Here is a 67671-nt window from a genome sequence, read left to right as displayed (position 1 = left end):
TTTCTCTTTTCTTTTTGATCAGTCTGGCCAGGGGTTTATCAATCTTGTTAATTCTTTCAAAGAACCAGCTCCTAGTTTCGTTGATCTGTTCTACTGTTCTTTTGGTTTCTATTTCATTGATTTCTGCTCTGATCTTTATGATTTCTCTTCTCCTGCTGGGTTTAGGCTTTATTTGCTGTTCTTTCTCCAGCTCCTTTAGGTGTAGGGTTAGGTTGTGTATTTGAGACCTTTCTTGTTTCTTGAGAAAGCTTGTATTGCTATATACTTTCCTCTCAGGACTGCCTTTGCTGTATCCCAAAGATTTTGAACAGTTGTGTTTTCATTTTCATTGGTTTCCATGAATTTTTTTAATTCTTCTTTAATTTCTTGGTTGACCCATTCATTCTTTAGTAGGATGCTCTTTAGCCTCCCTGTATTTGAGTTCTTTCCGACTTTCCTCTTGTGGTTGAGTTCTAGTTTCAAAGCATTGTGGTCTGAAAATATGCAGGGTATGATCCCAATCTTTTGGTACCGGTTGAGACCTGATTTGTGACCTAGGATGTGATCAGTTCTGGAGAATGTGCCATGGGCACTAGAGAAGAATGTGTATTCCGTTGCTTTGGGATGGAATGTTCTGAATATGTCTGTGAAGTCCATTTGATCCAGTGTGTCATTTAAAGTCTTTATTTCCTTGTTGATCTTTTGCTTAGATCATCTGTCCATTTCAGTCAGGGGGTTGTTAAAGTCCCCCACTATTATTGTATTGTTGTCAATGTGTTTCTTTGCTTTTGTTATTAATTGCCTTATATAATTGGCTGCTCCCATGTTCGGGATAGTTATTTACAATTGTTAGATCTTCTTGTTGGATAGACGCTTTAAGTAGGATATAGTGTCCTTCCTCATCTCTTATTACAGTCTTTGTTTTAAAATCTAGTTTGTCTGATATAAGGATTGCCACCCCAGCTTTCTTTTGGTGTCCATTAGCATGGTAAATGGTTTTCCACCCCCTCACTTTCAATCTGGGGGTGTCTTTGGGTCTAAAATGAGTCTCTTGCAGACAGCATATGGATGGGTCTTGTTTTTTAATCCAATCTGATAGCCTGTGTCTTTTGATTGGGGCATTTAGCCCATTTACATTCAGGGTAACTATTGAAAGGTATGAATTTAGTGCCATTGTATTACCTGTAAGGTGACTGTTAACTGTCTGTTGTCTGTGTTCGTTTCTGCTCTTTGCTGCTTTTAGGTTCTCTCTTTGCTTAGAGGACCCCTCTCAATATTTCTTGGAGGGCTGGTTTCGTGTTTGCAAATTCCTTTAGTTTTTGTTTGTTCTGGAAGATTTTTATCTCTCCTTCTATTTTCAATGATAGCCTAGCTAGATATAGTATTCTTGGCTGCATATTTTTCTCGTTTAGTGCTCTGAAGATATCTTGCCAGTCCTTTCTGGCCTGCCAGGTCTCTGTGGATAGGTCTGTTGCCAATCTAATGTTTCTACCATTGTAGGTTACATATCTCTTCTCCCAAGCTGCTTTCAGGATTTTCTCTTTGTCTCTGAGACTCGTAAGTTTTACTATTAGATGTCGGGGTGTTGACCTATTATTATTGATTTTGAGAGGGGTTCTCTGTGCCTCCTGGATTTTAATGCCTGTTTACTTACTCACATTAGGGAAGTTCTCTGCTATAATTTGCTCCAATATACCTTCTGCCCCTCTCTCTCTCTCTTCTTCTTCTGGGATCCCAATTATTCTAATGTTGTTTCGTCTTATCGTATCACTTATCTCTCGAATTCTGCCCTCGTGATCCTGTAGTTATTTCTCTCTCTTTTTCTCAGCCTCTTTATTTTCCATCATTTGGTCTTCTATATCGCTGATTCTCTCTTCTGCCTCATTTATCCTAGCATTTAGTGCCCCCATTTTTTATTGCACCTCATCAATAGCCTTTTTGATTTCGATTTGGTTAGATTTTAGTTCTTTTATTTCTCCAGAAAGGGTTTCTCTAATAACTTCCACGCTTTTTTCAAGCCCAGCTAGTATCTTTAAAGTCATGATTCTGAACTCTAGGTCCGACATCATACTATGGCCGTATTGAGTAGGTCCCTGGCTGACGGTACTACGTCTTGTTCTTTTTGCTGAGGTGATTTCTTTCGTCTTGTCATTTTGTCCATTGGAGTATAGATGAATGAGAGAACAAGAGGCTAACAGGTTTACAACATCCCCTGCAAATATACTGTATACAAATCAGAAAAGACCTGAAACCAGGGGAAAAGAAAGGGAAAGAAAGAAAAAAGAAAGAGAAAAAGAAAAAAAAGAAAAAAAGATAAAAACAAAAACAAAACAATTCAAAAAAGGCAGAATATGATCAAATATGATCAGGCTAGTGCATAGATCAGTGCCACACACTAGATTTTGGGCGTATTTTGGTCTGTTAGAAAAAAGTGCCTCCTAAAATTTTAAAGGAAGAAAGACATATATGTACAAAATAAGGGTTGATACAATGAAGGGATGGAAGATGATTGTAAAGATGAAAATTATAAAAGATTTTATAAAAGGACTTGGTAAGATAAGTTGTTTGAAAAAAGAAAGAAGATTTAAGGGAAAAAAAAAAAAAAAGGAAAAAGGGAGAGAATGTGATCAGGCAGGAGACTAGGACCAAGCCATACACTAGTGATTTAGGGTATATTTTGATCTGTTAGAAGAAACTCTATCTCAAAATTTTAAAGGGAGAACAACTTATATATATATGCCAAAAACAAGGGTAACTACTATGAAGGGATAAAATATGACTCTAAAAATGAACAAAAAATAAAAAATGTTTTTTTTAAAAAAAAAGGGATTTATAAGATGTTGGTTGAAAAAGGGAAAAGGAAAAATAAAAAAAAGTCAACAAAAATTAACTTTGATGAAATAATGAATCATGGTAAAAAAAAAAAAAAAACCATGAATCTATGTGCAGTATTCCCCTAGCGCTGGAATTCTCCTATTCTCCTTGATCGATCAACTTGGTCTTGGCTTGCTGGCTGTTTGTGCTGATCTTCTGGGGGAGGGGCCTGTTGCTGTGGTTTCCAAATGTCTTTGCCGGAGGCGGAATTGCCCCGCCCTTGTCGGTCCGGGCTAAGGAAGCTGCTCCGGTTTGCTCTCAGGAGCTTTTGTTCCCTGAAAGCTCTCGGTACAGCTTTGGAGGACCAGGGCAGAAATGGTGGCCTCCCAATCTGCACTCGGAGGAGCTGAGAACTCAGGGCCCCGCTCCTCAGTGTGCCCCCAGAGAAAAGCAGTCACTTCCGTGTCCCCGGTCTCTGGCCGCACTCCGTGCTCACCCGGCCTGTGATCGAGCGTTGCTATCTCTGGCACCGGACCCCGCTCGGAGTCTCCAAACCCAGCAGATCCCTGCAGTGCGTTCCCGCACCGCTCCTCCCCGGGAAGGAAGGGGAGTCTCCCCGGATCTGCTGCTTGTTGGGTCCCTGCTGGAGGAGCAGTGGCCCGACTGGGCCGCAGATCACAGTTTATGGCAACCCCGAGCTGAGAGCCCGCGACTCTGCTCCGTCTCTGCAGCCGGCTTCCCTGCTCTGATACCTGGGAGCTCTGGCGCACTCAGGCACCCCCGGTCTCTCTGTGACCCCAAGCGTCCTGAGACCACACTGTCCCGGGAGGATTCCACCCCCCGCTTAGCCACTGCAGCGACGTCCCTCCGCCGAGCCAACTTCTAAAAGGTCCGATTTTGTGCTCCGCGGCTCTATCACTTGCCAGAAGCGGCCGGCAGAGGCCCCTCCCCCGCCGTCTATCCTCCCGAATATCGACTCGGAGTCACTTCTCCGCACACCCTACCTTCCAGTAAGTGGTCGCTTCTCTGTTCAGAGAGTTGTTGCTACTCTCCTGTTCGATCTCCTGTTGAGTTCGTAGGTGTTCAGAATGGTTTGATCCCTATTCAGCTGAATTCCTGAGACCAGACAAAATCTAGGTCTCCTACTCCTCCGCCATCTTGCTCCGCCCCCCCAGACATTTTTTTATTTAAATAATGCAGTAGCATAGTATCATGTACCGACAGGAGTTTCATTAACAAAACAATTTATAAGAGAGCATATCTGTTGCAATATTTAAAGACAGATTTTCATGGCAGGAAGTTAGTGCCAAGTCAGGGACTCCTGAATTCGTCAGAGTATGGCCGGCAGCTCAGGGGTGCTACGTTTTCTTTCACTAAAGACACGTTTCTTGGGCAGTTTAACATCCCCCCCCCTTAGAATTTAATGCTGTCAAAGCTATGATTAATATTTTACTCAGAATTTTTAAGAGAAAATCTTCACAAAATTAACCATACAGATCCTCAAGTAATTAGGACCACTCAGAGGCACCTGAAAAGAATTCCATGTATGGATTCGTTGATTTTTCTTTTATTCTTTGAATTAAATTCAGTGAAAGTTTTAAGGGGGGGGGGAGTCAGTTAGCTATTCATTCCCTCATGTTTTAATTAAACAATTTTAGCGATTACGTAGAAAAACACATTTTACATGTTGCTGTAAAGCACTTTTCTGGAACTGGCCACTGAATTAAGACATCGGAAGATCATGATAGGCCACCTATCTTCCTGTAACGTGATGGTAAATCTGCCTCTCGATGTCCGAAACCAGAGTACTGGCACCTATTCGGAACAGTTCTGGCGTCAGCCATTCATCTCCCAGCTCTTCCTTCACATGAGAGAGAGAAGCAAGGGAATCCTTGGCACTGCGGATGCCTCCTGCTGGTTTAAACCTACCTTGTTTCCAGTTTTCCAGAAGAAATCTCTAATGGCCCATAGCATTACTATAGCTACTGGGAAAGTGGCATTTACCGTTTCTTTTCCAGTAGAGGTCTTAATAAAGTCTGATCCTGCCATCATTGCGATCATACTGGCTTTATAGACGTGAGTAAGAGATCCACGTTCTCCTGTAGCTAAGATGGTTTTGAGATGAGCCCCCCACAGGCCTTGCAAAACTGACGAATCTCATCACACAGGGTTTCCCGCTGGCCGGTCTGCACCAAGGTCCTATTAATCACCACATCGATTTCTGTAACTCCATTTTCCACAGCCAATCTGATCTCTTCCAATCGTGTTTTTAAATGAGTCTGTCCAGGGTGCCTGGGTGGCTCAGTTGGTTGGGTGACTACCTTCGGCTCAGGTCATGATCCTGGAGTCCCGGGATGGAGTCCCACATCAGGCTCCCTGCTCAGCAGGGAGTCTGCTTCTCCCTCTGACCCTCTTCCCTCTCGTGCTATCTCTCATTCTCTCTTTTAAATAAATAAATAAATAAATAAATAAATAAATAAATAAATAAATATAAATAAATGAGTCTGTCCAGCTGGAACGCCAGTGGGCACGGAAGCCACTGGGATGGTACAGCCTGGGGCCTTCAGTGCTTTAACCGCATCACACACCTGCGTGGGCTAGACATAAACAGCAGTGGTCATAAGGCCTTTATCACACATATTTAAACTTTTTAAGAGAGCTTCCCGGATTGGATACTTGGCTTTATATCAGAGCCTCTGAACGTTGGAAGATGTGTCATCGTCTGAAAGTGTAGTAAGACCTATAGGTAATCGCTTTCAGGAGCCAAGCAACTTGCCACTCCTTTTTCACGGTTCTGCAAGCCTGGATTTGTTCTGCATGCCTCAGAACTGCGGGTTGATTCATTTCTTACTTTTATTCCTAGATTTTTTTTTTCTTGATGCAATTGTAAATGGCATTGTTTTCTTATTTTCTCTTTGTGGAAGTTTGTCATCACTATACAGAAATGCAACAAGTTGGGACACCTGGTGGCTTAGTCAGTTTAAGCGTCTGTCTTTGGCTCAAGTCACAATCCCAGGGTCCTGGCATCCAGAACCTCAATGGTCTCCCTCCTCAGTGGGGTGCCGGCTTCTAGGTCCCCTTCTGCTGCTCACCCTGCTTGTGCTGTTTCTCTCTCTCTGTCAAATAAATAAATAAAATCTTTAAAAAAAAGAAATGCAACATGTCTCTGTATATTGACTTTGTATCCTGCAGCTTTAGTGAATTTATTTATTCTAACATTTTTTTGGTGGATTCTTTAGTGATTTCTATATATAGTATGTCATTTGCAAATAGTGACAGTTTTCCTATTTGGATTTCATCTTTTCTTTCTTTCATTCTTTCCTCTTCTTTCTTTCTTTCTTTCTTTCTTTCTTTCTTTCTTTCTTTCTTTCTTTCTTTCTTTCTTTCTTTCTTTCCTCTTCTTTCTTTCTTTCTTTCTTTCTTTCTTTCTTTCTTTCTTTCTTTCTTTCTTTCTTTCTTTCTTTCTTTCTTTCTTTCTTTCTTTCTTCTTCCTTCCTTCCTTCCCTCCTTTTCTTTCTTTCTTCTTTCTTTTTCTTTCTTTCTTTCTTTCTTTGTTTCTTTGTTTGTTTGTTTCTTTCTTTCTTTCTTTCTTTCTTTCTTTCTTTCTTTCTTCTTTCTTTCTTTCTTTCTTTCTTTCTTTCTTTCTTTCTTTCTTTCTTTCTTTCTTCTTTTCTTTTCTTTTCTTTTTTTGTCTAAATGTTTGGCTAGGGCTTTCAATACTATGTTGAATGAAAGTGATGAGAGTGGAAATCTTTGTCTTGTTCTTGATCTTAGTGGAAAAGTTTTCAGATTTTCACCCTTGAGTATGATTTTAGCTGTGAGCTTTGCATATATGGTCTATGTCCCTCTATACCCAGATGGTTTAGTGTTTTTATCATACATGCATATCGAATCTTGTCAAGTGTTCTTTCTGCATCTATTGTAACAATCATATGATTTTTATCTTTTATATTTTTAAGATGGTGTATCCTGATGTTTGATGTGCAGATGTGCAAACATCCTTGCATCCCTGGAATAAATCCCACTTGATTGTGTTGTGTGATTCTCCCGATGTATTGTTGAATTCAGTTTGCTTATAATTTGTTGAGGATTTTGGCATCTATGTTCTTGAGGGATATTGGCCTTTCCTTTTCTTTTTTTTTCCCATCCGCCCACCCCCCTCCCCTCTAGAACCCTCAGTTTGTTTTTCAGTGTCCATTATCTCTCATGGTTCGTCTCCCCCTCCGACTTACTCCCCTTCATTCTCCCCCTCCTGCTATCTTCTTCTTCTTTCTTTTTTCTTAACATATATTGCGTTATTTCTTTCAGAAGTACACATCTGTGATTCAACAGTCTTGTACAATTCACAGTTCTCACCATAGCACATACCCTCCCCAATGTCTATCACCCAGCCACCCCATCCCTCCCACCCCCAACCACTCCAGGAACACTCAGTTTGTTTCCTGAGATTAAGAATTCCTCATATCAGTGAGATCATATGATACATGTCTTTCTATGATTGACTTATTTCACTCAGCATAACACCCTCCCATTCCATCCACGTCGTTGCAATTGGCAAGATCTCATTCCTTTTAATGGCTGCATGATATTCCATTGTGTACATATACCACTGCTTCTTTATCCATTCATCTGGCGATGGACATCTTGGTTCTTTCCACAGTTTCGCTATTGTGGACATTGCTGCTATAAACATCTGGGTGCACGTACCCCTTTGGATCCCTACATTTGGATCTTTGTGGTAAATACCCAGTAGTGCAATTGCTGGATCATATGGTAGCTCTATTTTCAACTTTGTTAGGAAACTCCATACTGTTTTCCAGGGGGTTTGCACCAGCTTGCATTCCCACGAACAGTGTAGGAGGGTTCCCCTACTCCACATCCCCGCCAAAATCTGTCGTTTCCTGACTTGTTAGTTTTAGCCATTCTGACTGGTGTGAGGTGGTATATCATTGAGGTTTTGATTTGGATTTCCCTGATGCCAAGCAATGTGGAACACTTTTTCATGTGTCTGTTGGCCATTTGGATGTCTTCTTTGGAAAAATGTCTGTTCATGTCTTCTGCCCATTTCTTGATTGGATTATTTGTTCTTTGGGGGTTGAGTTTGATAAGTTCTTTATAGATTTTGGAAACTAGCCCTTTATCTGATATGTCATTTGCAAATATTTTCTCCCATCCTGTCGGTTGTCTTTTGGTTTTGTGGACTGATTCTTTTGCTATGCAAAAGCTTTTTATCTTGATGAAATCCCAATAGTTCATATTTGCCCTTGCTTCCCTTGCCTTTGGCGAAATTTCTAGGAAGTAGTTGCAGCGGCTGAGTTCGCAGAGGTTGCTCCTTGTGTTCTCCTTTAGAATTTTGATGGACTCCTGTCTCACCTTTAGGTCTTTCAACCATTTGGAGTCTATTTTTGTGGGTGGTGTAAGGAAATGGTACAGTTTTATACTTCTGCATGTGGCTGTCCAAAATTCCCAACACCATTTGTTGAAGAGACTCTCTTTTTCCATTGGACATTCTTTCCTGCTTTGTTGAAGACGAGTTGACCATAGAGTTGAGGGTCCATTTCTGGGCTCTCTATTCTGTTCCATTGATCTATGTGACTCTTTTTGTGCTAGTAGCATTCTGTCTCGATGATGACAGCTTTGTAATAGAGCTGGAAGTCCGGAATTGTGATGCTGCCAGCTTTGCTTTTCTTTTTCAATATTCCTCAATCTATTCGGGGTCTCTTCTGGTTCCATACAAATTTTGGATTATTTGTTCTATTTCTTTGAAAAAAGTGGATGGCATTTTGATGGGGATTTCATTGAATGTTTAGATTGCTCTAGGTAGCATTGACATCTTCACAATGTTTGTTTTTCCAATCCTTGAGCATGGAAAGTTTTTTCATTTCTTTGTGTCTTCTTCAATTTATTTCATGAGTATTTTCTAGTTCTCTGAGTACAGATCCTTTACCTCTTTGGTTAAATTTATTCCTAGTTATCTTATGGTTTTGGGTGCAATTGTAAATGAGATCAACTCCTTGATTTGTCTCTCTTCTGTTTTGTTGTTGGTGTATAGGAATGCCACTGATTTCTGTGCATTGATTTTATATCCTGCCATTTTCCTGAATTCCTGTATGAGTTCTAGCAGTTTTGGGGTGGAGTCTTTTGGGTTTTCCACATACAGTATCATATCATCTGCAAAGAGTGAGAGTTTGACTTCCTCTTTGCCGATTTGGATGCCTTTGATTTCTTTTTTTTCTGATTGCTGTGGCTAGGATTTCTAATACTATGTTGAATAGCAGTGGTGAGAGTGGACATCCCTGCCGCGTTCCTGACCTTAGGGGAAAAGCTCTCAGGTTTTCCCCATTGAGAATGATATTCACTGTAGGTTTTTCATAGATGGCTTTTATGATATTGAGGTATGTACCCTCTATCCCTATACTCTGAAGAGTTTGGATCAAGAAAGGATGCAGGACTTTGTCAAATGCTTTTTCTGCATCTATGGAGAGGATCATATGTTTCTTGTTCTTTCTTTTGTTAATGTATTGTATCACGTTGATTGATTTTCAGATGATGTACCAACCTTGCAGCCCAGGGATAAATCCCACTTGGTTGTGGTGAATAATCATTTTAATGTACTGTTGGATCCTATTAGCTAGTACTATGGTGAGAATTTTTGCATCCATATTCATCAAGGATATTGGTCTGTAATTCTCCTTTTTGATGGGGTCTTTGTCTGTTTTTGGGATCAAGGTAATGGTGGCCCCCTAAAATTAGTTGGATGTTTTCCTTCCATTCCTATTTTTTGGAACAGTTTCAGAAGAATAGGTATTTATTAATTCTTCTTTATATGTCTGGCAGAATTCCCTGGGAAACCATCTGGCCCTGGGCTTTTGTTTGTTGGGAGATTTTTGATGACTGCTTCAAATTCCTTAGTGGTTATAGGACTGTTCAGGTTTTCTATTTCTCCCTGGTTCAATTTTTGTAGTTGATACATCTCTAGGAATGCACCCATTTCTTCCAGGTTATCTAATTTGCTGGCATAGAGTTGCTCATATATTTTTATAATTGCTTGTATTTCTTTGTGGTTGGTTGTGATCTCTGCACTTTCATTCATCATGTTGTTGATTTGGGTCATTTCTCTTTTCTTTTTGATAAGTCTGCCCAGGGGATTATCAATCTTGTTAATTCTTTCAAAGAACCAGGTCCTAGTTTCGTTGATCTGTTCTACTGCTCTTTTGGTTTCTATTTCATTGATTTCCGCTCTGATTTTTATTATTTCTCTTCTCCTGCTGGGTTTAGGCTTTATTTGCTGTTTTTTCTCTAGCTCCTCTGGGTGTAGGGTTAGGTTGTGTATTTGAGACCTTTCTTGTTTCTTGAGAATGGCTTGTATTGCTATATACTTTCCTCTTAGGACTGCCTTTGCTGTAACCCAAAGAATTTGAACTGTTGTGTTTTCATTTTCATTGGTTTCCATGAATTTTTTTTAATTCTTCTTTAATTTCCTGGTTGATCCATTTATTATTTAGTAGGATGCTCTTTAGCCTCCATGTATTTGAGTTCCTTCCGACTTTCCTCTTGTGATTGAGTTCTAGTTTCAAAACATCGTGGTCTGAAAATATGCAGGGAATAATCCCAATTTTTGGTACAAGTTGATACCTGATTTGTGAACTAGGATGTGATCAATTCTGGAGAATGTGCCATGGGCACTAGAGAAGAATGTGTATTCCGTTGCTTTGGGATGGAATGTTCTGAATATGTCTGTGAAGTCCATTTGGTCCAGTGTTTCATTTAAAGTCTTTATTTCCTTGTTGATCTTTTGCTTAGATGATCTGTCCATTTTAGTCAGGGGCGTGTTAATGTCCCCCACTATTATTGTATTGTTGTCAATGTTTTTCTTTGCTTTTGTTGTTAATTGCCTTATATAATAGGCTGCTCCCTTGTTAGAGGCATAGATATTTACAATTGTTAGATCTTCTTGTTGGATAGACCCTTTAAGTAGGATATAGTGTCCTTCTTCATCTCTTATTACAGTCTTTGTTTTAAAATCTAATTTGTCTGATATAAGGATTGCCACCCCAGCTTTCTGTTGGTGTCCATTAGCATGGTAAATGGTTTTCCACCCCCTCACTTTCAATCTGGGGGTGCCTTTGGTTCTAAAATGAGTCTCTTGCAGACAGCATATGGATGGGTCTTGTTTTTTAATCCAATCTGATAGCCTGTGTCTTTTGATTGGGGCATTTAGCCCACTTACATTCAGGGTAACTATTGAAAGGTATTAATTTAGTGGCATTGTCCTTCATATTTCTTGGAGGGCTGGTTTCGTGTTTCCAAATTCCTTTAGTTTTTGTTTGTCCTGGAAGTTTTTTTATCTCTCCTTCTATTTTCAATGACAGCCTGGCTGGATATAGTATTCTTGGCTGCTTATTTTTTTCATTTAGTGCTCTGAAGATCTCATGTCAGTCCTTTCTGGCCTGCCAGGTCTCTGTGGATAGGTCTTTTGCCAATCTAATGTTTCTGCCATTGTAGGTTACATATCTCTTCTCCTGAGCTGCTTTCAGGATTTTCTCTTTGTCTCTGAGACTCGTAAGTTTTACTATTGGATGTCGGGGTGTTGACATATTTTTATTGATTTTGAGAGGGATTCCCTGTGCCTCCTGGATTTTGTTGCCTCTGTCCTTCCCCACATTAGGGAGGTTCTCTGCAATTATTTGCTCCAATATACCTTCTGCCCCTCTCTCGCTTTCTTGTTCTTCTGGGATCCCAATTATTCTAACGTTGTTTCGTCTTATTGTATCGTTTATCTCTCGAATTCTGCCCACGTGATCCTGTCGTTGGTTATCTCTTTTTCTCAGGCTCTTTATTTTCCATCATTTGGTCTTCTATATCGCTGATTCTCTCTTCTGCTTCATTTATCCCAGCAGTTAGTGCCCCCATTTGTTATTGCACCTCAATAATAGCTTTTTTGATTTTGACTTGGTTAGGTTTTAGTTCTTTTATTTCTCCAGAAAGGGTTTCTCTAATAACTTCCATGCTTTATTCAAGCCCAGTTAGTATCTTTAAAGTCATGATTCTGGACTCTAGGTCCGATATCATACTAATGTCAGTATTCAGTGTGTTCCTGGCAGACGGAACTACCTCTTGTTCTTTTTGCTGAAGTGATTTTTTTCATCTTGTCATTTTGTCCAGAGGAGAAAAGATGAATGAGAGAACAGAATGCTAACAGGTTAACAATGTCCCCAGCAATTATACTCTATACAAATCAGAAAAGTCCTGAAACCAGGTGACAAGAAAGGGAAAGAAAGAAAAAAGGAAGAGGAATGAAAGAGGAAAAAAGAAAAGATAAAAACAAAGAGAACAGAACGAAAAAACAGAATATGATCAAATATGATCAGGCTAGTGCATAGATCAGTGCCACACACTAGGTTTTGGGCGTATTTTGGTCTGTTAGAAGAAAGTGCCTGCTAAAATTTTAAAGGAAGAAAGACTTATGTTTGTACAAAATAAGAGTTGATAAAATGAAGGGACAGAAGATGACTGTAAAGATGAAAATTATATAAGATTTTATAAAAGAATTCATAAGATAAGAAGTTGTTTGAAGAAAGAATGATGATTTAAAAAAAAAGAAAAAAGAAAAGAAGAAAAAAAGGGAGAGAACGTGATCAGGCAGGAGACTAGAACAAAGCCATACACTAGTGATCTAGAATATATTTTTATCTGTTAGAAGAAACTGTACCTAAAAATTTTAAAGAGAGAACTACTTATATATATATGCCAAAAATAAGTGTAACTAGTATGAAGGGATAAAGTATGACTCGAAAAATGAAAAATAAAAAAATATTTTTTAAAAAAGGGATTGATAAGATGTTGGTTGAAAAAGGGAAAATGAAAAATTAAAAAAAAAACAGTTAAAAAATTAACTTTGAAAACCTAATAAATCATGGTAAAAAAGCCATGAATTCTATGTGCAGTATTCCCCTAGCGCTGGAATTCTTCCATTCTCCTTGATCGGTATAATTGGTCTTGGCTTGCTGGCTGTTCCTGCTGATCTTCTGCGGGAGGGGCCTGTTGCTGTGGTTCCCAAATGTCTTTGCGGGAGGCGGAATTGCCCCGCCCTTGTGAGTCCAGGCCAAGCAAGGTGCTGGAGATTGCTCTCAGGAGCTTTCGTTCCCTGCAAGCTCTCGGTACAGCTTTGCAAGACCAGGGTGAAAATGGTGGCCTCCCAATCTCCGCCCGGAGGAGCTGAGAACTCGGGGCCCCGCTTCTCAGTGTGTCCCCAGAGAAAAGCAGTCACTTTTTCCCCGGTCTCCGGCCACACTCGGTGCTCACCCGGCCTGTGACCTAGCATTTCTATCTCTGGCACCGGACCCCAAGTGGAGTCTCCAAACCCAGCAGATCTGTGCGGTGCACTCCCGCGCCACTCCTCCCGGGGTAGGAAGGGGAGTCTCCCCAGCTCTGCCGCTTGTTGGGTCCATGCTGGAGGAGCCGTCGCCCGACAGGGCCGCGGATCACAGTTTAGGGCGACCCCGAGCTGAGAGCCCGCGCCTTGGCTCCGTCTCTGCAGCCGGCTTCCCCGCTCTGATACCTGGGAGCTCTGCCACACTCAGGTAGCCCTGGTCTTTCTGTGACCCCGAGGGTCCTGAGATCACACTGTCCCACGAGGGTTCCACCCCCCGCTTAGCCACTGGAGCAACGTCCCTCTGCAGAACCGACTTCTAAATGTTCCGATTTTGTACTCCGCGGCTCTAGCACTTGCCAGAAGCGGCAGAGGCCCCCTCCCCTGCCGTTTATCCTCCCGAATATCACATCGGATTCACTTCTCCGCATGTCCTACCTTCCAGTAAGTGGTCCCTTCTCTGTTCAGAGAGTTGTTGCACTCTCTTTTGTGATCTCCTGTTGAGTTCCTAGGTGTTCAGAATGGTTTGATCCCTATTCAGGTGGATTCCTGAGACCAGACGAAATCCAGGTCTCCTACTCCTTCGCCATCTTGCTCCGCCTCCTAACCCCCCACCCCCCGCCCGGTCTTTCCTTTTCTTGTAGTGTCCTTCTCTTATTTTGGTAACAGGATAATGCTGGCTTCATAAAATGAGTTTGGACGTATGCCCTCCTCTCCTATTTTTTAAAGAGTCTGAGAAAGGTTGGTATTAAGTCTTCTACTATCTGGTTGAACTCCTCAGTGAAGCTGTCTTGTCTTGGATATTTGTTTATATGTTGGGGTTTTTAATTATCGAATCAATCTTTTTACTAGTGATCAGAGTGTTCAGATATTTTTCCTTCACAGTTCAGTCTTTCTAGGTTGCTGGTAGGAACTTACCCATTTCTTCCAGTGTATTGGCCTCTTTTCTCCTAGGACTCTCTTATGATCCTTTGTATTTCTGTGGTATTCATTGTCATGGCTCATCTTTCTTTCTTTTTTTTTAAGTTTTTCACATTTTAAAAATTTTAAATTCAATTAGTCAAGGTATAGTACATCATTAGTTTTTGATGTAATGTTCAATGATTCATTAGTTGAGTATAACACCCAGTGCTCATCACCACACTTGCCCTCGAATGCTCATAACCCAGTTACCCCATTCCCCCACCACCTCCCTTCCTGCAACCCTCAGTTAGTTTCCCAGAGTCAGGAGTCTCGGATGGTTTGTCCCCCCCCTCTGATTTTTTTCCTGTTCTGGTTTCCCTCCTTGTCCCTATGATCCTCTGTGCTATTGCTTACCTTCCACATAGGAGTGAAACCATATGATAATTGTCTTTCTCTGCTTGACTTATTTCACCCAGCATAACACCCTCCAGTTCCATCCATGTCGATGCAAATGGTAGATATTCATCTTTTCTGATGGCTGAGTAATATTCCATTGTGTATATGAACCACATCTTCTTGATCCATTCCTCTGTTGAAGGGCATCTCGGCTTTTTCCACAGTTTGGCTATTGTGGACATTGCTGCTATGAACATTGGGGTTCAGGTGACCCTTCTCTTCACTACCTCTGTGTTTATGGGGTAAATATCCAGTAGTGCAGTTGCTGGGTCATAGGGTATCTCTATTTATAACGTCTTGAGGAAACTCTATACTGTTTTCCAGTGTGGCTGCACTCGCTTGCATTCCCACCAACAGTGTAAGAGGGTTCCCTTTCTCCACATCCTTGCCAACATTTTTTGTTCCTTGTCTTGTTAATTTTAGTCATTCTAACTGGTGTAAGTTGGTATCTCATGGTGGTTTTGATTTGTACTTCCCTGATGGCAAGTGATGTAGAGCATTTTTTCATGTGTCTCTTAGCCATTTGTATGTCTTATTTGGAGAAGTGTCTGTTGGTGTCTTCTGCCCATTTCTTGACTGGATTATTTGTTTCTTGGGTGGTGAGCTTGATAAGTTCTTTATATAGATTTTAGATAGCAGCTCTTTATCCAAAATGTCATTTGCAAATATCTTCTCCCATTCTGTTGGTTGTCTTTTGGTTTTGTTGACTGTTTCCTTTGCTGTGCAGAAGCTTTTTATCCCAATGAAGTCCCAAGAGTTAATTTTTGCCTTTGATTCCCTTGCCCTTGGAGACAGTGTCTTGCAAGAAGTTGCTGCGTCCGAGGTCTAAGAGGCTGCTGCCTGTGCTCTCCCCTATGATTTTGATGTGAGACAGGAACCCATCATTTTTCTTTCCTGATTGTATTTGAGCCCTCTCTTTATTTTCCTTCTTTGTTTTATTTTATTATGTTATGTTAATCACCCTACAATACATCAGCAGTTTTTGATGCAGTGTAAAAGCCCCAAATTAGTAGCAAAAAGGAAATAACAAAGAGGAATGTGAAAATAAATCTAATGGAGACTAAAAGGACAAAAGATCAATTAAAAGAAGAGTTGCCTATTTGGAAAGATAAACAAAACTCTCTCTCGATGAGTCTAGCTAAAAGTTTGTCAGTTTTGTTGACAAAACTGTTGTCAGGCTGCCGCCTCCTACTTTTCATCATCTACATGTTCATGAGCCTCATTTCTTCCCATGGCCTCTGGGGTATTGCCCTCCCTCCATCTGGCCCTCCTCCTCTTCCCTGTGCAACCCGATGCCAGGGTAGCCTTCTCGAGAGTCAGCTCTGGCCATGTCAGCCCCTGGATGGAACAGTTCCATGGATCCCCTGTGAGGCGAGGACGATGCCCTGCCCTGGAAGGGGCCTGCAGATCCCCAATCAGGAGAACCACATCTCCATTTTCAGCCTGGCCTGCCCTCCCCTAAGTCTTCCTCAGGGAAGCTCTCCCCACTTCCTGAGCTGACAGCTCTTAAATTAAAAATGAATATTTTGTTACATTTCTCAGTGCCTTAGCTCACCCTTGGCATGTCTTTCAAAACTGTTAGTGGGTTTTCAGCAGTCCCGGAAGGCTGTTTGCACAAGGAGGGGATGACCTGGGAGGGTAAGCCTTACCCCCACCTCCCTCAGCATGTCCCTGAGCCCTGGAGCCATCTGTCCCACGGAGGGATGAGGGACCCGAGCCAGCCCATCCTGAGCCCAGGCTCTGTGTCAGCTGTGTAGACTGATGTTTGCCAGGAGTGGTGGGTAGCTGGCACAGGCCAGGAGCAAGCGGTTTCTCCTTCTCATTCCTCCACACCCCTCCCTCCCAGAGGTAGCTCCGAGCAGCCTCCAAACCTTGCATCTCGAAATCCCTTGACCTGTGCCTCCTGCCTTCAGCTGGTGAACTTGGTGGTTTCCCATTGCTTCTGCCTCCCATACCGGCTCCCAGGGCGGGTCCTGGATCAGGGGAGTGGTCACACCGTTGTCTGTGGTTAGTCCTCTTCCTGTCCCGCACTGAGCCTTCCCACCTTTGAGTCTTCCATGTATGGGCTTGGAAGCAAGCCCATCCACATGGAACCTATTTGCCCCATGGATCCAGGTAATGACCATTGAATTAGAGATCCAGGATATGTCACAAACCTGCTCTGAAACCTGTCCCACACTCTGTGACCATCTCACACTAAAATAGAAAGAGTAATAGCTTCCTGGACTGGGAAGTTGCATCTGTCTCTACTTAAACTCTTGAATGCATAGGTGCCGAGCCTGGACAGAAAGGGACCATGGCTCCCGTGGGCTAGGATCAACAGGTAAAGGATAAGAACTCTGAAATTTGAATTCGAGGCACAGAGTGAATAATGATTTTAGAGTAAGTACTCCCAAGTAGGGCCTATGAACTTTGCACAGCGAAAGCTATTTGAAAGTTAACTTTCAAATAGTTAACTGAAAGAAAAACCTTTTATTTTAATTTTTAATTTTAATTCCAGTAGAGCTAACATACACTGTTATTTTAGTTTCAGGTGTATAATTGACGGATTCAGTAATTCTATACATTCCTCAGTGCTCATCAGGAAAATTGCTCTTAATCCCCTTCATCTGTTTCACTCATCCCTCCATCTACCTGCATCTACCTCAATGGGTCACCATCCATTTGTTCTCTATTTTTAAGAACCTGTATTTTGGTTTGTCTCTTTTTTCTCCTTTATTTAAGTATGTTTCTTAAATTCTGCATAAGAGTGACATCATATGCTATTTTTTTCTCTGACTGATTTCACTTAGAATAAAACCCTCTAGCTCTATCCGTGTGGCTACAAATGGCAGGATCCCATTCTTTAAATGGCTGAGTAGTATTCCACTGTGTGTGTGTGTGTGTGTACACACATCTCTCACCTATTTATCAGTTTATCAACAGACACTTGAGTTGCTTCCAGATTGTGATATTGTAAATAATGTTGCAAGAAACATAGGGGTGCATGTATCCTTTGGAGTTATTGTGTTCATATTCTTTAGGTAAACACCCAGTAGTGTAAACGCTGGATCATAGGGTAGCTCTGTTTTTAACATCTTGAGGAACCTCCGTACCCTTTTCCAGAGTGACTGCACCAGTTTGCATTCCCATCCACAGTGCACGAGGCTTCCCCTTTATCCGCATCCTCCCAACACCTGTTGATTCTTGTGCTGTTGAAGTTGCCCATTCTGACAGTATGAGGTAATATCTCATTGTACTATTGATTTGCATTTTCCTGATGATGGGTGATAATGAGCAACTTTTCATGTGACTGTTGGCCATCTGTATTTCTTTGGAGAAATATCTGTTCATTTTTCTGCCTATTTTTTAACTGGATTAATTGGTTGTGGGGTGTTGAGTTGTATCAGTTCTCTATATATTGGACACTATCCCTTTATTGCCTATGATGTTTGCAAATACCTTCTCCCTTTCAGTAGGTTGTCTTATTATTACTACTTTTTCATTGTTCTTCTGCTGTGAGGAAACTTTTAATTTTGATGTAGTCCCAATAGTTTATATTTGCTTTGGTTTCCTTTGCCTCAGGAGACAGTCTAGAAAAATGTTGCTATGGTCCATAACAAGAAGTTACAGTCTGTGCCCTTTTGTAGGATTTTTATGGTTTCAGGTCTCACATTGAGGTCTTGAAACTGTTTTGAGTTTTTTTGTCTGTATGGTGTAAGAAAGTGGTCTAATTCCATTCTTTTGTGCATAGCTGTCCAGATTTCCCAACACCTTTTGCTGTAGAGACTGTCCTTTTGCCTTTCGATATTCTTGCCTGCTTTGTGGAAGATTAACTGACCACATAACTGTGGGTTTATATCTGAGCTTTCTGTCCTTTTCCCATGGTCACAGTGTCTATTTTTGTGCCAGGACCATACTTTTAGGAAGACTACAGCTTGTAGTATCTCTTGAAATCTGGAATTGTGACTCTTCCAGCTTTGTTTTTATTTTTTAGGATTGCCTTAGCTGTCCAGTATCTTATGTGGTTCCATCCAAATTTTTAGATTGCTTTTTGAGTTCTCTTTGTTTAACTTATAGTATATCATTAGTTTCAGATGTAGTGTTCAATAATATATCAGTTGTGTATGACACCCAGTGCTCATTCCTTCACATACTCTCCTTAATGGCCATCACCCAGTTAGCCCATCTCCCCATCCCCCTCCCTTCCCGCAACCATCGGTTTGTTTCTATAGTTAGGAGTCTCTCATGGTTTTTCTCCCTCTCTGATGACATCCCATTCAGTTTTCCCTCTCTTCCCCCATGATCCTCTGTGCTGTTTCTTGTATTTCCCATATGAGCGAAACCATATGACAATTGTCTTTCTCGGATAGACTTATTTTGCTCAGCATAATACGCTCCAGTTCCATCCAGGTTGATGTGATGGCAGGTTTTCATCCTTTCCGATGGCTGAATAATATTCCATCATAGATATACACCACACCTTCTTATCCATTCATCTCTCCGTGGACATCTGGGCCCTTTCCATGTTTCGGCTATAGTGGATATTGCTGCTGTGAACGCTGGGGGGGGCAGGTGCCACTACTTTCTTCTAAACCTGTATTTTTTGGGTAAATATCCAAGTAGTGCAATTGCTGGGCCATAGTATAGCTCTATTTTTAACTTCTTGAAGAAACTTGATACCATTTTACAGACTGGCTGTACAAGATTGCATTCCCAACAGCAGTGTAAGAGGGTTCCCGTTTCTATGCATCTTCGCCAACATTTGTTGTTCACTGACTTGTTAATTGTAGCCATTTTAACTGGTGTAAGGTGGTATCTCATTGTGGTTTTGATTGTACTTCCCTGATGGCTAGTGATGTTGAGCACTTTTTCGGGTGTTTGTTGGTCGGTTGTAAGTCATCTTGGAGAAAGGTGTGTTCATGTTTACACACATGTCTTGAGCTAGGGTTATGGAGTGGGCCCAGTGCGTGGAAGATATGATCTGTTGAGGTGTAGAGATCACAGAGGTCTGATATGAGGGCTAGAATTAGGGAGATATCAGGCTCTGGGTTTCTATTCAGTACTGTATTAAATTATATCTAAGCAGGGAATGGCTCAAGATTTCATCCAGGTTTCTCTTGCTCTAAATCATTTCTGGATTTCCAAGATGCATGATTTCACACGTTGTTGAAGGATGAGTCCTCTGGTATTCCTCACATATCCCCATCCCTGCGGCTTGGGAGACAGGCCTCTGGGGGTGGTCCTTTAAGAACCCAACATAGAGTTAGTGTTAGGGCCCAAGAAGTTGGATGGTCTAATCTGCCAACTTTGTGGTGGGCTGCTCTGTGGCCGTGGGTGAGGGTGAGTGTCAGGCTCAGGATAGACGGCCAGGGGACTGACGAAAGTGCAGGTTTACTGGGATGGGCTGAGGGGGGCCTTCATATTTCTCCTGCTCTGAATCGTTCCTGGTGTTCCAAATGGCATGGGTTCATTTGCCGCCTTCCTGCAAACACTGAGCCTGACAATCACTGTGACCCATGACCTCAACTCCGTCTGCGTCCCCTGGTATTGGTTAGGTTTCCCCAGTCCAAGGGGCTAAGGAGTCAGGCCTCTGGGACAGACTCCTCAGAACCCAACCCTCAGTTAGGGTTAGGGCACAGGGGCATGGCAGCTCTGAACTGCCATGTGGCGAGCTTCTCGGGGGTCTGATTTGTGGGCGTGGGTCAGGGTGAGTGTCAGGCTCAGGGTTTTCAGCTAGGGTGCCACTGAAAGTGGGGGTTCACTGGGATGCATTGCCGAATTCTCCTAGTCGGAATCCATTCTGGATTTCTGAATGCTGCAGTTTCCTTCTGGGTTGCAGGCTGAGTTCTGTTATTGTTTGTTATCCCTAATCCATGGCGGCATTGGTGCCAGGCTTCTGGGAACATAACCTTCAGAAGCCTATCTAGGGTTAGTGTTAGGCACAAGAAGCATGGCTGGCCAGATCTGCTGGGGCTATGGGGAGCTTCTCGGGGGGCTGAGTTGAGGGCATGGGTCAGGGTGAGAATCAGAATCAGCATTTGGAACCAGAGGGCCAGTGAATGTGGGGGATCAATGGGATGGGCATGAAAATTTCCCCTGGTCTGAAGCATTTTGGGAGTTAGAAATGGCTCGGTTTCCCTGTCAATGGCTGACTAAGTTCCCTGGTATTGCTCTGGTGAACCCAATCCCCAGGAATTTGGAACCAGACCTCTGATTACAGACTCCTATTAATCAAACTAGGTTTAGGGCATGGGGCATGGCAGGCCCGATCTGCCTGCACTATGGCAAACTTTCCAGGGGGCTGAGTTGAGTGCATGGGTCAGGGTGAGTGTCAGTCTCAGTGTATAGTGGTCAGGATACTTTGAAAGTCAGGGTTCGCTGGGATGGACATGCAGATTTCTCCTGCTTTGAATCCTTTCCAGGGTACCAAATGGTGTGGTTTCCTTCTGGATGGCATGCTGATTCTTCCAGTATTGCTCAAATGTCACCTCTATGGGACTTTGGAGCCAGGCCTCTGGGGACAGAACCCTCAGAAGCCAGCTTAGGCTTTGGTTTAGGGCTTTGTGTCTTGGCAGCCCCAATCTGCCAACACTGTTGGGAGCTTCCATGGGGCTGAGTTGAGGGCATGGGTCAGGGTGTGTGTCCGGCTCAGGCTTGCTGCCAAGGGGCCACTGAAATTAGGGGTTCGTTGGGATGGCCATTCAGGGTTCTCTTCTTTTCAGTCCTTTCCAGACTTCCTAATGGCAGGGTTTCCTACTAGGTGGCAGCCTGAGTTTTCTGGCATTGCTTTGTGACCCCAATCCATGGGGATTTGGAGCCAGTCTTCTGGGGAGAGACACATCAGTCCCTATTCTAGGGTTATGGTTAGGGTCTATGGGCATGCAGGTCTGATTAGCCATTGCTGTGGTGATCTTTCTGTGGGGTTGAGTTGAGGTCGTGGGTCAGGGTGATTGTCAGGCTCAGTGTTTGTGGGTAGGGAACTAATGAAAGTGGGGATTCGTTGGGATGGCATGCAGATTTCTTCTACTCTGAATCATTTCTGGGGTTTCAAATGCCACCAGTTTGTACTGAAGGGCATGCTGAGACCTCTGGGATTGCTCTGTTTTCCCGAATCCCTGGGGCTTTGGAGCCAGGCCTCTAGGGACAAACCCCTCAGAAGAAAACCTAGGGTTAGGGTTAGGGCCCAGGTGCCAGCAGGCCAGATCTGCCTGCGCTGGGCAGAGCTTCCTGGGGGTCTGAGTTGAGAGAGTTGATCACTGTGTGTGTCAGGCTCAGAGTTTGTGGCCAGAGGGCCACCAAATATGAGGGTTCGATGGGATGGGCTTGAACAGTTCTCAGCTCTGAGTCCTTTATGGAGTTCCAAAAGGCAAGGTTTCTTTTTGATGGTTAGCTGAATCCGCTGGTATTGCTCAGGTGACCCCAATACCTAGGGTTTTGTAGCCAGACATCTGGGGATAGACCCATCAGAACCCAATCTAGGGTTAGGGTTAGGGCCTTGAGGCATAGTTCTCTTGATATGCCAGCAATGTGGAAAGTTTCCCAATGGGCTGGGTTGAGAGCCTGGGGCACGGTGAGGGTCAGCCTTAGGGTCTGCGGGAAGGGTGCCTCTGAATGTGGGAGTTCATTGGGATGGGCATGCGGATATCTCCTGCTCTGAGCACTTTCCGGATTTCAAAAAATGTGGTTTCCTTCTGAATGGCAAGCTGAGTCCTCTGCTAATGCTCAGGTGTCCCCAAAACCTGTGTCGTGGGAGTCCCGCTTTTGGTGAAGATGCCTCAGAAGCCAACCTAGAGTTAGGGTTAGTGCTTAGGGGCATGACAGGCCTGAACTGCCAATGCTGCGGTCACCTTTCTGGTGTCTGAGTTGAGGGAGTGGGTCAGGGTGATGTCAGACTCAGGGTGTGTGTCCAATGGGCCACTGAATTTGTAGATTTGCTGGGATAGGCATGCAGATTTATCCACTCTGAGTCTTTTGCAGAGTTTAAAAAAATGTGGTTTCTTTATGAATGGCAGTTTGAGTCCTCTGGTATTCCTCAGGTGTCCCCAATCCTGGGTTTTGGAGCCAGGACTCTGGGAACAGAACTCTCAGAAGCCAACGTAGTGTTAGGGCCATGGGGAATGGCAAGCACCATTTTTTGGCACTGTGACAAGCTTACCTTGGGGCTGAGCTGAGGGTGTTGGTCAAGTTGAGTGTTAGGCTCAGGGTTTGCCACCAGGGGGCCAATGAAAGTGGGGGTTAGTGGGATTTTCATGCAGAGTTCTCCTGCTAAGTATGCATTCCAAGTTCCAAATGGTGCGGTTTCCTTCTGGGTGACAGACTAAGTCCTATGGTATTGCTCAGGTGTCCCCAATCCCTGGGGGTTTGGAGCCAGACCTCTGAGGATAGACCCCTCAGAAGCCACCTAGGTTTAGAGTTAGGTCCTAGAAGCATGGCCAGCCCATCATGCCGGCACCATGGTGAGCTTTCCGGGGATCTGAGTTAAGGACATGGGTGGGTCAGGGAGAGTACCAGGCACAGGGTTTACAGTCAGGAGACCACTTAAAGTGGGGTTTTGATTGGAAAGGCATGCGGATTTCTCCTGCTTTGAAACCTTTTCGAAGTTCTAAATGGTGTGGTTTCCATCTGGGTGGCAGGCTGAGTCTTGTGGTAATGCTGATGTGTCCACAATCCCCGGGACTTTGGAGCCAGGCATCTGGGGATAGACCCCTCAGAAACTAACCTATGGTTAGAGTTAGGAACTAGGAGCATGGCAGGCCTGAACTACTGGTGCTGTGGCGAGCTTCCCGGGGGCCAGAGTTGAGTGCATGGTTCCGGGTGAGTGTCAGGCTCAGGGTTTGCACCCAGGGTGTCACTTATTGTGGGGGTTCCCTGGGATGGGCATGCAGAGTTTCCCTGCTCTGATACTTTCTGGAGCTCCACATGGCATGGTTTACTTCTGGGTGACAGGCTGAGTACCCCGGTTTACTCAGGTGCCACAAACCCTGGGGATTTGGTGCCAGGCCTATGGAGACAGAGCCCTTAGAAGCGAACCTAGGGTTGGCATTAGGGCCTAGGGGCATGGGAGGCCCAATCTATTGGCACTGTGGCAAGCTTCCTAGGGGTCCTAATTGAGGGCATGGGTCCAGGTGAGTGTCAGGCTCATTGTTTGTGGCCAGGAAGCCCCTGAAAGTGGGGGTTCACTCTGAAATGCATGCAGATTTCTCCTGCTGTAAAACCTTTCCAGAATTCAAAGTGGTGCAGTTTCCTTCTGGGTGGAAGTCTAATACTCTGGTACTGTTCTGGTGTCCTCAATCCCCGGGGCTTTGGAGCCAGGACTCTGGGGACAGACCCCTCAGAGTCCATCCTAGGGTTAGTTGTAGGGCCCTGGAGCATGGCAGGCCCAATCTGCTGGCACTGTGGCGAGTTTCCTGGGGGTTGAGTTGAGGGCGTGGGTCAGGGTGTGTTCAGGCTCAGGGTTTGGGTACAGGAGGTGGTTAAATGTGGGTTTTCACTGAGATGGGAATGCAGACTTCTCCTGCTTGGAATGCTTTCTGGAGCTCCAAATGGCTGGTTTTCCTTCTAGTGGCAGGCTGAGTCCTCTGTTTTTGCTCAGGTGTCTCTAGTCCCTGGAGCTCTGGGACAGGCCTCCTGGGACAGACACCTCAGAAGCCCACCTAGGGTCAGGTTTAGGGCATAGGGGCATGGCAGGACCGATCCGCCAGCAATATGGCACACTTCTGTTACAGAACCTGGACTGGATGGCCTGATGGAAGAACCAAGTGGTACCTGGAGATCGTGGAGGATAGGAGGTTTATTTAATGCTGGTGGGCTCAGAGGAGAGTGATCTCCAAAGGTCTGAGCCCCAAGCACAAACAAAGGGGGCAATTTATACACTTCTACTTCTGCATACTTGGAACTTTTGGCGTGTGAAGCGGGGCAGGGAGAAGAACCCGGAGGAGCTGTGGGGCAAGGACTGGGACTGTGTCACTGGCTCAGTCGGCCATCTTAGGACACAGATTTTCCTTATTATTCCATCCTTGATGCTCCCTTAAACACCTAGTTTAGAGGGCATCATCATCATCATCTTCTAAGCAGCGATAGTGAGTAAGGAGTAACTGGAGTCTGATTTTAGCAATTTGAGTAGTGATAAACCTTGTAAGGGTATTAAGAATACAAGCACCAAATGCTACTATGAGGAGAAGCAATAGCAGGAGGCCAATGAAGGGGGCGAACCAAGGGAACCATTGTGACAGAGTATCCCACCAAGTTGTCCGCTGGAGTGATTCCCACCAGCGATGTACTCATTATTGTAATTGGGTCAGAATTTCTTGGACCACCACCAACTCATTAGCATAGAAACAACATTCCTCCTGTAAGAAGAGGCAGAGCCCTCCCCCCGGCATGACCGTGTGTAGGTCGAGCCCACACCTGTTTTGGAGGACCACTGAGGCAAGTGAATCGAGTTGGTGCCGCAGGGCCAGGGCCGACTGAGCAAGGGCAGAAAACTTCGCCGCGGGTTGTTGAGTTAACTCCTGGTACAGAACCTGAGATATCCTGAAGCCAGTGGCGCCGAGGGAAACACATGATGCAGCCAGCAGGCTCACAATAAGAGGGTCGGCCACGGGGGAGCATCAAGGGTGGCTAGGGGGTCTCCATATGAGTGGGGCATCGCCCCCAGGGAAGACTGAAAATCGGTTAAGAGACTGGCACGTGTGCATGACTGATTGTGCGGGGTGGTGCAGATGTATACACCTTGATCACAAGCCAGAAAAGGGTTGTTAGGCACACAGACCTGACTTTGGCCCATGATGGGAGAAGAAGTGTTGCCATACAGCGGTACCAGAGCCAGAAAGGGATAATCTGAGGTCCCCGGTACTGAGGTGGGAGGTGACACAGTAGATTGGTTGAGGATGACACCTAGGTATTGGACGGGACCAGGCTTTATACAAATCCAGCAGTCAGACGGTAGGGGTGGATTTGAGTGGTTAAGCGCTTGGTGGGAGGTCTTAATCATACCTGACAGTTGCGCTATAGTTGCTTGCTCTGTGGGGATGGGGGACCCAGGGATGTGACAGGGTGAGTTATTTTCGGACTCTGGGGGTTGACTGTAAGGCTTGGCGTGAACATGGACTTAATCATAACTTTGGCCATGGCGTCCATCCCCATAAGGTGATATTGGCCCAATAGGAGAATGATTCCTGTAGCCCATGATGTGGCATTGGGTTCTAAGACTGAGAGGGGGAGCGGTATACAGTTATTGTTAGAGTGAGAGGATGGGGTGGCATTGCGTGACAAGGAAATATGGATGTCATTGCACTGTTTGAGGTGCCACCACCTGGTGGACCATCGTTCCATTCCCAGCCAAGTCGCCACCAATGATGGACATCCCCAGGCTTGTGAGCCGAACTGAGGGCAGGTGTTTGGCTGTTGAGGCATAGGGCCCCCACAGATGTAGATATCTACCAGCTGGTAATCTGAGTGTGGGCCATGGTAGGAACACCGTCTGTGATGTTCCCAGGTGGTATCAAGAAGCTGGCATCCATCAAAATAGAAGTTAACATTTGCTGTGTGCCCATCCCAGGTGGAAGAATCAGTGGGGGTGCTGGTGCGGAATTGAGGGGATAAGCTGGGAAGTCCATTTGCCAGTAACGGTGATATGAGAGTTTGTCCCCCTTGCCTGGCTGGGCAAGCTAGAGGCAGTGCGGAGGAACAGCTCACCAGGTAGCCGAAGACCGGGACTGACTGGGGCCAGGAAAACCATGGTGAAATGTGCTCAGGAGTAGACAGCAGAGGGCCAGGAATATTGGGATCTGTGACCTTAGTTAGAGAGAGCCATCATGGCTAACCCATTAGCAGATGAAAACCGTGGACAAGCAAATGCAGTAATACACCCTAGGGACACCCAATAAGCAATGACAGTAGCAAGTATCTGGGGGAAAGTCCAGTCAGGAGGGGCAACAGTGTAGAGTCCGACTCCCAAGATGAGGGAAATCATGCCGATGAGAGGCAGGGACCACGGTGAACAGGTGTCCATCAATCGGTGGGGTCTCGTTGAAGGTGAAGCCGTAGTGGGTTCCTGAAGTCTGTCTGGACTCTCCACTGGTGCGGCTCCTCGTCCAATTGATGAGCTTTCTTTACTCTGGAGTGGTGGACCCACGGGGTGACACCCGAGACCTTGAGGGCACTAGGCGCATTTAAAGAAACAGTGTGGGGCCCTTTCCACGGTGGTTTGAGGGAGTCTTTCTTCCAATCTTTGACCCAAACTGAGTGCTCTGTCTGGAAGGAGTGTACCTGAGATCCTAAGGAGATTGGGGCCCTTTCAATGGTGTACTTTTGTAATTTCTTTAGGGTGGCCCCCAGGGCCTGAAGCTGCTCTTTTATCCCTTTATCTCAAACCCAATGCAAGTTTCCTGGAAGGCTTCCCAAGTACAGGGAGGCCATCCATAGGTTAATTCAAATCCGGAGAAACCTGATGTCCCAGGTGTGCAGCGAGCCTGCAGGAGAACCAGGGCTAGGAGATCCGGCCATGGGGGGTTAGTCTCCTGACAAAACTTTGCTAAGGATCCCTTATGGTGCAATTCATTTGCTCTACTTTCCCTGAACTTTGGGGCCGGTAAGTGGTGTGGAGTCTCCAGGTGATATTGAGAGATTTGGTCAAGACCTGTGCAATGTCTGTCACAAATGCGGGTACATTGTCACTATGGAATGTTAATGGCAGGCCGAGCTGGGGCACGGTCTCCCACAAGAGGACATTAGCTAGTTCCCAGCTTTGCTCTATCCTAGTTGGGAAGGCATTGAACCACCCAGAGTATGTGCATACCATTACTAGGAGACATCTGAACCCCCTGCTTGGTGGCACATCTGTGAGGTCTACCTCTAGTTCTTCGAAGGGGTTTGCTCCCATCCTCTAGACACCTGATGGGAGCCATGGTGCCGACCGAGCATTAATTTTAGCACATGTTATGCATCATTCACTCATGCTCGGCATAGTGCTGGCAGCTGACTGATGTAGTAGTGCTTCCTGAGAAGGGCCTCTAATGCAGTTTTTCTCAGATGAGTGAGTTGGTGGTATTCCTTGACTAGATGCCCTCCAGTTGCTGTTGGAACAAAGATGTGCCCATCTGGCATCACCCACCATCCCTTTTCAGTCAGGGTGGCACCCTCAGCCATGGCCCATTCCTTTTCCTTTTTAGTGTAACTGTATGGAGGGACTTCTTCCGGGGGTGTTAGGACCATGATGAGGGAAGGGGCTCTGTCCATGTCCTCACTGGCTGTGGTCTTGGCTGCCTCATCTGCCAGACAATTTCCCTGTGCTATGGGGCTGTCTCCTTTCTGGTGTCCCTTACAGTGCAGGATTGCTACTTCTTTGGAAGCTAGATGGCTTCGAGGAGTCTCAGTATCTCCTCTTTGTTCTTAATAGCTTTTCCTGCTCTGGTCAGGAGGCCCCTTTCCTTGTGGATGGCTCCATGTATATGTACAGTAGCAAAGGTGTACCAAGAGTCAGTATAGATGTTGACTTCTTTCCCTTCACCGAGGGTGAGGGCTCGGACTAAGGCCTATAATTCAGCCCGTTGAGCTGGCCATCCAGCTGGTAATGCCTTAGCTTCTAGGACTTCAGTGGTTGTAGTTACTACATAACCCACTTTCCGGGCACCCTCTTGTAGGTAACTGCTGCCGTCACTTAACAGAGTGAGCTCTGGATTCTTTATGGCTTGATCCCGCAGATCTGGATGGCTCTCGTAGACTTCATCCATCACCTCAGATCAGTCATGGTCTGGTTTCCCCTCTTTTGTAGGGAGAAGCATTGCTTGATTTAATGTCCTTACTGTTTCGAGGGTGACCTGCGGGTCTTCTCAGAGGAGCCCTTGGTATTGTGCTAGCTGACAGTTGGAAAAGAGGCGGTGTCCCTGTGCGTTCATGAGGGACACAACTGCATGAAGGACATTGATGTTAAGTTCTTGACCCAGGATGAGTCTGTCTTCCTCCTTGATGAGTAGGACTGTGGCTGCCAGCACCCTGGGGCATGGCGGCCATCCCGCTGCCATGGGGTCCAGTTTCTTTGACAGGTAAGCAACTGGCCATTGCCAGGGTCCAACAGTCTGGGTGAGTACCCCAAGCGCTATTTTTTCCTTTTCATGCACAAAGAGATTGAAGGGTTTTTCTACATCTTGTGGACCCAGGGCTGGAGCTTGCCCCAGTGTGGTCTTTATCTCTGTGAAATCGGCTTCTGCTTCCTCAGTCCAGGTAGGGTGTTCTCGAACTGGTCCCCCTAAGAGATCATACACTGGTCTTGCCATTACCAAGAATCCAGGGATCCAGCTGTGGCAGAATCCTGCAGGCCCCATTAATTCTCATAGGCCCCTTTTTGTCTGGGGCTGTGGAAGGGAGATGATGACCCTTTTCCCCTCCGGCCCTAGTTCTCTTTTCCCTTGGGTGAGGAGGAAAGCAAGGTGTCAGACCTGTTGTTGGCAGATTTCTGCCTTCTTCCATGAGGCTCGGTACCCCGAGTCTGGCAGGAGCTGTAGGAGGGCCTTTGTGCCTTTTGTGCAGTCTTCTTGTGTGTAACTGGCAAGGAGGAGGTCATCCACATACTGGAGGAGGGTGCATCCTGTGGCCCCTGTTGGGAAGCTGGCAAGGTCCATGGCCAATGCTTACCCAAAGAGGGTTGGTGAGTTTTTTAAACCACTGCAGGAGTCACGTCCAAGTCAGTTGCATTTGGCACCCTGTATCATGTTCAGACCATTCAAAGGCAAATAGTGGCTTGCTCTGGGGAGCTAAGCAGAGGCAGAAGAAGGCATCCTTCAAATCTAGGCAAGTGAACCATCTGGCCAAACCTGGGATTTGGCCGAGGAGGGTGTATGGATTCGGGACCACCGGGTGCAGAGAGATGGTCACCATGTTGGTGGCCTTAGGTCTTGAACTGTTCGGTATGCCCCTCCTGGCTTCTTGACTGGCAGGAGTGGGGTATTCCAGGCTGACTGGCACTCGACTAGAACACCTGCTTCTTTGGTTTGGTCAGATGTTCTTGGACGCTGAACTTAGCTTCTTGTGGAAGGGGGTATTGCCTTTGCCTCTGAGGTTGGGTTCCTGGGATCAGTTCAACAATGATAGGGGCCCAATTCTGGGCTAGTCCAGGTGGGTTGTTTTCAGCCCATACTGAAGCGAAGGCAAGTCTGCACTCTGGCAGGCTGCTAGGTTGGGCCTGGGCACAGAATAGCCTCCATTCTTCTTCCCTTGGTGTGGTAATTGTTAGCATTAGGGACGCCGTCTCCTCTTGCCTTGGGTTCAGTCGGAGGCTAGTGTGTCCAGTAGGCTCAAAGTTTTTCTGAGCCCTAAGCTTGGAGAGTATGTCTTGGCCCAGTAGAAATGGGGCAATCAGGCAGAAAAAGGAATGCGTGTTGGACCTTGTGGCTCCCGAGATTGCACTGGCGAGCCTGGAAAAAGGGCTGTTGTACCACCCGTATCCCCATGGCGCCGAGGATGGTTGCAGTCCTATTGCTGAAAGGTGCCACTGGGGAGGTGACAACAGAGTGCTTGGCTCCAGGATCAACCATAAAAGTCACTGGTTGGCCCCCCACCTTCATTTTGAACGTGGGTTCATGGGGGCCAAGGAAGAAAGAGCCTGGTCCCCCTCAGTCTGAGTCCATTCCCACAAGGCCTATGAGGTCCTCCCCTCGGGGTTCTTCCTTGTAGCGGCTGGGCTTCTGAGCCTTTCCCCGTTTGGGACATTTGTTGTTCCACTGCCCTTTCTTTTTAGAGTAGGCACATTGATACCTTGCCAAGTGGGTTTTGGGCTTCCCCCCTTTCAGTGGCTGGGGTCTCCCCATTTTATGCTGTCCTTTTCATTCAGGGTGGCAGCATGGAAGCTGACTTTCTTTCATCTTTTTGTGGGCTTCCCTTTCAGCTGCAACCTCCCTGTTCATGTAGACCTTATTGGAAATCTCGATTAGTTGGGTGATGTTCATCCAGGCAAAACCATTTAGTTTCTGAAGTTTCTTTCTGATGTCTGAGGAAGCCTGAACCACGAAGGTGGAGTTTACCATCTGTTGGCTTTCCTGTGCCTCGGGGTCAAAAGGAGTGTATATCCTGTAGGCTTCACATAGTCTTTTGTAGTAGTCCACAGGGGACTCACCTGGTTGTGACCGAGGATACCTTAGTCATGTTCATGGGTTTCTTAGCTCCTGCCTGGATTCCCCGGAGGAGGGCCTCCTGATACTGGCGGATGTGGGACTGTTCTTCAGGTGTGGTGAAGTCCCATGCTGTGGGCTCTTTGGGTGCGGCTGTGTTAGCCCAGGCACCAGGGTCGATGACTCCCACTGGTGCATGATCTTCCAGGTACTGCCGTGCAACTTTCATTATTCTCCTCCTTTCCTCTGTATTAAACAGGGTGCGGAGTAACTGTTGGCAGTCGTCCCAGGTTGGCCGATGAGTCTGTAAGAGGGATTATATGAGGTCTACCATGGCCTGTGGTTTCTCAGAGTAGGATGGGGTGTTATGTTTCCAGTTGAGGAGGTTGGTTGTGGAGAAGGGCTGATAATAACATCGTGGAATGGCTGGGTTGGACCGTCCATTCTTCATCGCGCCTATCGGGTTCCTGCGTCTCTCCTGCCGGCATTTGGAGGGTGCTTGTGACTGGCCTCGGGCATAGCCTGGCTGCTGGTCCTCGAGAAAGTGGATCTTTTGGGCCTGGGGGCGCCAGTGGATCCTCTGGGCCTGGGGGCGCTGGTGAAACCAATGGCGGCAGTGTGTCTGGAGCTGAAGGGCCATGTGTAGGCAGTCTTGGGGGTACGTACGGTGGGGGCAGGGTCGGTTCATCCTTGGGATCTCCGACCAGGATTTGTGGAGATTGGGGCTTTTGCTGATTTTCTTTAGGTCACTTGGAGGAGGCGATTAAGACCCTCGCCTGTCCCTGCCTATTGCAAGCAAATCGCATCCAGGGGCGAAGGGTCTGAGCAGTTCCTAGCCAGAAGTCAATGTACGGAAACTGGTCAGGGTGTCCTGGTTCTCCTGTTATGACTCGCCATACTCAAAGTATCATTGGGGCATCCAATGTCCCTTCTGAAGGCCACCCGACATCTAAGGTGAGCCATTCCAATTCACATAGGGTTCTTAACTTGCCGGGGTTCTTCCTGACTCCATAGTCTCCTGAAAACCACTTCTTGAAATTTTGGATCATGGTCTCTAGAACCATAGGTTTACTCTGCCCTGACCCCATGGTGTTGTCCCAGTGTGCGGTGGCGCAGAGACAGACAAAGGAGGAGGGTGCCAACTGAGATGAGACCAATCAGATGCCTGTCTGGCCGTGTCCCAAAGGAGCTTGAGTGAGGCTTAGCCATAGCTCTCTCAGTGTTGTGACATATGATCGGAAACTATTCTGATGCCGCCATAACTATATGCCATTCACCACGGAATTGCAGACAGGCCCACTCAGACTCCGTAGACTTCTGGGGACCTTAAGGGTGCCTGCCCATGGACTCACAGAATCAGTCCAATTGAGCAAGCCAGGTCGGACTGCATATTCACTCCCACATTCACACTCCAGAATTTATTACATTTCCTCCCTGAGAATCCCTACCTGTGAGACCTCCAAGAGGTCTCTGGGAGGTGATCAGGCTCCCCTTCCACCACAATGGGGGTGGGCCTGTCTGGATCCTGGGACCCATGGCCCACCCGAATGTGACATCGGGACCAGGTCCTCGCCTGCTAAGTCTCCTCGAGTCCAGTGGGTACAGCAGAGTGGGGCCAGCCCAAGGCGACTGGGGCGGGAGACTGCCAAATATTAGGGTATGCCTTCTCCATTACAATTCCTCGTTCTGTCACCACCCCGCCATTGCCCCAAACCGGTGGCAACAGTGGGCCAGTGTGGTTGGGTTTCCTGGTCAGGGAACCAAATGTTATGGAACCTGGACTGGATCGCCCATGGAGGAACCTAGCGGCACCCCAGATCTTGGAGGATAGGAGGTTTATTTAATGCCAGCAGTTTCAGAGTAGAGTGATCTCCAATGATCTGAGCCCTGAGCACAAAGGGGGCAATTAATACACTTCTACTTCTGCACACGTGGCACTTTTGGTGCATACACAAAGCAGGGCAGGGAGAAGCACCTGAAAGAGCCCCGGGGCAAGGACTGGGACTCTCTGCCTGGCTCGGTCCGCCATCTTAAGTCACAGATTTTCCTTATCACTACCACTGGGTCTGAGTTAAGGGCATGGTTCAGGGTAAGTGTCAGGGTCAGGGTTTGCCTCCAGGGGGCCATGGAAATTGGCCGTTTGCTGGAATGAACATGCAGAGATCTCCTGCTCTGAGAGCTTTCCACAGTTCCAAAGGGTGTGGTTTCCTTCTGCGTGGCAGGTTGAATCCTCTGGTATTGCTCAGGTATTCCCAATCCCTGGGGCTTTGGAGCCCAGCCTCTGAGGCCATAGACCTCAGAAGCCACCTTATGGTTAGGGTCAGGGCCAAGAGGAATGGGAGGCTCGATCTGCTGGCACTGGGGTGATCTTCCCAGGGGTTTGATTTGAGAGTGTGGGTCAAGTGAGTGTTAGGCTCATGCAGCCAGGGAGCCTGCAGAATGTGGGGGTTCGCCAGAATGGGCATGCAGATTTCTCCGGCACTGTATGTTTCTAGAGTTCAAAATGGCTCAGTGTCCTTCTGGGTGGCAGGCTGAGTCCTCTGCTATTGCTCAGGGGTCCCCAATCCCTGGGTCTTTGGAACCAGGCCTCCGGGGACAGACCCCTTAGAAGCCATGTTAGGGTTTGGGGTAAGACCTAGGGGCATGGCATGCTGATCTGTTGGGGCAGTGGCGAGCTTCCCAGGGTTCTGTTTTAAGGGCATGGGCCAAGGTGAGTGTTAGGCTCAGGTTTTGAGGCCTACAGGCCACTGAAAGTAGGATTTCCTTGGTTTGGCATTCCGAATACCACTTGTTTTGAATGCTTCCCAGAGGTCCATTTTCACAGAATCCATCTGGGTGGCAGGTTGAATCTATGGTATTGCTCATTAGTCCCCAATCCATGGAGTTCGGATCGGGGTCTCTAGGGACAGAGCCCTGAAAAGCCACCGTAGGTTTAGGGTTAGGGACTAGAGGAATGTCAGTACCAATCTCCAGGCGCTGCAGTGAGCTTCCGCTGCTTCTGAGTTGAGGGTGTGGGTCAGGGTGAGTTTCAGGTTAAGGGATTGTGTCCACTGGAGTGCTGAATGTGGGGATTTGCTGGGATGGGCATTCAGAGTTCCCCTGTTCTTAATGCTTTCCAGAGATTAAACGGCGGGTTAAGTTGGCAGGTCCTTCTTGTTGGCTGTTTAAGTCCTCTTGTATTGCTAGGAGTCCCCAGTCCTTGGGGCTTTGGAGCCAGGCCTCTGGGGACAGACCACTCAGAAGCCTCCCTAGTGTGACGGTTATGGCCTGGCAGCATGGCAAGCCGAACAGCCGGCGCTGTGGTGCGGTACGGGTGGTTTGACTTAAGGGCGTTCATCAGGGTAAGTGTCAAGCTCATGGATTGTGGCCAAGGGGCCGATGAAAGTGGGGGTTCCCTTGGATGGGCATGCAGTGTACTCATGCTCTGAATGCTTTCTGGAGTTCCAAATGGCTTGTTTTCCTTCTGGGTGACAGGCTGCGTCTTCTGGTCTTGCTCAGGTGTCCCCATCTCAGTGGCTTTGGAGCCAGGCTTCTGTGGACAGACCACTCAGAAGTCAACCTAGGTTTAGATTTAAGGCTTAGGATCATTCAGCAGGGATCTGCCCATGATGTGCGAGCTTCCTGTGGGTCTGAGTTGAAGGTGTGGGTCAGGATGAGTGTTAGGCTCAGGTTTTGCCGTCAGGGGGCCACTAAATGTGGGGTTTCACTTGGATGGGCATGCAGATTTCTCCTGCTCTGAATGCTTTTCTGGAGTTCCAAATGGCGTGGTTTCTGTCAGGGTGGCAGGCTGAGTCCCATGGTATTGCACAGGTGTCCCCCAAACCTGGGTCTTTATAGCCATGTCCCTGGATGCTGAGAGAGCTCATGTCCCCAGTCTCAGAAGTAGCTGCTGGCCTCATCTCTCTGGGCCATGGGATGGCCAGTGCTTCTGTAAACATCCAAAAAGAGTGGGGAAATTCTAGACAGGAGAGGATCATCTGAGTTTTGTGCGCTATTAAGTCCTCATTCTTCCATTTTGCAAAACCAGGATAACCCATAATACTTACTTCACAGGATTTATTTGTGAATGTTATGAAATAATGTACTTTGAACTTTAAAGTGTTCTTATTTTTATTCCACTTGTAGAAGAAGAGAGAAGAAGCCAGGGTGGGGGTGGAATTGAGTGGCCAGTGCACTTGGATATTAACTCTGGAGTTTCTGCTGGGACTTCGAGGTGACCTTCTCCTTTCAGGTAACCTGGATGGGGAGAACCATGCTGCAGAGTGAACAGTGGAGGATGTTTTCCTCCGAAAGTTCGTGCTGGGCATTCCCAGGGTGTCTGGTCGACCAGCTGATCCTAAAGCGCTGGGCTATCCAGTTGGATATCTGTGTCCTGGTCTTGAGGCAGCTCCCTGCACACAAGTTCTACTTCCTGGTGGGCTACAGTGAGACTCTGCTGTCCCACTTTTACAAATGTCCCGTCCGTCTGCACCTCCAGAGTGTGCCCTCCAAGGTCGTATATAAGTACATCTAAGGCAGTCACCTTTTCTGCATCAGGCTCTAACCTGTGAAGGACTGAACCATATGGGAAAGGAGTGAAGTAGAAATGGGGAAATACATCCCCTCACTGTCTCAAGGATTCCTTTTCAAAGCTGCTGTTGAATAAATAGACCTGTGTTTTCTTGCCTCTTGGTTTGTCTTTCCTCCTTAGAGAAGAGAACTAGAATAAGGTTTCTTCGAAGATGTTCCAAGGCTCCCCAACAGGCTGCCAGTTGTTTGAGGCTTGGGTAATAGCTACAGTGCAATGAGTCTCTTGTCACTTTACCGGAACTTTACCTGGAGTTCTTTGTTTTTTCTCAAAGTGGAAGAATCCCTTTTTGGTCATTATAAAATAATCAACATTAATTTATTTATAATTTTAAACAATATGGACATGTGTCAAGTAAACCATGAAAGTTTCTTGTAATTCTTCTATAGAGAGAACTACTGTGAACAGTTTATTTTATTTCCAGATGTACCTTTTCCATCCAGAAATACATTATGGATACTCGTTGCTTATTAATAAGCTTTCAATTGAGCACCTACTGTAGGCCACAGATTCTTCTGAGTGCTTGGAATCCATCAATGGACAAAGCATTCTGTTCCAAGATCCCTGCCTTCGTGACACCTGTATCCCTGTGGAGGTCTGCAGGGAGGGTTAGGCAACACTGAGGACTCCCAAGAAGGTGAGATCAGTGCAGGAGAGCGTTTCAGGAGGTGGCATCTGCAAAAGCTGCACGTGGTGCTGGGTGGTGGGGAAGGGATTGCTGACCAACTTCACTGTGACACTGACCTTGACCCTCACCTTGACCATGACCCTGTTTCATTAACCCTGAACCTCAACCTCACACACTGTATTCCAACCCTGACCTTGACTTATGATTCTGACCATAATCCTCACCCAGACTCTTATCATGATCTTGACCATAAAACTCAGAGGCATCTAAATATGACCCTTGCCCTGATCTTCCCTTATTGACAAACTGGATTCTGACCCTGACTCCAAAACCCAACCATTACCCAGACTATCCCTCACTCAGATCAGACCCTACTCTTAACCCTGGTTTTGGCCCTGATTCTAACACTCAACAACCCTGGATTGATGGATCTGATTGTCATTCAGGCCCCAAGACACCCTCACACCTTGCTGACAAAACGCAACCTTAACCTGACATGTCTGTTCATGTCTTCTGCCCATTTCTTGATTGGATCATTTGTTCTTTGGGTGTTGAGTTGGATAAGTTCTTTATAGATTTTGGATATTAGCCCTTTATCTGATATGTCATTTGCAAATATCTTCTCCCATTCCGGTGGTTGTTTTTTGGTTTTGTTGACTGTTTCTTTTGCTGTGCAAAAGCTTTTTATCTTGATGAGGTCCCAATAGTTCATTTTTGCCCTTGCTTCACTTGCCTTTGGCAATGTTTCTAGGAAGAAGTTGCTGTGGCTCAGGTCGAAGAGGTTGCTGCCTATTTCTTCCTTTAGGATTTTGAAGGACTCCTGTCTCACATTTAGGTCTTCCAACCATGTTCAGTCTCTTTTTGTGTGTGGTGTAAGTATATGGTCCGGTTTCGTTTTTCTGTATGTGGCTGTCCAATTTTCCCAACACCATTTGTTGAAGAGACTGTCTTTTTTCCATTCGACATTCTTTCCTGCTTTGTCAAAGATTAGTGGACCATAGAGTTGAGGGTCCATTTCTGGGCTTTCTCTTCTGTTCCACTGATCTATGTGTCTGTTTTTGTGCCAGTAGCACTCTGTCTCGATGATGACAGCTTTGTAATAGAGCTTGAAGTCCGGAATTGTGATGCCACCAGCTTTGCTTTTCTTTTCCAATATTCCTCTGGCTGTTTGGGGTCTTTTCTGGTTCCATTCAAAATTGGGGATTATTTGTTCCATTTCTTTGAAGAAAGTGGATCGTATTTTGATAGGGATTGCCTTATGTGTAGTATGCTCTAGGTAGCATTGACATCTTCACAATATTTTTTCTTCCAATCCATGAGCATGGAATGTTTTTCCATTTCTTTGTGTCTTCCTCAATTTCTTTCCTGAGTATTTTATAGTTTTCAGAGTACAGATTCTTTGCCTCTTTGTTTAGATTTATTCCTAGGTATCTTATCGTTTTGGGTGCTATTGTAAATGGGATTGACTCCTTAATTTCTTTCTTCTGTCTTGTTGTTGGTGTATAGGAATGCCACTGATTTCTGTGCATTGGTTTTATATCCTGCTAATTTACTGAATTCCTGTATGAGTTCTAGCAGTTTTGGGGTGGAGTCTTTTGGGTTTTCCACATAAAGTATCATATCATCTGCCAAGAGTGAGAGTTTGGCTTCTTTGCTGATTCAGATGCCTTTGATTTCTTTTTGTTGTCTGATTGCTGTGGCTAGGACTTCTAAAATACTATGTTGAATAGCAGCGGTGATAGTGGACATCCCTGCCATGTTCCAGACCTTTGGGGAAAATTCTCAGTTTTTCCCCATTGAGAATGATATTCGCTGTGGGTTTTTCATAGATGGCTTTTATGTTATTGAGGTATGTACCCTTTATCCCTATATTCTGAAAAGTTTTCGGTTATTTCTCTTTTCTTTTTGATAAGTCTGCCCGGGGTTTATCAATCTTGTTAATTCTTTCAAAGAACCAGCTCCTAGTTTTGTTGATCTGTTCTACTATTCTTTTGGTTTCTATTTCATTGATTTCTGCTCTGATCTTTATTATTTTTCTTCTCCTGTTGGGTTTAGGCTTTATTTGCTATTCTTTCTCCAGCTCCTTTAGGTGTAGGGTTAGGTTGTGTATTTGAGACCTTTCATGCTTCTTGTGAAAGGCTTGTATTGCTATATACTTTCCTCTTCGGACTGCCTTTGCTGCATCCCAAAGATTTTGAACAGTTCTGTTTTCATTTTCATTTCTTTCCATTAATTCTTCTTTAATTTCCTGGTTGACCCATTCATTCTTTAGTGGGATGCTCTTTAGCCTCCATGTATTTGAGTTCCTTCCGACTTTCCTCTTGTGATTGAGTTCTGGTTTCAAAGCATTGTGGTCTGAAAATATGCAAGGAATGATCCCAATCTTTTGGTACTGGTTGAGACCTGATTTGTGACCTAGCATGTGATCTATTCTGGAGAATGAGCCATGGGCACTAGAGAAGAATGTGTATTCTGTTGCTTTGGGATGGAATGTTCTGAATATATCTGTGAAGTCCATTTGTTCCACTGTTTCATTTAAAGTCTTTATTTCCTTGTTGATCATTTGCTTAGATGATCTGTCCATTTCAGTGAAGGGGGTGTAAAAGTCCCCCACTATTATTGTATTGTTGTCAATGTGTTTTCTTTGCTTTTGTTGTTAATTGGCTTATATAATTGGCTGCTCCCATGTTAGGGGCATAGATATTTACAATTGTTAGATCTTGTTGGATAGACCCTTTAAGTAGGATATATTGTCCTTCCTCATCTCTTATTACAGTCTTTGGTTTAAATCTAATTTGTCTGATATAAGGATTGCCCCCCAAGCTTTCTTTTGGCGTCCCTTAGCATGGTAAATTGTTTTCCACCCCCTCACTTTCATTCTGGTGGTGTTTTTCGGTCTAAAATGAGTCTCATGCAGACACCATATTGATGGGCCTTGTTTTTTTATCCAATCTGATAGCCTGTGTCTTTTGATTGGGGCATTTAGCCCATTTACATTCAGGGTCACTTTTGAAATATATGAATTTAGTGCCATTGTATTGCCTGGAATATGACTCTTACTGTATATTGTCTCTGTTCCTTTCTGGTCTATGTTACTTTTAGGCTCTCTCTTTACTTAGAGGGCCTCTTTCAATATTTCTTGTAGGGCTGGTTTGTTGTTTGTAAATTCCTTTAGTTTTGATTGTCCTGGAAGCTTTTTATCTCTCCTTCTATTTTCAGTGACAGCCTAGCTGGATATAGTATTCTTGGCTGCATATTTTTCTCGTTTAGTGCTCTGAAGATATCATGCCAGTCCTTTCTGGCCTGCTAGGTCTCTGTGGTTAGGTCTGTTGCCAATTAATGTTTCTACCATTGTAGGTTACAGATCTCTTCTCCCGAGCTGCTTTTAGGATTTTCTCTTTGTCTCTGATACTCATAAGTTTTACTATTAAATATAGGTCGTGGGCTCCTGGGTGGGTCAATCATTAAGCGGCTGCCTTCGGCTCAGGTTATGATCCCAGAGTCCTGGGTCGAGTCCCATATCAGGCTCCCTGCTTAGTGGGAAGCCTGCTTCTCCTTCTCCCACTCCCCCTGCTTGTGTCCCTGATCTCGCTGTCTCTGTCTCTGTCCAATAAATAAATAAAATCTTTTAAAAAAATGGGTTGGGGTGTTGACCCATTTTTGTTGATTTTGAGCGGGGTTCTCTGTGCCTCCTGGATTTTGATGCCTTTTTCTTTTCCCAAATTCGGGAAGTTTTCTGCTATAATTTGCTGCAATATACCTTCTGCCCCTCTCTCTCTTTCTTCTTCTTCTGGGATCCCAGTTATTCGAATATTGTTTCATCTTATGGTATCACTTATCTCTCAAATTCTGCCCTCGTGATCCAGTAGTTGTTTATCTCTCCTTTTCCCAGCTTGTTTATTTTCCATCATTTGGTCTTCTATATCACTAATTCTCTCTTCTGCCTCATTTATCCCAGCAGTTAGAGACTCCATTTTTTATTGCACCTCATTAATAACCTTTTTGATTTCGACTTGGTTAGATTTTAGTTCTTTTATATCTCCAGAAAGGGTTTCTCTAATATTTTCCATGCTTTTTTCAAGCCCAGCTAGTATTTTTAAAATCGTCATTCTGAATTCTAGTTCCAACATCTTATTAATGTCCATATTGATTAGGTCCCTGGTAGTCGGTATTGCTTCTGTTCTTTTTTCTGGGGTGGTTTTTTCCATCTTGTTATTTGGTCCATCCGGACAATAGATGAATGAGAGAACAAAATGCTAACAGAGTAACAATGACCCCAGAAAAATATACATTAAACAAATCAGAAGAAACCTGAAACTGGGGGAAAAAAAGTAAAAGAAAGTAAAAAAAAAAAAAAAGGAAAAAGAAAAGATAAAAAATAAAAAAACAAAAACAGAATATGATCAAATATGATCAGAAGAAAGTGCCTCCCAAGATTTTAAAAAAGAAAAGCTTATATATGTACACTAATAAGGGCAAATATGCTGAAGGGATGGAATGACTCTAAAGATGAAAAATATAAAGGATTTTATAAAAGGAATTGGTATGAAGTTGTTTGAAAAAGAAAGAAGAGGATTTAAAAAAGAAGGGAGGGAAAGTGATCAGGCATGAGACTAGAACAAAGCCATATAGTAGATAGAGATTTAGGGTATATTATGGTCTGTTAGAAGAAACTGTATCCCAGAATTTTAAAGAGAGAACGACTTATATATATATATATATATACCAAAAATAAGGTTAACTACTATGAAGGGATAGAATATGACTCTAAAAATGAAAAATGAAAAGATTTTTTTAATTTTTTATTGTTATGTTAATCACCATATATTACATCATTACTTTTTGATGTAGTGTTCCATGATTCATTGTTTGTTCATAACACCCAGTGCTCCATGCAGAATGTGCCCTCTTTAATACCCATCACCAGGCTAACCCATCCCCCTACCCTCCTCCCCTCTAGAACCCTCAGTTTGTTTTTCAGAGTCCATCATCTCTCATGGTTCGTTGCAAAGATTTTTTTTAAAAAAAGGGATTGATAAGATGTTGATTGAAAAAGGGAAAGAGAAAAATTCAAAAAAAAGAAAAAGAAGAAAAGAAAAATAAAAAAATTAACTTTGAAAGACTAACGAATCATGGGAAAAAAGCCATGAATTCTAGGTGCAGTATTCCCCTAGTGCTGGAGTTCTGCCATTCTCATTGATCGGTAAACTTGGTCTTGGCTGGTTGTTCTTGCTGTTCTTCTGGGTGAGGGGCCTGTTGGCGTGGTTCCCAAGTGTCGTTGGCGGAGGCGGAACTGCCCTGCCCTTGCCGGTTCGGGCTAAGTAATCCACTCGAGTTTGCTCTCGGGAGCTTTTGTTCCCTGCAAGCTCTCAGTACAGCTTTGGAGGATGAGAGTGAAAATGGCAGCCTCCCAATCTCCACCCCAGAAGAGCTGAGAACTTGGGACCCCACTCCTCAGTGAGCCCCCTGAGAAAAGCAGTCAATCACTCCTGTCTCCCTGGTCTCTGGCCTCACTCTGTGTTCACCCGGCCTGTGACCGAGCGTAGCGTTTCTATCTCTGGCACATGACCCCGTGTGGAGTCTCCAACCCAGGAGATTCCTGCGTTGCCCGCTGGCGCCGATCCTCCTGGGGGAGGAAGGGGAGTCTCCCCGCATCTGCCACTTGTTAGGTCCCTGCTGGAGGAGCAGCGGCCCGACTGTGCTGTGGATCACATTTTATGGCAACCCCGAGCTGAGAGCCCACTCCTTGGCTCTGTCTCTGCAGCCAGCTTCCCCGCTCTGATACCTGGGAGCTCTGCCGCACTCAGGCACCCCCGGTCTTTCTGTGACCCCGAGGGTCCTGAGACCACACTGTCCCAGCGAGGGCTCCGCCCTCCTCTTAGCCACTGGAGCGACATCCCTCAGCAGAGCTGACTTCTAAAAGTTCCGATTTTGTGCTCCGCTGCTCTATCACTTGCTAGTAGTGGCTGACGGAGACCCCCTCCCCTGCCATCTATCCTCCCAAATATCGCCTCGGATTCACTTCTCTGCATGTCCTACCTTCCAGAAAGTGGTCGCTTTTCTGTTCAGAGAGTTGTTGCTATTCTTCTCTTTGATCTCCTGTTGAGTTCGTAGGTGTTCAGAATGGTTTCATCCCTATCTAGCTGAATTCCTGTGACTAGATGAAATTTAGGTCTCCTACTCCTCTGTCATCTTTCTCCTCCTCTCAGTAGCATACTGTTTTTATTCCTGAATCTTTGGAGTTTAGTTTGAAGTCAGGAAGTGTGGTAACTATGGCTTTGTTCTTTTTTCCTCAAGAAGGACATTTTAACAATATACATTCTTCTGATCCATGAACAGAGGATGTCTTTCCATTTGTTTGTATTTGCATTTCTTTGATTTCTTTCAGCAAAGTGTTCTAGTTCTGTGTACAGGACTTTCACATCCTTGGTTAAATTGATTCCTAATATTAATTGTTTTTGTTGCTATTTTGAATGGAGTAGTTTTCTTTATTTATTTTTCAGATGTTTCATTCTTAGTGTACAGGAATGTAAATGATTTCCATAACTTGATTCTGTATCCCGAAACTTGGCTGAACTCAAACAGCCTTTTAGATTTTCTATATACCAAATCGTATTATCTTCAAACAGTGACAGATTCACTTCTTCCTTCCTGATTTGGATGCCTGTTATTCTTTGTCTTGCCTGATTGCTTTGGCAAGGACTTCTAGTACAAAACTGAATAAGAGTGGTGTGTGTGGGCATCTACATCTTATTCCTGCTCCTTGAGGAAAAGTTTTCAATTTTTCACCAGTGAGTATACTGTTAGCCATGGGCTTATAACGTATGGCCTCTAATATATTGAGGTACGTTCCTTCTATACCCGATCTCTAAGGGTTTTTATTAAATGATATATTTTGTCAAGTGCTTTTTCTGCATCTATTCAGATTATCAGGTGATTTTTTTCCTTTCATTTTATTAATGTGATGTATCACATTTATTGATTTGTGTATATTTAATGATCCTTGCATTTCAGGGATAAATCCTACTTGCTCATGATGTATAATCCTTTTTATGTGTTCTTGAATGCAGTTTGCTAATATATTGTTGAGAATTTTTGCATCTGGATTCATCAGAGTTGAATGTTAAAGATAAATGCCCCTGCTCTGGCCAGCCCTGCACACCCACAGTCCTCCTCACCATCCCTTGTAGTGACACAGCCCTGATCATCCTCCTGGAGCATTCCCGGTCCCCCTGCCACTGCTCTGGCCAACCCTGCACACCCCCAGGCTCCTGAGCATCCACTGTAGTGGCACATCTGCGATCTTCCTCCTGGATCATTCCCGGGCCACCTACCCCCTTCTCTGGCCAACCTGGCACACCCCAGTCCTCCTGACCGTCCCCTGTAGTGACACAGCCTTGATCATCGTCTGGGATGATTTCTGGTCCCCCTGCCCCTGCTCTGGCCAACCCTTCACACTCCCAGTCCTCCTGAGCGTCCCCTGCAGTGGCACTTGTCGCAGCATGCTGTCATGTGTTGTTTCTCGGTCTGTCCTTCCTGTAGGAGTAGGTCTCTCTCACAGCTGCCTGGCTGGATGACAGGTAGATGAATGGTTTCAGGATCTTTTCTCCTGGGATAGCAGGTACCCTTCAAAACCTTGATGGGCAGGGTGAGTCTCTGTTCCTCTGTGTGCCCCCAGCCTTGGTGGAGCATAGTGCCCAGGACAAGGGATTTGAGAGTCTTCCTAAATGAAGTTTGTTCTATGAAGGTGGATTCTTTCTGATATCATTATATAACCACATAACGTGGCCATCCTTGTGAGATAGAAAGCATGCTACTGTATTGTGTTCTACTTGCATACTGTGGCTAACGAAAACTCAACACACACTCACAATCACACGTTCACACTTGCACCTCCGTTTCTGAGCATCACTCCCATGTAAACTACAGTGAATTCCCATTGGGCTGCAGGTATGTAGATGTGCCATTAAAGGTAGAAATAGAGGAGGATGGTTATGGAGTTCTGGCTAAAATGATGGAAGTCCTTGCTACGGGGGTAAAGAAATTAGTTTTTACCCAGGAAGCGCCACGTTCTGCTCAAAGGAGTGACATGATAATATTACCCTTTAAACAGGGATCAGCACTGACTTTTCTGTAAAATCTTCTGTAAGGATTCTCTGTTAGGCGTTGCAATCCACATGGTCTCCCTGACAGTGACTCCACTCTTGCATTGTGGCTTGAAAGCAGCCACAGATCATCCATAACTAATGTGCCAGCTGCACTTTATTTACAGAATAGAGGGGGAAGCCACATTTGGCCCATGGATGGCAGTTTCCCACACCCCAGATTTGCAACCTGATGGACGATGGGGGACAGGGCTCTTATTTTCAAATGGCAGCGTGGGCATACACTGGGATCTATCCAGCCTGACCACGGCCCCTAAACTTGAAAGGAAAGATTATAGCAAGACTGACTAACAATTAAGGCCTCAGGAACTCCCCCGCATTTCTCTGTATGCCTCTAGCTTCCCACAAGATGTTTGTCTGTGGTTGAAGTACATGTAGGTATTGTTTGCCTGAATATGTCCCCATTGCCTAGTGGGTGTATCTTGCGGCGTATATACCACGCAGATGGTCATCATGTTCCAGCCAATATCATGAACACATTTATGGTTCTCATGAGTCAGTGGAGGACCTAGCACGTGTGCGCTTCAGGACAAGTTTGATTCAGCCCACAGCAGTGTTTTCGAGGCCCTGGCTTCCTGGGCCCTCTGTGGCGCTGGCACTGGCCTGGCCTACGCCACTTCTGCAGTCGTGATGGAAAAGCCCCTGTACTGGGTGTTCCACCCCATGCTTTGCTCTGCAGGCTGAGACCCAAGGTTTCTGTCACCTCCCTGGCTGGGACCAGGTCACGTGCCCATGGATGGGCCAATCCCTGGAGCCAGGGAGTGGGGCCGTGGAGACTGGTACAGGTTGTTAGGTCCTCTGTTGTAGTGACTTTTCTAACTGCTGTGGTGGCAATGTCTTCTGTGATGCATCTGTTGATAAAATGAGTATTGATTTCTGGTAGTGAGTGGGTCCAAGGTGCTGGCTTAGGACCTAGCACCTCAGTCCCAGCACCTCAGTACTACTCTACTCTTCTACAGAGACAATGGCTGAGAATGAGCAACGTTGATGGAAACTGGTCTGGAATACACAAGGTAGGGGTGTGTGTGGGGGGATATGGGGATTGGGGATATAGCTCTGGCCACCCTGTATCTAAAATTTACCCAGGTTCAAGAAGGTGCGAGGAATCTATGGTCTTTCATAGTCAATAATGTTGTAGATGAAGAATATGCCTTTTGCATGGAGTATGACAAGACTTGTTCAAAGTATTTTCTAGTTGGTACAGAAGTCAGGGAGAACAGCACCCCCATCTGCTAGGATAGGCGTGAGAGGCTGAGTGCTCTCAAGAAGGTGTATGGCTTTGGCAGGGCTCACTGTGAGCCTGCACACAGGACTGACGAGGACAGTTAAAGGTTTGTTCTAAGGATGGAGTATTGGAAGAATGTGGCGTACCTCGTAATCCTGGGGAGAGCACAGATCTCGAGTTGACTGTGGAGTGACTTTGTGAGATTGGTGGTGATCTGCAACATCTGGCTAACCGGATGCCTGTCCTTTATTAATTTGTGGGTGTGGTTTCTATGCCTTTGTCCCAACAGCTTGGATTTCCAAGGAGTGGATTTTTTATTATTATTTATTTTTTATTGTTATGTTAATTACCATACATTACTTCATTACTTTTTGATGTAGTGTTCCATGATTCATTGTGCATAACACCCAGTGCTCTACGCAGAACGTGCCCTCTTTAATACCCATCACCAGGCTAACTCTTCCCCGCAACCCCCTCCCCTCTAGAACCCTCAGTTTGTTTTTCAGAGTCCATCGTCTGTCATGGTTTGTCTCCCCCTCCGATTTACTCACTTTCCTTCTTCTCCTCCTGCTATTTTCTTCTTTTTTTCTCTTAACATATATTGCATTATTTGAATCAGAGGTACAGATCTGTGATTCAACAGTCCTGCACATTTCACAGCGCTCACCATACACATACCCTCCCCAATGTCTATCACCCAGCCACCCCATCCCTCCCACCCCCCACCACTCCAGCAACCCTCAGGTTGTTGCCTGAGATTAAGAATTCCTCATATCAGTGAGATCATATGACACATGTCTTTCTCTGATTGACTTATTTCACTCAGCATAACACCCTTCAGTTCCATCCATGTCGTTGCATATGGCAAAATCTCATTCCTTTTGATGGCTGCATAACATCCCATTGTGTGTATATACCACTGCTTCTTTATCCATTCATCTGGCGATGGACATCTTGGCTCGTTCCACAGTTTGGCTATTGTGGACATTGCTGCTATAAACATTGGGGTGCACGTACCCCTTCGGATCGCTACATTTGGATCTTTGGGGTAAATACCCAGTAGTGCAATTCCTGGATCGTATGGTAGCTCTATATTCAACTGTTTGAGGAAACTCCATACTGTTTTCCGGAGGGGTTGCACCAGCTTGCATTCCCACCGACAGTGTAGGAGGGTTCCCCTTTCTCCGCATCCCCGCCAACATCTGTCGTTTCCTGACTTCTTAATTTTAGCCATTCTGACTGGTGTGAGGTGGTATATCATTAAGGTTTTGATTTGGATTTCCCTGATGCCGAGCGATGTGGAGCACTTTTTCATGTGTCTGTTGGCCATTTGGATGTCTTCTTTGGAAAAATGTCTGTTCGTGTCTTCTGCCCATTTCTTGATTGGATTATTTATTCTTTGGGGGTTGAGTTTGATAAGTTCTTTATAGATTTTGGATACTAGCCCTTTATCTGAGGTGTCATTTGCAAATATTTTCTCCCATCCTGTCAGTTGTCTTTGGTTTTGTGGACTGTTGCTTTTACTGTGCAAAAGCTTTTTATCTTGATGAAATCCCAATAGCTCATTTTTGCCCTGGCTTCCCTTGCCTTTGACGATGTTTCTAGGAAGAAGTTGCTGCGGGTGAGGTCGAAAAGGTTGCCGCCTGTGTTCTCCATTAGGATTTTGATGGGCTCCTGTTCTTGCTTAGGTCTTCCAACCATTTGGAGTCTCTTTTTGTGTGTGGTGTAAGCAAAGGTTCCAGTTTCCTTCTTCTGCATGTGGCTGTCCAATTCTCCCAACAGCATTTGTTGAAGATACTGTCTTTTCTTTTGGACATTCTTTCCTGCTTTGTCGAAGACGAGTTGACCATAGAGTTGAGGGTCCATTTCTCAGCTCTCTATTCTGTCCATTGATCTATGTGTCTGTTTTTGTGCCAGTACCATACAGTCTTGATGATGACAGCTTTGTAATAGAGCTGGAAGTCCGGAATTGTGATGCCGAGGGTGTGGGATTTTTTTAGGTCACTGTAATTGTTGGTACCCCAGGGGTGGGGAAGTCCTGTTCTGCTGTTGAAGTTGTCTCCAGCAGTTGGAGTGTGTATTACAATCCCATAGGGAAATGGCAGGGGGGTTACAGTGGTCGGCAGGCTATTGTTATTGATGATATTTATGGGTGGGTTCCATATGATGAGATGTGAGTTCTTATGGATAGAGATCCTCATTAAGAGCCTGTAACGAGTGCTTTTTCTGAGTTTAATAGTAGATATAGTTTTATTACTTTTAATAGCCCTCCTTCTTCTTGGTATCCCAATGAGAAGTGCATTACGATGTTGCCTGCATTTTATCCGTGTGTGGATGTGTGTTTGAGTTCGGAAAATGTTGGCAATGCCTCTACAAATTGTACACTGGAACATCCAGAGAATAAAATTGTATTTTTGACAACAAAATAGGAAATATCCTCCTGTGATTCCTAGTTTAAACCAGGGGAGGGGACCTTTTTTGTGGTATTGGTAGAGTACCATAGTCCTTCCTAGGGAACATTATCAGACTCTATTGGGAACTTGGTCTTTGTTATTGTGGAAGAATCAGGAGTCGACAAATTATTTGTCTCCTGTTTCATTTTCCATGAACATTTCCACAATATTTGGTTTCAAACCTCTGCCATTGTGAAATCATCCCAGATTTGGCACCAGCTCACCCTTCTGTGCAAAGGGTATGTTTCAACCGAGAAAAAAGCAGCTTCTGGGTGACTGGGATACTCTAGGATCAGAATGCTGTTGGTATGCAGTTACTGTGACCCTAAATTCTGAACAAGCTGCTGACACCCAGACTAAATAGATTTCAGATTTAGAAACTTCAGATAGAAATTTTGTGTCCATGATGACAACTAAAGAACACGTGTGATCTTTAAACCTAACTCTAACCCTTGAATTTAACCCTAAAAGCTAACGTGACTCTAAGCCCCAAACTGGAACCCTGAATCTCAAACCTGAAATTGAACCCCACACCCAAACTCTGAACCCAAGCCCTAAATCCAAGTCCTGAAACATGAACCCAAACCCTGAACCAAAACTCTGAGTCATGAGCCCTGAACCCAAACCCAAATGTGACCTTAAACTTTATCCCCTAAGCCCTAAGGCTTAAACCCTAAATTATAAGCCTAAAGCCCTAAACTCTAATCCTTGAACTTGGGGTAGTAAGTTCGAGCCCCATGTTGATTACTTAAACTAAAAAAAAAACTTAAAAAAATGATCTATAGATTCAACATAATCACAATAAAAATTCCAGCAGGATTTCTTTTATAAATTAATAAGGTGATTCTAAAATTCACATGGAAATGCTTAGGGCATAAAATAGCCAAAACGGGTTTGAAAAAAAAATTTGAAAGATGCACAGTACCTAATTTCAAGACCTCTTGTAAGCTGTACATAGTAAGATAGTGTGGCAATAGTGTCAAGTAAACTTGTTCAAAGGAACAAAACAGAGCTCAAAATTAGAACCATACATATGTGGACAACTGATTTTCTTCAGAGATAGGAAGCCACAGTAGAGAAATAAGAGTCTTTTCAACAACTAGATATACACACACAAAAAAACGAGCATCAATCCATAGTTTACCATAAATAAAATTAACTCAAAGGGACCATAGCCCTAAACGTAAAACCTAAGACTCTAGAACTTCTAGAAGAAAATATCAAAGAAAATCTTTGAGAACTAAGTGAAACAAAAATTTCTTAGATACGACACCAAAAGAATGATCTACAAAAGAACACATTAATTGAACTTAATCATAATTTAAAAAGACACTATTTAGAGAATTAAAAAAAGCCACAGACTGGGAGAAAATATTTCCCAAGCATATATCTGATAGAGGACTTAATTTCGGTATATAAAAAGAACTCTCAAAACTCTAAAATAAAAAGACAATGAAAAAATTTTAAAAGGCAAAAGATTTGAACAGACCACCAGAGAAGATATGTCAATGGCAGTCAGCACATGAAAATATGCTTAACATCACTAGCCTTTAGGGAAATGCATATGGAGACCACAGGATTTCCAGGTTGGTGAGCTCATTGCAAGGCTGCGAGGGTGGGGGTCTTGAGAGAACACGAAGCTCCACAGCCATTCCCCCACATACTTTGCCCTATTCATCTCTTCCATCTATCTCTTCCTGGATTGAATCCTTTTAACTAAACAACTAAACAATCCCCAAACAAAAGAGCAAATTTTGTACGGTTAAATGCCCAAAGCCTGAAGAAGGTGATTCAGTGCTGGAACTTTCTGTGAGAATGGCAGAGACAACAATGCCCAGATAGTGCTAGCCACAGATCCCGATGGCAGCGACCATTTCGGGAGACTGGCCACGGGAACGCTGTCACGTCAACAGCTTGGCTAGGGAATGGACATTGGACGGGATGGTCATGGAGGTCTCTGGTGCAACCTGATGACTGCAGCAAGATACAAGGAGGGAGTAAGCCCTAGGAGTTTTTATCCCACGGAAAACATGTCTCTCCTTTCTTTTCTTTTCCTTTCTTTTCTCTTCTTTTCTTTTCTTTTCTTTTCTTTTCTTTTTATTGAATCCATATTGAGAAGATGGATGTTGGCTGAACCTACTGTGGTGATCATTTCACAATTGATGTAAATCAAACCACCCTGCTGCACACCTTAAACTTATACAGCAATGTATGTCAATTATTTCTCAATAAAACTGGAGGGGAACAGGATGGGGCGCCTGGGTGGCTCAGTCAGTTAAACGTCTGCCTTCAGCTCAGGTCATGATCCCAGTGTTCAGGGATCCAGCCATGCATCATCAGCTCCATCCTCTGGGGGGAGTCCGCTTCTCCCTCTCCTTTTGCCCTCCCCACCACCCCCTCTTGCTCCCTCTGTCTTTCACTCTCAAATTAAATCTTAAAAAAAAACTAGCAGGGGGACAAAGGCCTCCTGGAAAATGGGAAAGAAGTCCTTTTGCATTTGAAGAGTTGGTTGGTTATCTGTGTGGAACTTCCCTTTGCATAATGATGAGTTGAGTACTGCTGCTGTTCTGAGATGGTCTTGGAAACCATGACTGTAACATTGAAACAGCAACTGATTCAGATTTATGAAAAATATGGTTATCATATTTCAAAGATTTCTTATTTCTTGTGTTGTGATCCAACTAAAATCAAAAGTGTATTTGAAAGGCTTCACAGTTTTTATTCTCCAAAAGAATATCCAAAATTGTATGGGATACTTGTTGTCTTGCGTATACAGGACATTACCACTGGATATGACGGCGGCAAGCCTAATCATAAATCAGTGTTGCCTGTGAGTAAAAACAGCAGAGTGATTACATCCCCTTCTCAAAATGGCTGTGTTGGTGGTCCTTGGACGAGCAAGACAGAAACAAAGACAAAGTCCTCTGCAGAGACGTGAGTACTCTCTGACCCGGAGATGGGAGTGACAGAGCCTTGTTGGAAGAAGAATTGAAGAAGCTCATTTAAGCTCGGATTTAAAATTGGTGTGGGCCCAGTTAAGGATGAAACAGAACAACCAAGAGAACTATGCATTGAATTCGTGTGAACATTCTCTACCTCATCTGGGCAAATAGTTTCCTTTTATTTCCTTTCTTTCTGGTCAGCTGACTAAACAAGTTGTATAAATTTGAAATGAAATGGACTTGAGAGAAGTTATTCAAATTTTTCCTAATCTTGAACAAAAGTCACTACATTAAAAGTATTAGAGTAACACAGTTTTTCCTTTAACAGAAACAAAACACAAACGTGAGTTTTCTTTTTTTTTAAGATTTTATTTATTTATTAGAAAGAGAATGAGAGCATGAGAGGGAGGAGAGTCAGAGGGAGAAGCAGACTCCCCGCTGAGCGGGGAGCCCGACGTGGGACTCGATCCCGGGACTCCAGGATCATGACCTGAGCCGAAGGCAGTCGCTTAACCAACTGAGCCACCCGGGCGCCCACAAACGTGAGTTTTCTAATTAAAGTATGATTAAGCTTAGTTCTATAGTCTTATAACTGTGTACAGTACATTTTCTAAAAAGGCATGTAAGTGTTATGTCATTGAACAGTTAGTTAAGGAAATTATTCATAAAATTGGCAAAAAAGTGGACTGTACTCCAATCACTGTGGTAAATTGCCATTGTTACATCATAGATATTAATTCATAAATTAGAGTATTTGAAATAGTGTATTTAGCATTTGCAGTTTATTTTAAGATTTATGTATTTGAAAGAGAGAGAGCACACATGTGAGCATGGAGGGCGGGCGGCGGGGGTAAGGGCAGAGGGAGGGAGAAAATCTCAAGCAGACTCCCCACTGAGTGCAGGACCCAATGTGGGGCTCCGTGGGGGGTGCTTAACCCCATGACCCTGAGCTCATGACCCGAGCCAAAACCAAGAGCAGACGCTCAACCCATTGAGCCAACCAGGCGACCCTAGCATTTGTGGTTTAAAACATTGTTATAATATATCCTTCAACACCTCTGCTAAAGATGCTCGTGGTGCAGTATACATTTAATATATGTATCTACAATTTTGATGTTCACTATACCGAAAGTAAGAGTGGGAACACTCCTGTTGCTCTTGTCAGATTTCTCAGTGCCCTCTCAGGGTCTGGTGGGAACTAATACAGTGTTCCTACATTGAGTATGAACAAATCAGTTAATTTGCAGACAGCTAAAGAAAATATTTTCAAACTACATAGGTGCTTCCTCTTTATCTCAAATGGGTTTGCTGTTTTAAGAAGAAAATCTGAGAGGGTGCCTGGGTAGCTCAGATGGTTAAGCGTCTCCCTTCAGCTCAGGTCATGATCCCAGGGTCCTGGGATCGAGTCCCACATTGGGCTCCCTGCTCCTTGGGAGCCTGCTTCTCCCTCTGCCTCTCTCTCTCTATCTCTCTCTCTCTGTCTCTCATGAATAAATAAAATCTTAAAAAAAAAGAAGAAAATCTGAGAAAGAAGCTCTGAATCTATTCAAAAGTCCAGTTTTATAAGTAGATTTATTCCTTTATCAGATGAAGTAATCCTAATTTTACTAAGACACAAAAATATATTTTAGGTATTAATGAATCACTAACCTTAAAGCCCAGTTTATTCTAACATTTTGTGGCCTCTGTAGAATTTGTGATCACGTGAGATCCGTTTATCATCTTCAGTGTGGAAAAATGTTTTGGAAGTTCACTTCTGGTGGATTCTGTGGTCTTCTGAACAAGACCTCACAGAGAAGTGCTGTTTGAACTTTTTCAAGTGCACCCTGTCGTGTATAGCTCTCAGAGTGCCTGGGCACGTGTGTTAGAGTTAGGAGGTAGCAATCAAAGGCCTTGGATAGACTCACACTAAACAATTTACCTAGAGGAGATAGCAGTGGTATTAGAGAATTTATTTCCTTTACAAAGAACAGTAGAAGGTTTGAAATGAGTGGAATGCTCATTAAATATTGGTCTGTTGCAGCTGTCAGCTAACATTTGGTTAAACTCATAGGATTCAAATATAATTTTCAAATTTTTATATTTCCACTATTAATTTGCTCTTTCCTTACTTTCTTATAGATGGATCTCGCATGACTAGGGTAATAGCTTGCCAAATGCAGAGCACCACTTTTCTGAATAAGGTTGTTTTCAATGGCTTTGCACTAAAGAAGCAATGTGTAGAATTATTTGTTTTATTTGCTTTTAGGAATGTTGACTGTAATTTTGGAAGTGGCCTATATTCAACAAAGTGGTCTTCAGAGTGCTATGTGTGTGTGTACAGTATGTAACTTTAGGGTGAGTAATAGTGTTTCAGTGACTGAGGGATGAGGTAGGGCTGCAATGATAGGACAGCCTGCTCATCATCACTAGAGCCACGTCACAATGACCGTACTTTATTCACGAGAGAACACTTTGACTGCTTTAATACAGTGCAACACTTAAGTCATGTTCCTCAAGGAAAAGTTATTGAAGTTTGGATTCATATCTCAGAAATTAAACAATCCAAAATTAAATTAACCAATTTTATATTCCTAGCATATACAGCCTGAGGAATCATTTGACCCTAGCCACACTCCCGAATCTGTCTGAGCATGGAATTTAGCATCTTTTTGGCACACGGGCACACATTTGCTTAACAAAGTCAGTTCAGTGATAGCTCAACCCATCCAGGAGAAATGCAAGGGCTGGCTGGGGAGGTCCCACCCCTGGGCTCTGCATTGTCTCTTCTTCTTCATGAAAATATCATGGACATGAATGAATTCTCACTGAGCATGCAGATCAAAACTGGGGTTCTCTAGAGCTTTGAGGAGAAAGAATTATTGGGGCAAGATCAAAGCATACATTGGAAATAAAGAAACCTTATAAAGGTCAATAAGGTGGCACATGATGCCTCTTGTGAAGAGCAAACTTATCATCACCCTAAAAGCGGAGGATGAAGTGACTGTGGGCAAATTGTTGACTTGTGCTAAATTTGTTTTTTTTTTTTTTTAGTATCTTTTTAAAGAGTAATCTCTACAATGTAACATGGGGCTTGAACTCAGGACCCCAAGATCAAGTGTCACACACTCTACTGACTGAGCCAGTCGTGCAACCTGAGGATTTTGTTTTAAATATAAAGTGTTCTATTTGGGTGTAGTAACTTCAGTAGACAGGAAAGCTCTGGGAGTTTGGATACTTTGGAATATCTTTATATAGGATAGACCTGGCTTAATGGAGAAATTGTTCTATGACTGTTGCTATTGTTTCCATTGATGTTTGTGATGCTTCAAAAATCCAAATTCTGTTTGAATGAATTTAATTTTATGCTTATTTCTACTTCCTCCTTTCCCTATGTGCACTCTCACATTTTGCTACTGTCAGAAGTTACTACCCTATTACCTCATGATAAATCTTAACAATATCCATTTCGAGGGGCGCCTGGGTGGCTCAGTTGGTTAACCGACTGCCTTCGGCCCAGGTCATGATCCTGGAGTCCTGGGATCGAGTCCCACATCGGGCTCCCTGCTCAGCAGGGAGTCTGCTTCTCCCTCTGACCCTCTTCCCTCTTGTGCTATCTCTCATTCTCTCTCTCTCAAATAAATAAATAAAATCTTAAAAAAAAAACAATATCCATTTCGAATGCTTTAAATATATATATAGACTACACTTGTGGATAAAAACACCACATATGACATATTATTACACCCCTATAAGAATGGCTAAAATTCGGGGCACCTTGGTGCCTAGGTGGTTAAGTGACTGCCTTCAGCTCAGGTCATGATCCCCAGGTCCTGGGATCAAGCCCCATGTTGGGCTCCCTTGCTCAGCGGGGAGTCTTCTTCTCCCTGTCCCTCTGCCCCTCCCCGTTTGTGCTCGCTTGTGCTCTCTTTCTCTCAAATAAATAAATAAAATCTTTTAAATTCTTTTTAATGATTAAATTAAAACAAAAAGACGGAGCACATCAAGTGTTGGCAAGAGCTGGAGGAACTGGAACTCTCAGATACTGCTGACGGGGATGCAGAGTGTTGAAACTGCCTTGAAGACACGATTTGGCCAGTTTTAAAAGTGCTCACCATACACGTACCATATGATCCTGCGTGTGAGTGGCTCAGTTGGTTAAACGTCTGCCTTCGGCTCAGGTCATGATCTTGGGGTCCAGGGATCAAGTCTCACATCGGGCTTCCTGCTCAGTGGGGAGCCTGCTTCTCCCTCTGCCTCTGCATCTTCTCTCTGCTCATGCTTTCTCTCTTGCTATCTCTCTCTCAAATAAATAAATAAATACATCTTTAAAAAAATTTCTCTTATGCATCAAATTCGCAATTAGAACTTGTGCCTACACATATCTTAGGTCTGTTATTCCCGAATGCTCAGGTGTCAGGCTTTTACCACGTGCACAGATTTAGCCACTGTCAAATCATCTTGTTACTGTTCCTAGCAATAAAACTCATTATGAATTCTGCTTTTTAGAAAAATACTTATCATTTGCCTAAACCATCCCACAGAGAAACAGTGAGCATATCCCTCAGTTGCCTAGATGCCCCTTGGTGCTGGCTCATTGTTGAGTCTGTCCAGTTTTCCCCTGTTCTTCTTGTCTCTGTGTGCAGCAGTATCTGCTCCGGGACCTGTAAGCCATTTTCAGGGTTAGAGTATCCACAGGGATATGAAGGCAGATCAGAGAGTCTCACTTCACTTGTCAACAACTTCATTCATAATTTAAAAAAAAAAATGACAATTGGAACATCTATTCGTTTTGCAAAAATCACTGAATTTGATATAAACCAGTATTGGCTTATATGTGGGGAAATTAGTACATTGAGGGAAAGCTAAAGCAGGAGGCTAGATAACCCCTCCCAGGAAGGAAATGTGGCACTATATCTCGTAATACCCCTCCCGTACAATGTAATTTTGAGAAGGTGAGTCCCTGTGTTCTAATACGAAAATAACTCTAATTTGCTAAATGAAACAGGAAGTCAGAGCAGTATGAACAGTGAATAAATAAGAAGAGAGTTATACGTAAATCTATTCATGGGCATGGAAAGTTTTAGAAGATACACAAGAAAACATCAATCGGATTCTGCAGGCTCTACCTAATCCATGGCCTCCCATCAGTTTTCCCTGAGCATGAGCCCTGTCTCCCCAGGAAGGAGACCCAAGTGTCAGCTACAGATGACAGGCACAATGAGGAGAGAAGGGAAAAACTAAGGACAAGGATTTGAGCATGTGAAAGGAGAGAGTGCCAGGAGATTCCATTCTGGATCCTGGGAAGCTCTGAGGTGAAGGAATGATCTGTAAGTGGAAAGAAACCACTGGTAGTATAGCTCCTCCAGATTTCTCCCAAATCCTCCACACCTACCCCTACTCCCTAGCCTGAGCATATCTTGCCACACCATTGCCACCTGCAAGCTCAGGGTTCAGGACTGCCCAGGAAGGGTGAGGGCAGGTCCTGAGGTCCTGCCATGGCTGTTTCTGCTCTTTGGACCATGTGGACTATGGCTTGGGGTTTGTCTCACTCTGTGACTGACATTGAGTTTTGTTCAGTGTTTAGAGGGTACCTGGTGTCTGACACCAGGGTACAAAGCTTATATACCCAGTAGGGAGATTAAGAAACTGACTTCAGTAGAGACAGACCAAAGCCAACGAAAGGAATCATGGACATGCGAACTCTAATCTTAGTATTGTTGGCTCTCAGTGAAGGCAGATAAAATTTGGTTGTTTTATTTTATCAAATGTTAATACACTACAAGGCATGGGTCACCCAGATCAATTTGCAAGTCATCTTAGGTAGCCTAGGCATTCCAGGGCTCATAAGTGCACAGACGATATACACCCGAGTGCCCCTGAATAAGTATAAGATTACCCAGCATCTCATCACCAGTTGGCTCTAGAGCCCACATCTATAAGCATGTATAACCTGTCATGCTCTGCTCTGAAAGCTTCACATCTGTCCTAATTTCATTGTCACACAACCTTCTGGCCATATTTCCAGGGCCACATAGCTGATGAGAGGAAAAGCAGGGCGTTTGTTTGAACCCAGACAGACTGACGAATCCTGGAAATACTCATGCCTGCTTCATCAGTCCCTGTTACAGCCGCAGCAGGAAAAGACAGGGTCCTTGGTCTTCCTCACCCAAAGTTCCTCCCTCATGCTCCTGTACCCTATGCGATCTGTCTTTGCAACCAGAACATAGGACCATCTTGCACTTGAATCATGTGCACACAGTGAACAGGTGAACAGGTATGAGACTGTTGCATGTTGCAGCAACGGCCCAGCCAGGAGCCCAGGGGTTTCTTTCTGGAGCCTGCAATTTTTATTTCTCAAGTGGCTAATCCAGCATTTAGGTTTGATCTGGGCCCTGACCAGAGTAGGCAGTTGACCTGAGGTCATCGAGATCTCTTTCTCAGGAATTCACAGATGGACATAAGCAATTCTGGTTGAGGGCAGACTCCTGCCTGGGGTTGGCCATGTGGACTGAGCATCAGATGGCCACGGTACAAAACTTCAGACTGGGGTCATTCTTCCAATGCACTCAGACCCACACCCCTCCTTCTGAGTCAGCTCACCTCACAGAAGTGCTCCAGGGCCCACCTGCACTGATTTAATAAGCAGAGACTCTGAGTGTGAGATCCAGACCATACCTGGCTTGTCACCCCAGATCGCCTTGTTCCAACTTCAAAAATCAAGATTTAGGAAACCACAATGAGCCGTGACACACAAGCAATTCCACCCTGTTGGAGGGTGACAGAGGGAAGACAGATTTGCTGGGGGAGGGTTTGGATTGAGTCGGGGAGGGCAGGTAGGAAGAAGTCCAGAAATAATGCCTTCATAGATTAGATAGATAGAGAGATAGATATAGATATATTTGATATATAGTGGTGGTGGTGGTCGATTTTGCGTTGGTATCAACAGCTTAAGTTGGATGTGAGAAGGGGATGGATTGTCACAGGTCTCCTTGCAGTGAGGAGGGAAGGTCAGCGACCCATGTGTCCACGTATGAGGCTGTATGCATGCATGGGCATGTTGTACAAGTGGATTGGAAGGTTTTGTATTCTGGTGAGGAGAGGTAAGCATTCTCTTCCAGGGTGGTGTTCGGGTGGTATGATCTCTGTGTCACGGTGGGATCAAGCTCTCTGTGTGGTGACTGGTTCTTTGTAGGGGCACCAGGTGTCACCTCCCATCCTCACTGCTACAAATGGGACAAGGGAAAGGGTCAATGAAGCAGAACCCTGGAGTGAGTGGAGTTCAGGTATTCACCAAGAGGTTTTGACAGGGAAAGTGGCGCCCGAAGGGAAGTTACCTGGCAGGTGTCGATCTTGCCTTCAGGGTACCCTGCACACACATTGGTTGAACAAATGCGCCCGTTGTACCACTGGGTGGAGTTACATAAGTCGAGGTCGATGAGGTTCACACGGGCCTCCTGCAGTGTAGGTGCGATCCTGTAGGCTACAGCCAGGCGCCCCGGTGGTGAGCGATCACAGAAGACATGATTTGGGAAAGCCCTGCCTCCTCCCTCCACGGAAACCCCATCATCCTGAAATGCTCTACTTCAACCTAAAATCCAGGAAAGTCAATGCCCCTGGCCTCTCCTCAGACACTTGTGAAGGATGTGGGGTGTTGGAGGTATATGCAGGTGAAGAGGAGGGGCAGTGCATGGAGGATGAGCAGATGTGGCTGCAGGAATGTGTGTTGATGCCAGATGATTATTCACAGCTACAACCAGGATGTGTCACCTCATTTACACCCCACATTGATCCCCTGTGTTAAGCGCTGTGACTCACCTTGCCTCCAATCATGACCTTGGAGCACCACTTGCCCAAACATGCAGGGAGGGTTGTGGTGTGTCTTGGATTCAGACCAAGGTTTTCCTCTCTACACTCAAATCCAGGACACACAGTTCATTTCCTCACAGTACGGCTCTAAGTCCCCCTCATTGCTTTTTATCCCCCGTTAAACCCCTCAGCTCAGTTCTGGACAGGATCTGCTAGCGCTGGGCAGATGAGTCCCTCCCCGCATACCTCCCATCCCTTTTGAAGTTACAGAGAAGGAGGAGCTGCAGGATGGCCTCCACACACACAGATCTGTCAGGGGCATGGGTGGTTGGAATAACCGGAAGGCAGGTCAGAACCTCCTGTACAGCCCCAGAGGCTCCATCATGACCTTTGGGTTAAGGAAGGCCCAGCCCAGGCGATGATTCCATCAGCCAACCTCACACCTGACTATAGGGGCAGCTATCCCCTCTTCATCAAGTGGCCTCCCCCCACCACAGCCTCACCCACAGCCCAGCCACAGCCTGGTGGGTGGGTCTGAAATCGCGTGCATCTGGGTGGAGACGTGGCGGATCACACTTGGAATATGGCAGTGTAGGCCAAGTGGGAAGCCAAAACCAAGTGGAGGAAAGTGGATGGAGCTAGGCACACAGCATTCAGACTGTGTGATTGTGTGTCTTGGACTGCGTCTCCAGGCCCTTCAGGTCAACTTTGCATACCACCCAAGCAGGGTTAGTTTTGTACTTGCACTGTCCCCAAGGCAGGGGTGACATGGAAATGACCACCACAACAAGCCTGGTCGCTTACGGTGACCTTTTAGATCTATGGAAGAGCCAGATGACCTGGAAGAGAAGAGGGTTTTCTCAAGCCCCACACCTTGGCTTTAAATGCTAAAATGTCACAAGAACTTGAAATTCAATAGAAAAGGAGGACTACCCCAGAAGCATATGGGCTCAAGAAGGAGGTAGAAAAAGGAAGGTATGCAAAAATGTCACAGAAATTTGGAGGCTGGGGATTTCTTTAAGACTTGGCCTTACCAGTGGGGGATGGATTCACCAGAAGATGGTAGAAATCCCACTAAGTTGAGGAGGATTCTAGAACAAAAGAGGCCTTGTGTGATGTCCAGGGTGTAGCTGGGAGCCTATAAACCTTTTGAGAGATAGGACAGCAAAGGTGGTGGCAGGCGTGGGAGTGTAGATGGGAACCCTGAGACCAGCCCCCCAGGGACTCCAAGAACCCTGGGACACTGCGCACGTGTTTGGGTGGATGGGGAAAGCAGGGTAGGCTGGGGGGATGGGACAAGAAGAATGCTCTAGAGGCCTCAGCAGAGCTATGGACATCAATAGACAGAGGTTGATACCCCAGGTCAGGGAGGGAAGGGCCAGCAGAGGCCAGTGAAAACAGGGGTGCCCGGGAGGAGAAGCAAACCAATCAGAGAAGGGGCGCAGCCTTGAGTGAGGGAAGATGAGTTTCAGGAAGCATACTGAAACTACCAGGGTTTTGTCACCAGAAAAGGCTTAGTTTTGAACCCCAAATGACTGAAGTGCTTTGAATTAGGAGCCTTCAGTTTTCCATTATCAAGGGACCGAAGAGCTTTCAGTCTCTCTTCTCATCCCCAGTGTGACTGGGTAAAAAGTCCATGTGGTCACCTGTGGAAAGCTGAAAGGCCTAACCTGCTCGTCAAACCCTTGCTGCCCACTGCTGGCCTGCCAAGAACCCCGTCCCCTCTCTCCAGAGAAAACGATGACACTCAGAAGGGGAGGGAGGATTCTCGCATTGTGACCACCGAGGGTGGGGAGCAGAGGTTCACTGACATCTAGAGGGCTGGGCTCTGGGGTCTCAGAGCTCAGAGACCAAGTGACATGGCCCTTCCACTCACAGATGCGGAAATGGATGTCCAGGGAGGAGAGGGGTTGGCCCTCAACCACAAAAACCCTCTCGAGCTCTTCTACAAGTGCCGTTTCAGGGGACAATCCCCCAATTCCAGAAGGTAGCAACTGGGGTTCCAGGCCCCAGAGAGAGCCACAGCCCATACCCCATTCAAAAAAATGCCCAGGGTCTCCTGGGGCTGCATGCACCCTTCCACCCGGCGACCACACAAGCCATCAGTGGTGAGGTTGTGGACAGGGGACTCGGCTGCCAGTTTCTCCAGCTCTAAAAGGGGACAGCATCCCGCATTCTGGTGGACATCGCCACTAGGCACCACATATGGCCCCTGCACTTCAGAGACCACTGAGGGAATGACCAGCAGTGACCCTACCCCCGTGAGAACCCCTCCCATACTCTGCTTCCTCTTTCAAGAATCCCCAGCCAGCCATCCAGCAGGCCTGGGGAACTCCAGGTGGGCCTGCCCTCATTTGGGGCTGGCAGCCCGTTCCGATGAATTGCCCACAGGGATCGGGAGTGGTGATCTTCATCAGAGCGATGTCATTATGCTCTAAACTGGGGATGTATTTCTCATGAATGATGATTTTCTCGACATATCTCTCCTGTTGAGGCAGCTTCGCTGGCTTATCGTTCACATACATAATTTCCCTTGCTCCAAAAATGAGTCGCCAGTCTTATACCTTTCTGTGGGCACAGAGGCAAGCCAGGTTATCCTCAGAAAGGACGGGCGTGACAGAAACTTCTGGTGACCATGATCCTCAGAGCCCTCCCTCAGCAAGGGCCTGGGCCCAACCACTCACGGTCTGGTTGCTACAAGGCCCAGAGCCCCTGGGAGACTCTGCACAGAGAGTCCTGGAGAATGTCCCTTTCTGGAAAGAGCCTTTCTGAAGACCTCTCTCCACGTGTTCCCACACGTACTTTTTGGAGATGAAGCAGTGGACAGCAGTAAGCAGCCAGTGGGGCTTCAGTAAGGTCCCTCCGCAAGCATGGTACCTTCGGTTATTATAGGATATGAATACCTGGAGGATGACCATCCAGGGCCAGGCCCTGATTGTTGCATCCTGCCCTCCGACGATATGGCCACTTCCAGGTGGGTTCTGCCTGAACCTTATCCCACAGGGGGCACTGGGGAGAGACCAGGTGCACAGTTCAAACCAAGAAGAGGCACAGCCTGTCCTCGTACCTGCACGATGGGGGAATCAGGGCTAGGGGGCTGGGCAAAGTGGGGCATCCAGGAGTGTGGAGGGTCCGAGGGGGAGCTGCTGAGAGGCGCTGTGAGGGCGGTAGGGAAGCAGGAAACTGCAGGCTTCAGGAACTGCTTTGGAGGAGTATGTGTTCTGGAGTGGGTGTAGCCCCAGGGCTAGGAAGGAAAGTGCCATAGGAAGCAGGACCGATGATAAGAGCCTTAGAAATATGGGAGATCCCGAGGCAGAGGGGGAGACTAGAGTTGGAGAGAGGGAGGTGTAATGGCTTGAGTTCTATAGAGCCAAATTTGAGCGGGAGACTCAGAAAACAGCCACAGGGGTCTTGGGGCAGCTGCAGTGTGGAGTTGGATGGTGGCAGGAGGAGGGAGAGTACCCAAGGCAGGTCCAGTGATCCCAGGTGTGGGGAGCAGCGGTGGTCCAGGGGTGGAAGTTCTGCGAACTGGGGAGAGGCCACAAGAGTTTGGGGGTACCTTGGGGGCTGTCAGAGTCTAAGGTGGAGGTGTGACCCTAGAAGAATGCCATGACAATACCCTGGGGTCTTTGGGGTCAGCCACAGGTGGGGCACCTCAGTATCTGTGGGAAGAAAGAGGTTTCTAAAAATTGGGACTTGATGTACAAGAGGCAGTGAGGTCAGTCTCTAGGTGAGGGAAGGACCCCAGCGTCTGTGGTACGGGAGGCATAGGAGCCCAGGGGTCAGCCCTGGGGTCTCTCGGCTGATGAAACTGGGAGCAAGGATGGTCTGAGTTGGGGATGTGGGTCACACCCGTGAGACCCAGGGGACTACTAAGGCCCAAGCTTGGCCTCCTTCCTAGCCCTGGACAGAGGGAGTCTGGGTGGGGCTTGCTATTCAGAAGACACTCTTTCCAAGCCCCGGAACTGTCCCTGACACTTACTCACACGTAGCGTTATCTTTGGCAACCACAGACACTGCCAAGTCCAGCAGAATGGCAGTTGGCAACATCTCTACCATACTCCTGCCCCAGCCTGGCCTGGAAGCCCAGTGACCTCACAAAGCTCTGTGGCCTCCTGACCAATCAGCATGGCTACAGCCCCTCCTCTCCCCCCCAATAGTCAGGCCAGGCAGGAGCCCTTTAGCTTAACCGGTCCAGGCTGAAACAAGATGCCAGCTTTCTGTACAGGCTCCTCTGCACCCCTCGGGGGATGGGGGCTCATATGCAGCCCCCTCCCTCTGTCCCAACGCCAGGGTCTTCATTCCCAGTTACCTTTGGAAGGTTCCGTATCATCTGAGGATCCAGTTTTGTGCAGTGTCAGGGTCTGCCCCTCATGCAAGCTGCAACCACAGTTCCTGTTCCAAGTCATGGGTTGAGGGGCACTTCTGTCCCTCTGTGTCAAGATGATGCAATATGTCAATGGTCACAGGGTGTCGGGCTCACCAGATTAATCGATCCTTAAGACTGTGTAGGGCAAATTGTCTTTCCCTCTTCCAAGTACATACTATCAGCACACTTTTCAAAGAGCCAATTTGAATTTCTATAATTTAAGACTACAAAACCCACCTTTCTATTCACTGCTGAGTATCACAGGGTCTGGTGTTTCCTACCTGAGTGTCAACATGTCTCCTCTCTGGGACCTACATGCAGGAAGATGTGTCTCCTATAACTGAGGGTCAGGCATTCTCACCACAATCACCTGAATATCCTGAGGTTTCATTTTTTCTGATTGTCAGGAGACGACATCTCACCGACGGGAGGATGACAAATGCTCACCTCACATACCCGCATGTGAAGAAGTTTCACCTTCCTGTAGGAGTGTGAGGAGGTCACAACTCCACCTGCATGAAGGGCAGTGTTCCCTCCTCTCCCGGAGTGTAAGTTCTCCACCAGACAATCTGAGCATCAAGAATTTGTCCCTTGCCTGCCTGCGTGTCAGGACAACTCAAAGCTTCTTCCTGAGTGTTATGAGTTTTCAGGTTGTCAAATGAGCTTTATTCTCCTACTAACTTTCTAACTGAGTGTCACAATTTCTCAGCTCACATAACTTTCAGGAAATCACATGCCCTTCAACTAAATATCCAGTAGGTCTTATATATCTTTACTGGAGTATCAGGAGCCATCATCTCCTAATGCTAACCCTAACCCTAACCCTAAGCCTAACCCTAACCCTAAACCCTAAACCTAAACCCTAACCCTAAACCTAACCCTAAACCTCACCCTCACCCTAACCCTAACCCTAACCCCTCACCCTCACCCTCACCCTAACCCTACCCCTCACCCTAACCCAGGGCTGGTGAGCAGAGAATCTGGAAGGCCAGCCCTCCAGAGCCCCTGCTAGCCCAGCCAGAGACTCCCTGAGACCAGAGCGAGCCCTCCCCTGCCTGCCCAGCCACACACTGGCCCCTGAGCTTCATGATCGCCTGTTCTTGACCCTGTAGGTGAGCTGGCCGACTAGAAGGGAGTCCAGCTGGTGGGACAGGCTGTAGATACAGGACAGAGTGACACCATTTGAGGTAGCAGGAGACACACTCTAGTCTCCCTCACGGAGCCTGCTTGGGAGCAGGAGTCTGTGTGCCCTAGGGGCCAGCACTCAGCAGGTTCTGTGCTGACCAGGCAGCCATGGACCCTAGAGAGAGTCCACTCTGCCCTCTTCCCACTCCTGCCTGGCCTCACCTCTCCTCACTGTGGGGCTGTAGGACCAGGAACCAGGCCCCATTGGGCTGGCTCAGATCCAGCTTGTAAAGATTTCATAGCCCGTGGAGCAGCAGGAAGAGATATTCACCCCCAAGTCCCGAGGGGCTATAGCCCAAAAGGCCTCAGCTTAATCTTCTATCACTTGGGCTGCAGAGAGTCAGTGTCCCAAGGGTCCCACAGGCTTGTAGAAGAGCCTGTTGGCCTTGGATCTCCATCCATGACCCACTGTGCTCCCTGTCCTGGGAAAATGCTTTCTATCCCCTCAAGTTCCTTTGCAGCAGAGTACACACTGGGGGCTTGGGGGGCTGAGGACCTGGGTATGCAGAACGTGGCAGAGCACTGTGCTCCAGTCTGGAGACCAAGGTCAGGGCCCTCCTTGTTGCAGCCTCAGAGTCCCCATGTGGAAGAGAATCCAGAATCACTGCTCCGGTCAGGGTGAGGAGGCCTTAGGAAGGAATGGAGCACCAGGACCGGAGAGGGAAACGGGGACAGGGGAGCCTTCTGAGGTTTCTCACATCGCCCATGGAACCCACAGATCCTGCTCCTGGGAGAGACACAGACACAGAGACAGAGAAGGAGACAGAGAATGAACACAGGACAGAGGGAACCAGGAGAAGTCATAGACTTTCCTCCACCAGCTTGGAAATGACATCCCGGCATTTTGTGCCATTCCATTCCTGAGAGTGCCATCACACAGGCCATCCACCCTGGAGGGGAGGGCATTCCACAGGGATGTGTGACCAGGATTCAGGGGTGCCAGGGGCCACTGTGGGGACTGCCCAGCACACGGGCACAGAAGAGGCCCTGGGACCTGAGCCTCACCCCAATGGGAGCCTCTGGAAGTCTGTGTTGTGAGAGGACAAGGTCAGAATCAGTTCATTACTACCTTCCCACGGGGGCTGGGACAGAGGCAGGAGGGGGTGCCTTTACCTGTACCCCAGAGCAGACCCAAGCCCCTCTGAACTGTGTTCAATGCCAAGCCCAGCTCCTGGTTCATCCTTGCATTGCCAAGTGTCCACCAGCCTCATGTGAAGGCAGGAACGGAACATTTGTAGAGGTCCTACCCCCAATGGTGTAACTTGTAGTAGAAGCCAGAATGCCCCGATGTGCACATGGGGAGCCTGGGGAGGTCCCGAGAGGCACGGGGTCTGTCCAGGGTCACAGCTCTGGGCATGCAGAGGAACCAGGTCTGAACCCAGGTCTGTACCATCACAGCAGAGACACCAGCTGCACCCAGGCTTCCTGGGGGCTGTGGGTGGGCTGTGTGGGTGTCACTGTGTGGATGGGGCATGGGGGGAGGATGAGCATTGAGCAGCCGGGGAAGGGGGGCACTCGGGGGGCTCTTGTGTGAGGAGGAGTTTGGGTAAGCGGACCCCAGGCAGTGAACTCACTTCCCTGACAACAGAGCCCAACAGAATTTGGAACCCTGGCTAAATGTGCAAGAGGCAGTGGGGGATGCATCTGGGTGGAGACGTGGCAGATCACCTTGGTGATCCTCACCCAAAGGGCTCTAAGCTGGGGCAGGAGTATGATAGAAATGCTTCCAACTGCCAGGCAACCACATTCCATAGACAGACCCCTGCCCAGCTCATTTCTTTGGAGATCTTCAAACCAAGATGTTCGCATGTTGCTTTCCGAGGTCCGGAGCCTGAAGGCAGAAGAAAGTGCGCCCTGCAGACACTGTCCCCCGCTGGGGATTTCATGTCAGGGCTCCCCAAAGCCTCTGGACATTTGGCCAGAAGGACAGAAAGGTGACACCAGGAGGCCCAGAGCCGGCCACCCAGCCCCACTCGCTCTGATGACCTGTGTAGCCCCAGGTGCCCTCCCTGTGTGTGTGTGTGTGTGTGTGTGTACATGTGTGTGTGCGTGTGTGTGTGAGTGTGTGTGTAAAGAGGGGTCATGCAGGGTGGCGCCACCCCGAGCAGGAGCAGGCTGATGAGGGGTCAGATACCCAGTGGGCAGGTCATGTTCAAGGTCAAGCCTGGCTGTGTGGGATGGGGTGTGAGGCCACTGCCCCTACTGCCCGAGGTTAATCCAATAGCCATGCAGAGATGGGTCACTGCATGCCGGATGCAGGGCGGTGCATGCACAGGTGTGTGTCTGATCTGGGAGCAGCAGGGGACTGGGCAGGAGGACAGTGCGGATGGCCGGGGAGGGCTGTGATGCCTCGGGGCCGGCTACTGGTCCCTGTCTTTGCAGAAGGCCACGGAGGACATGGAGAGGAGGCTGGTAGACACGCCCTCCATCTCCTCGACAGAGGGGGTGACCCCACAGGGGTCCCCAGAAGCAGGTGCTGGGGATCGCCTGGCAAGACCTCCGACACCACACAGACTACTGTCCCAGGTGATTGTCCACCGGACAGTGGTCTAGGAGCCGGAGCCCACGGAGGCCAAGGCCGAGGGTGAGAAGGCTGGGGCTGGGTGTTTGTGGTGTGTGGGGACAGGTCGGTGCTGGCCCCACAGGGAGGAGCCCCAGAGGCTGGTGTGGGGCCAGGAGCAACGACTGGGCACAGCGCACACAGCGGTGGACTGCAGTCGGGGAGACATCCCTGTGAAGGTTCCTTCCCGGCTGTGGCTTCTCTGGGAGGCCCTGGGCTGAGCTCTGTCTCTGCAAAGGCCCATGGAGAGTAAGCACGGGGGTGAGCTTTTCTCCTCTCACAGCTGCTCCACCACCTGAGGAGCCAGAGCCCGATCTGGAGGGAGGGCTGGTGCCTGCAGTGACTTCAGTAGGAGACCAGGAGCCGGCAGGTGACCCGGCACCTGCCCACGGAGAGCCTGGCGCTGTCCAGGAAGAACTGGCACCTGCTCCTGCCCCAGCCCCTGCCCCTGCCCCTGCTACAGTTCCTGCCACTCCCCCTTCCCCCACCCCAGCCCCTCCCCCTACCTCGGACCCAGATCCTGACCCGGGGCCTGCCCCTTCCCTTATGCCTGCCTTTGCCCCTGCCCCTTCCCCTGCCCCTGCCAAGGGTCCCGTTCCTGCCCCTGCCCCTGATCCTGTCCATGCTCCTGCCCTGGATCCTGCACCTGGCACTACTGCTGACCTTGTCCCTCCCCTTCCCCCTGCCCCTGCTCTTACCTCTGTCCCTGTCCCTGTCCCTGCCCCTATCCTGAGCCCTGCCCCTACTCCTGCTCCTGCAGGGCTCCCACAGCCACATCCAGAGCCCACAGCCCTGCAGGGAGAGCTCCTTGTACAATCACCCTTAGTTCCATCGCCGGAACCCGAGACCCCACCGGATTGTTTCAGACCCTCCCCCTGTGTTCTTTCTCTCTGGTACATGTTAACTGTTATTTCATCCTTCCATGTCCTATATACTGTTTATTATTTGTTTTAAATAAAATTACTTGTTTTCAATTGAACACATCATGAGCATTAAGTACATGCCCAATGCTGTGCCACCACACCCCAGAATATTGCCGCAGAATATCTCATTCCCCAAAGGAGTCCCCAAACCAGAAGCCCTCCCTGCCTGTTTATCCCCCAGCCCAGACCCCAGCAACCCCTAAGCTGCTTTCTCTATCTGTCCTTTACCTATTCCTGATGTTTCTGTTATTGGA

General features: G+C 46.3%; 2 pseudogenes; both read right to left on the bottom strand.

Moving 5' to 3' along the window:
• Positions 1–4516: 4516 nt before the first annotated feature.
• On the bottom strand, positions 4517–5637 carry LOC148161600 (deoxyribose-phosphate aldolase-like; annotated as a pseudogene).
• A 20881-nt stretch (positions 5638–26518) lies between these two features.
• On the bottom strand, positions 26519–66363 carry LOC148161599 (acrosin-like; annotated as a pseudogene).
• Between the last annotated feature and the right edge of the window lie 1308 nt (positions 66364–67671).

The sequence above is a fragment of the Eumetopias jubatus genome, unplaced genomic scaffold (genome assembly GCF_037043125.1).
Source record: "Eumetopias jubatus isolate StellerSeaLion01/CBP00866 unplaced genomic scaffold, mEumJub1_p1.0 scaffold_119, whole genome shotgun sequence".
Lineage (NCBI taxonomy): Eukaryota > Metazoa > Chordata > Mammalia > Carnivora > Otariidae > Eumetopias > Eumetopias jubatus.
The sequence above is the reverse complement of the archived record's forward strand: the minus strand, read 5'-3'. Positions and strand labels throughout refer to the sequence as shown.